Source organism: Wyeomyia smithii, chromosome 3 (genome assembly GCF_029784165.1).
Source record: "Wyeomyia smithii strain HCP4-BCI-WySm-NY-G18 chromosome 3, ASM2978416v1, whole genome shotgun sequence".
Taxonomy (NCBI): Eukaryota; Metazoa; Arthropoda; class Insecta; order Diptera; family Culicidae; genus Wyeomyia; species Wyeomyia smithii.
In genome coordinates this window covers 147211682-147283770 of record NC_073696.1, presented here as the reverse complement: position 1 = coordinate 147283770, position 72089 = coordinate 147211682, and the positions used below count along the sequence as shown (strand labels likewise).

The window sequence follows — 72089 nt, the reverse complement described above, 5'->3', positions numbered from 1 at the left end:
CTGCGATACCTACTCCGTTTTGTGTGTGTGATGTTGGTCCCGGTCGAATATTCCATTTGTATTCAGACCGATAAAAACTGTTGAGTAGATCATTACGTGCAAGGCGTGTTTCTTGTACTGCTATTATCGCAGGTTGATGATTGCTTACAAGTAGCTGTAGTTCTGAGTAGCGTCCCATAATGCCATTTACATTCCACTGAATAGCGAGGCAACGTTCCTCTCTGTTCGATTTTTGCTGGCTTTTATTATTTGTTGTATTCAGGGTTTCAACAGGAAGTCCGGAGTTGTTGCATGACAACGGTAGGTTGGCGGCCGTGCTAGCTGACCCCGGCGCATCTTCTACCTGTACAGGTAGTGAAGGGGCTACTTTCATCTCTTCCCCTCCAAGTTGAGAAGGAATTTCTCTCGAAGACGGTTCGGAGTTCATCCTCTCTCGTTGGTTGACATAATTGTGAAAATCGGTTGGTTGCGTTTCGTCAGTCAAAAATAATGTGTTCTGAGGGTCCATGTATAGTGTAATATTTGCGATGTGTATTAGTTAAATTAGTCAATCATTTCTTCATCGGTGACAGTATCTTCATTAGATGAGGTGGCTACGTTTACAATGTGACTATTTAGTTCGCTATTATCTAGGATATGCGTTACTGTTCGTGTGTCTTGTTTATGCTGTTTCGAAAATCTATTTGGTGGACTATCTGGTCGTCTTTTTTGGTTATATTGGGTTTCCAGTGCGTTGCTAACATGACTTATTGCTGTTTTGTGCTGCCGGCTATCGTTCCGGGACTGCTGTCTGGTTAAAATTCGAGTTTGTTCCACCTGCGAGGGTACTCGTTTGGTTGTATTTAATTTTTGGATGGAGCTGCCAGGTATTTCGATTTTTTGTGTATGTTTTTCTTCGCTAATTTGTTGTCTGAGTTGTTCGCTTAGTTTTTTCTGTTTTTCCATGGTTTGTTTCAGTGCTTGTTGTAGCTTTGATATCTGCTTTCGCATATCCTCGTTTTCTTCGAGAATTTTTTTGCGCTCGTCCTCACGTTGTTTAGCAAGCTTAGTGAGTTCTTCAATCTGCGGGTTGGTTAGCCTCTGTTGTACAGTATTGGAGAACGTACCTTTGGATGTTGTTACTCTTGACTTGTGTGCGTCTTTGGCTTCGTTATATGATAACCCTTCATCGATTTTAATTTTGATTATTTCTTTCTCAACACAATACACCGGGCACTCGCGACTTATCGGTTGGTGGTTAAGTTTACAATTACCACAGTAAGCAGGTTTCCCACATGTTTCTGTGTTCTCGTGTGTTTCAGAGCAATTTTTGCACTTTTCCTCACCTGTGCAGCGCGTTTTCGTATGACCGTATGAGAAACATTTATAGCAGAGCATAGGAGAAGGGTAGTACGGACGTGTTGGTACTCGTAATAGCCCAAACTTCACAAAGTTCGGTGGAACAGTTCCTTTCATCGTCAGTATCATTGAGCCGGTGTTCATTATACCCTCTGGAGTACGACGAGTGATTCTATTTACGTTTAATACACCTTGTTCTCGTAGGTTTTCGCAAATTTCGATGGTGTCAACATCAGCAACATCCCAGCAGGTGACTACACAGCGACATATATTCCGAGTGGGGTGGTAAATCACTTCAACAGGCGTATCATCAATTAGTTTTTTCAGTTTCAGCAACTTTTCTACTTGAAATTTTCCACGTACCTCAAGCGTATATTTTGTTCCACGAGATTCAGATGTAGCCCCAGCTATAGCACCACCAGCAGCAATCTCGACCGATTTGCCAATAACAAATGGTTTTCTAGGCAGAGGTGCATTATTTTCTCCTTGTAATAGTAAAAATTGCATATTAAAATGCCAATATTAGCTCACACACTGAGTGTACCAATTATTTTCTGGTTCGAAGATGTAGCGCGTCTTTGAGCGCAACTTTAGCAACCAAGATAATTAATTTTAACTTCGTATATCACCGTGAAATACGGTAAAATGTTAGCCTTAGAAACGCGCGTGGGCTTACTACTCAATCTCACGAACGAAATTGTTATTGTTATTGTTATTGTTATTGTTATTGTTATTGTTATTGTTATTGTTATTGTTATTGTTATTGTTATTGTTATTGTTATTGTTATTGTTATTGTTATTGTTATTGTTATTGTTATTGTTATTGTTATTGTTATTGTTATTGTTATTGTTATTGTTATTGTTATTGTTATTGTTATTTTTTTTTTTTTTTTTTTTGAGGGGTCTTTAACCGCAAATGCGGTCATTCGACCCATGTATTGTTTATTTTCATTCATTAAGTACATGTCATTCTAATTCATAGTAATTTTAACAATCCAGTTTTTCTTATAAATTTGACTAATTTCTTCTCTTCTTCTTCATTACTGCAAAGTATTTCCTGGACGGTTTCTGCAAGGTTGCAACTTCTTCTTTGTGTTTCGTATGCTCTACATTCCACGAGTGTATGACGCACAGTCAATGGCTCTCCGCAGGTTCTGCAGTTGCTGCTGTTTCTGCTGAATAGATGTTGGTGAGTGAGTCTGGTGTGTCCGATTCTAAGTCGACTTATTGCTCTTCTCTCTGAAGGTGGGTGTCTGTCGGGCCATTGCAACGTTGTAGTTTTGATTGACCTTAGAAAGGTACTGCTGTTCCTCCATTGGCATTCCCACTGTTGACGGATGACATGTTTGCACGTTCTAATGATGTCTTCGCTTGGTACTGCAAATACTTCGCTATCTTCTGTTGCAGTTTTTGCCAATGTATCTGCTCTTTCATTTCCAGTGATTCCACAATGGCTTGGTATCCAGCACAGTATGATTGACGGGTTTTCTTGTAGTTCAAGCTCAATTTTTTGAATCCATGGGTGACGCGATTGACCTTTTTCGATTGCTCCTAGCACGCTAGCTGAGTCCGTAAAAATTACAGAAGCTGCAGTTGCGCAGACTGATTGTATAGCGTGTAGTATTGCCATTGCTTCCGCGGAAAAGATGGAACATTCTGCAGGTAATTTTCTGCTAGTCTCAATATTGTGGCATGTGACTCCGAAGCTTACGTTATCGCCGTCCACAGAACCATCAGTGAAAATATACTGGTGTGAATTGTATGTTGTTTCGCAAAGTGCGCGAAAGAGTTGCTGCGCTTTATGTGGTGGTTCTCCAACTTTAAATTGACGTTTTATTGACCAGTCGATTTTTGGAGTGATTGTCTGCCATGATCTGTCGCTAAGGCGATGTACTGGTGCAACTTCTGGAAGCGTTTTTCCTGTGAGGCATCGGTATGCTTCTTTTGCTCTAGTAAAAGACGGGAAATATTCTGCTGCTTCCCGACTGGTCGGGAATAAACAACGAATTTTTGCTGCAAATCGAGTCGCTTGGGTTGTGGTTTTCAGGGTAACCATATGGTTGAACGGGAGTTGTCCAGATTCGGCCATGATTGAATCAACTGGGCTGGATCGGAAAACTCCGGATGCTTGTCGTATCCCATCATTGTACAGTGGTTGTAGAGATTTCATGTTCGTTAAACTTCCGCCGTTGATGAAACTAATACCAAAGAATAATTTGGGAAGCAGCACCGCATTAGTAATTTGCAACAAAGTTTTTCTCGTTCCTCCATACAACACATTGCCGACAGTTTTCAGGAAGTTGAGAGTAGATTTTGTGTTTCGTCGTATTGCGGCTGTGTGTCGCTTGAAGTTTAATCGCTTATCCACTATGACTCCAAGTATCCTAACATAATCGACTTCGGGAATTTCTGTTTGGTTGATAGTTACATTTATAGGTTGACAATGCTTGCGTTTCCTGCATATATGTATGAGACTAGATTTTTCTGCCGATATACACATACCTTTTTGTTCTGCCCAAATACCGAGCATGCTGGCTGTTTTCTGTAATTGGCGTCTTACTTGCTTAGCCTGTTCATCGGTCGCCAAAATTATGATGTCATCTGCGTATATAAATACTTGCAGTCCTCTGGGGATTACATCGAATATCGTTTCCATCAGTACTAAAAACAAAGTCACTGATAGGACGGAACCTTGTGGGACGCCTGTAGTTTGTGTTTTGTGACTTGACAATGAATCTCCGACGAGTACGCGGAACCGTCTGTTCGTTAAGAAGTTTTGGATAAAATTCAGCATGCGCCCATTGATTCCCCAGCTGCGCACTTTCGAGATTATGTGGGTTTTGTCTGCTTTATCGTAGGCTTTATGTAGATCTATTGTTAATAGTTCACAGTGTTTACCTTCATCAATCGGCTCTCTAATGGCTTTTTCGAGACATGCCAGATATACATCAACACCTCTCCCACTTCGGAAGGCGAATTGATGTTTGTTGAACAGATTTTCTTTCTCGATGAAACCTACAAGTCGTCTGTTAACCATTCGCTCAAACGTTTTACTGAAGCAACTAAGTAGGGTTATAGGGCGCTGGTTGCCTACTATTTTTGAATCTTTCCCCGGTTTCGGCAGCGGTACAATAATTCCATCTTTCCAGATACGTGGGATTGTACCAGAACTCCAGACAGTGTTTAGCGATTCCAATGCTGCAACTTTCACACGAAAAGGTAAATGGCGAAGCATTGCATAACTTATGTTGTCAGCTCCTACGGATGTGTTCCCCCCTTTCTCCAGTGCCCAGAAGAACTCTTCCAGGGTGAACATTTTGTTGTATTCCTCATTCAAACCGCTTTCATTGTTAGTCATTGGTGGCATTGTTGCTGGTGTTTGTGTTTCGTAAATTGATTCAAAAAAGCATGCTAGACGTTCTGCCACTTGTACTGGATCTTCGATTGTTTCCCCTTGGATAGTAAGCACTTGTTTATAATTTTTCTGCCGGCCACAGAATACGTTTACTCTGCGCCACATTTCTCTAGTCGGTGTGTGTGGGTTAAACTGGGATATAAACGCGGTCCAAGATAGCCTCTTGGCGGTTTTTATAAGTTTTCGTGACTCATTTCGTGCTTCTTGAAACTCTTTCAAAAATCGTTCTTTTCTGGGATCGGTGTTTGCAATTCGTCTCAGTTGTCGGAGTTTTTTCCTTCTTAATTTAATTGAAGCATTAATTTCGTCGTTCCACCAAGGAACAGAGCGTTTTCCAGTATTGCCTGAAGTTCTCGGAATGCTATGTTCGGCTGCATATATAATTTGCTCGCTTATTTCTTCGACGGAGAATGTTTGATTTCTTGGTAAACGTTCAAGCAGGACAGTTTCGAATTCGTTCCAGTCAGCCCGCTCATGTAACCACCTCCTGCGGTGTTTTAATTCGGGTGTAATTGATAGTGTATTGATAACTAACGGAAAGTGGTCGCTTGTGTGGGTGTCGTCCTCTACTTTCCAATGCAAACTTGAGACTAGTTCCTGGGAAACAATAGTTAGATCGATAGCGGATGTTTTACCTGTTCGGGGATCGAGTCTTGTATGGTCTCCTGTATTGAGAATCACTAGATTGTGTTTCGCAGCAACGTCTTCTATAATTGTTCCTTTTGGTTCGCTTTGATCGCTTCCCCATAGAGGATTATGTGAGTTAAAATCACCCATTATTACTATTGGAGCTGGCAGTTCTGTTATCAGTTGATCGAGATCTTCTTCCAGTTGTTGGGGTGGCGTATGGCATTGGATATACAACGAGACATATGTAGCTTTTATTGGGTGTTCGACTCGGACTGCGGCTGCTTGCAGTGTTGTTTTCAGTTCAATGAATTTACTCGGTGATGAATGGTGAACTGCGATACCTACTCCGTTTTGTGTGTGTGATGTTGGTCCCGGTCGAATATTCCATTTGTATTCAGACCGATAAAAACTGTTGAGTAGATCATTACGTGCAAGGCGTGTTTCTTGTACTGCTATTATCGCAGGTTGATGATTGCTTACAAGTAGCTGTAGTTCTGAGTAGCGTCCCATAATGCCATTTACATTCCACTGAATTGCGAGGCAACGTTCCTCTCTGTTCGATTTTTGCTGGCTTTTATTATTTGTTGTATTCAGGGTTTCAACAGGAAGTCCGGAGTTGTTGCATGACAACGGTAGGTTGGCGGCCGTGCTAGCTGACCCCGGCGCATCTTCTACCTGTACAGGTAGTGAAGGGGCTACTTTCATCTCTTCCCCTCCAAGTTGAGAAGGAATTTCTCTCGAAGACAGTTCGGAGTTCATCCTCTCTCGTTGGTTGACATAATTGTGAAAATCGGTTGGTTGCGTTTCGTCAGTCAAAAATAATGTGTTCTGAGGGTCCATGTATAGTGTAATATTTGCGATGTGTATTAGTTAAATTAGTCAATCATTTCTTCATCGGTGACAGTATCTTCATTAGATGAGGTGGCTACGTTTACAATGTGACTATTTAGTTCGCTATTATCTAGGATATGCGTTACTGTTCGTGTGTCTTGTTTATGCTGTTTCGAAAATCTATTTGGTGGACTATCTGGTCGTCTTTTTTGGTTATATTGGGTTTCCAGTGCGTTGCTAACATGACTTATTGCTGTTTTGTGCTGCCGGCTATCGTTCCGGGACTGCTGTCTGGTTAAAATTCGAGTTTGTTCCACCTGCGAGGGTACTCGTTTGGTTGTATTTAATTTTTGGATGGAGCTGCCAGGTATTTCGATTTTTTGTGTATGTTTTTCTTCGCTAATTTGTTGTCTGAGTTGTTCGCTTAGTTTTTTCTGTTTTTCCATGGTTTGTTTCAGTGCTTGTTGTAGCTTTGATATCTGCTTTCGCATATCCTCGTTTTCTTCGAGAATTTTTTTGCGCTCGTCCTCACGTTGTTTAGCAAGCTTAGTGAGTTCTTCAATCTGCGGGTTGGTTAGCCTCTGTTGTACAGTATTGGAGAACGTACCTTTGGATGTTGTTACTCTTGACTTGTGTGCGTCTTTGGCTTCGTTATATGATAGCCCTTCATCGATTTTAATTTTGATTATTTCTTTCTCAACACAATACACCGGGCACTCGCGACTTATCGGTTGGTGGTTACGTTTACAATTACCACAGTAAGCAGGTTTCCCACATGTTTCTGTGTTCTCGTGTGTTTCAGAGCAATTTTTACACTTTTCCTCACCTGTGCAGCGCGTTTTCGTATGACCGTATGAGAAACATTTATAGCAGAGCATAGGAGAAGGGTAGTACGGACGTGTTGGTACTCGTAATAGCCCAAACTTCACAAAGTTCGGTGGAACAGTTCCTTTCATCGTCAGTATCATTGAGCCGGTGTTCATTATACCCTCTGGAGTACGACGAGTGATTCTATTTACGTTTAATACACCTTGTTCTCGTAGGTTTTCGCAAATTTCGATGGTGTCAACATCAGCAACATCCCAGCAGGTGACTACACAGCGACATATATTCCGAGTGGGGTGGTAAATCACTTCAACAGGCGTATCATCAATTAGTTTTTTCAGTTTCAGCAACTTTTCTACTTGAAATTTACCACGTACCTCAAGCGTATATTTTGTTCCACGAGATTCAGATGTAGCCCCAGCTATAGCACCACCAGCAGCAATCTCGACCGATTTGCCAATAACAAATGGTTTTCTAGGCAGAGTAACAAATGGTTTTCTAGGCAGAGGTGCATTATTTTCTCCTTGTAATAGTAAAAATTCCACATTACCGTAACGATTTTCATGGTCGAGAAAGATTGGTAAGGTGCGTTTATTCCGGTTACCACTATTTGTAGTGTTTACGTATTTAAACGAGTCATTAGGTCCGATATCTGGCGGTTTTTCTACTGGTTCAATTTCAGCCATTGTGAATAGCCAGCTGCCGAGGCAGCGGCAGTTTATTTTGCTCGCTAGCCGATTGTTTGCTGTGTCAGTATGTAGGTGTATCGTTCGCTCAGATGCTGTGGACGAGAGGCACGATCACAACTACTTCTCTAAGATGCACTTTGGTATGTCACAAAACCGCTATCGAAATATTGTTTGCCACCGATAATATTAAAATGCCAATATTAGCTCACACACTGAGTGTACCAATTATTTTCTGGTTCGAAGATGTAGCGCGTCTTTGAGCGCAACTGCTTTACACTACTGAACCTGTAAATTGAACGGAGCGGCCTCTAACTTTTTCATTGATTCATTTAAAAAAATCTGAGTAACGAGTAACGCTATTCTGCTTTAACTGTGTTATTGTTATTGTTATTGTTATTGTTATTGTTATTGTTATTGTTATTGTTATTGTTATTGTTATTGTTATTGTTATTGTTATTGTTATTGTTATTGTTATTGTTATTGTTATTGTTATTGTTATTGTTATTGTTATTGTTATTGTTATTGTTATTGTTATTGTTATTGTTATTGTTATTGTTATTGTTATTGTTATTGTTATTGTTATTGTTATTGTTATTGTTATTGTTATTGTTATTGTTATTGTTATTGTTATTGTTATTGTTATTGTTATTGTTATTGTTATTGTTATTGTTATTGTTATTGTTATTGTTATTGTTATTGTTATTGTTATTGTTATTGTTATTGTTATTGTTATTGTTATTGTTATTGTTATTGTTATTGTTATTGTTATTGTTATTGTTATTGTTATTGTTATTGTTATTGTTATTGTTATTGTTATTGTTATTGTTATTGTTATTGTTATTGTTATTGTTATTGTTATTGTTATTGTTATTGTTATTGTTATTGTTATTGTTATTGTTATTGTTATTGTTATTGTTATTGTTATTGTTATTGTTATTGTTATTGTTATTGTTATTGTTATTGTTATTGTTATTGTTATTGTTATTGTTATTGTTATTGTTATTGTTATTGTTATTGTTATTGTTATTGTTATTGTTATTGTTATTGTTATTGTTATTGTTATTGTTATTGTTATTGTTATTGTTATTGTTATTGTTATTGTTATTGTTATTGTTATTGTTATTGTTATTGTTATTGTTATTGTTATTGTTATTGTTATTGTTATTGTTATTGTTATTGTTATTGTTATTGTTATTGTTATTGTTATTGTTATTGTTATTGTTATTGTTATTGTTATTGTTATTGTTATTGTTATTGTTATTGTTATTGTTATTGTTATTGTTATTGTTATTGTTATTGTTATTGTTATTGTTATTGTTATTGTTATTGTTATTGTTATTGTTATTGTTATTGTTATTGTTATTGTTATTGTTATTGTTATTGTTATTGTTATTGTTATTGTTATTGTTATTGTTATTGTTATTGTTATTGTTATTGTTATTGTTATTGTTATTGTTATTGTTATTGTTATTGTTATTGTTATTGTTATTGTTATTGTTATTGTTATTGTTATTGTTATTGTTATTGTTATTGTTATTGTTATTGTTATTGTTATTGTTATTGTTATTGTTATTGTTATTGTTATTGTTATTGTTATTGTTATTGTTATTGTTATTGTTATTGTTATTGTTATTGTTATTGTTATTGTTATTGTTATTGTTATTGTTATTGTTATTGTTATTGTTATTGTTATTGTTATTGTTATTGTTATTGTTATTGTTATTGTTATTGTTATTGTTATTGTTATTGTTATTGTTATTGTTATTGTTATTGTTATTGTTATTGTTATTGTTATTGTTATTGTTATTGTTATTGTTATTATTATTATTATTATTATTATTATTATTATTATTATTATTATTATTATTATTATTATTATTATTATTATTATTATTATTATTATTATTATTATTATTATTATTATTATTATTATTATTATTATTATTATTATTATTATTATTATTATTATTATTATTATTATTATTATTATTATTATTATTATTATTATTATTATTATTATTATTATTATTATTATTATTATTATTATTATTATTATTATTATTATTATTATTATTATTATTATTATTATTATTATTATTATTATTATTATTATTATTATTATTATTATTATTATTATTATTATTATTATTATTATTATTATTATTATTATTATTATTATTATTATTATTATTATTATTATTATTATTATTATTATTATTATTATTATTATTATTATTATTATTATTATTATTATTATTATTATTATTATTATTATTATTATTATTATTATTATTATTATTATTATTATTATTATTATTATTATTATTATTATTATTATTATTATTATTATTATTATTATTATTATTATTATTATTATTATTATTATTATTATTATTATTATTATTATTATTATTATTATTATTATTATTATTATTATTATTATTATTATTATTATTATTATTATTATTATTATTATTATTATTATTATTATTATTATTATTATTATTATTATTATTATTATTATTATTATTATTATTATTATTATTATTATTATTATTATTATTATTATTATTATTATTATTATTATTATTATTATTATTATTATTATTATTATTATTATTATTATTATTATTATTATTATTATTATTATTATTATTATTATTATTATTATTATTATTATTATTATTATTATTATTATTATTATTATTATTATTATTATTATTATTATTATTATTATTATTATTATTATTATTATTATTATTATTATTATTATTATTATTATTATTATTATTATTATTATTATTATTATTATTATTATTATTATTATTATTATTATTATTATTATTATTATTATTATTATTATTATTATTATTATTATTATTATTATTATTATTATTATTATTATTATTATTATTATTATTATTATTATTATTATTATTATTATTATTATTATTATTATTATTATTATTATTATTATTATTATTATTATTATTATTATTATTATTATTATTATTATTATTATTATTATTATTATTATTATTATTATTATTATTGTTATTATTATTATTATTATTATTATTATTATTATTATTATTATTATTATTGTTATTATTATTATTATTATTATTATTATTATTATTATTATTATTATTATTATTATTATTATTATTATTATTATTATTATTATTATTATTATTATTATTATTATTATTATTATTATTATTATTATTATTATTATTATTATTATTATTATTATTATTATTATTATTATTATTATTATTATTATTATTATTATTATTATTATTATTATTATTATTATTATTATTATTATTATTATTATTATTATTATTATTATTATTATTATTATTATTATTATTATTATTATTATTATTATTATTATTATTATTATTATTATTATTATTATTATTATTATTATTATTATTATTATTATTATTATTATTATTATTATTATTATTATTATTATTATTATTATTATTATTATTATTATTATTATTATTATTATTATTATTATTATTATTATTATTATTATTATTATTATTATTATTATTATTATTATTATTATTATTATTATTATTATTATTATTATTATTATTATTATTATTATTATTCATTCGAGTTCGGGATAAGGTTGCTTATAAAACAATCGTGTGCGTACTTATCTCCAATTTTGCGATATTAGATTGTTCTCGCAGGTATAATCGATCGAATAGTCATCGAGTTGCTAATTGGTTACCAATAGTTAATGCTTCTAACGAAAGTCCGCTGAAAATCGCTAGAAAATAGCAGAAACAGTGTGAAAAGTGTGTGCCACAGCCGGTACAGCAGCTGCTGTAACCGTCATCGCGGCGGGTAAACAGTGCGATTTAAATAATTTATTGTGAAAATTTTCATGCTCGAAAAGCCATCTGCTGACTAATTCATTGATACTTATGATATTTTAAAGTGAAAATCGCTTCATACCAAAGCAGAAAAACCGATAGAAGTGTGTCAAAGAGCGATATTAGTACTAATTCGTTCAGCTGTAGTGTATTGTTTACACCGGTATCGCCAGCGCAGGCATTGTTCATTGTGTACATACTGCACGCGGTTCATTAATTCTCCGGTTGTATGTGACCCGAGTGGCAAGCGATACTCGGCAAAAGAAAAAGATATTTTAAACAAAGATTAGAAAAGTTTCTCGAACATACGAAATCGCACGGATAGCGTGCATAAGTGGTTGTGTGTATTGGGTGCGTGCATCAAACCCACCTGGAGTGTGGAAAAACGTTCACTACGCGGAAAACCCAACTATATCGGTAGTTTGTCGCCAACTTGTTGTGAGTAGAGACGACACGGATCGAATCGAAAAAAGGGTATGTGTGGTGGATTTGCGTAGGCAATTCACCTAGAAGTGTGTCACTGCTCGTCTTAACGTTGAGAAAACAGAAGGTAGAAAAATCTTTTTTCTATTTTTTCGTATCTGGGGTAAACAACGGGTGACCGTTGATACTTGTCTTCGGACTTACTTCCAACGTTCTGTGGTCTGTGTGAGTGTGCGTGAGGAGTAGGACAGTTGGGCGGCTATGGCCGCCACCAGTAGCGGCGATCCTGGAGGATCAGCCAAAGGTAGAAGGCTACCGGTGTTTATGGACCCGACGAACGTATTTGGTCAACTGACATATCTGCAGTTAATTGGAAAAGATGATACCCCTTTGCCAAAAAATCCGTTTGTAATCGGTAAATCTGTAGAACAGTTTCTTGGAGGATCAATCGAAGGCGCAACATCGGAAGCCCAAGGAACCCGTTACACATTGAAAGTTCGCAATCCTACTCAGGTAGAGAAACTGTTGTCGATGACCATGTTGCTCGATGGTACCGAAATCGTCATCCAACCTCATCCAAGCCTGAATATTAGTCGATGTGTAATCTCGTGCTTTGACCTCATCCCCTTGGGAGAGGAAAAAATCCTGTGTGGTCTACAGAGTCAAGGTGTTATAAAGGTACAACGAATTACACGTAACGAAAATGGGGAACGGGTAAATACAGCTGCTCTTATTCTGACGTATAATAAATGTTCGTATCCATCCCACGTCAAAATCGGTCTTCTACGTATCGCCACGCGACCAAACTACCCGAATCCTCTGCTGTGTTACAACTGTTTCTACTTCGGTCATCCTCGTATGCGCTGCCCCGGCCCACAGCGTTGCCGCCGCTGCTCTGCGGAGTACCATGGCGAAGAATGTGGGAAAACAGCTCACTGTCACAACTGCAACGATACACACTCTCCCTCCAGTCGCGAATGCCCCCTATATCAAAAAGAGAAGGCAGTTATCAAACTCAAGGTAGACCACAATCTATCATACCCCGAAGCACGGAAAAGAATTGGGAATGACGTAGGTAGTTATGCCGCTGCAATAAACCAACAAAATAAAGATCGGTTGATGCTGGATAAACTCGAAAAACAGATGAAGGAGAAAGACATACAGATTGCCCAATTATTAGAATCGACGAAGAAAAAAGACGAGCAAATTGAAAAGATGATGACTTACATTAAAAATATAAGAACACAACATACAACTGCATTTACAGAAAACCACCAACCGAAAACACAGCTAGAAAAACCGCAAACGAATATCCAACCACCAAGAAACTTGCGAGCGACACAAATAACAGCAACTAACATACAGCTTAGAAACCGATCCCCGTCATCGCTAAGACCGAAGCGTGGTGAAGCCAGCAAAAAATCAAAACGTAATACGAACAGCGAAAACGTACATATAGATATTTCTCCCGACCGACAAAGCCCGCCTTTAAAGAAAACGAACACAGCAGAAGAAACAGAAAGCGCTGATGAAGTGGAACTAAGTGACGAATGTGAGATCGACGAAACGCCCCCTAGCCAGCACATTCGACGATCTTCTCTCCTCTGACCGTTCAACGACCACCATCACCAACTCCACCAGCGAAACGAATAACCGAAATACTCGACTTGGAGGGTGGGAAAGTGTAGTACCTCCTCAACTCTCAGAAATAGGAGCGCACCAGGCTGGAGGATCTGTCCGGGACGTCTCACCCCAACCCGTTGATAGAGAATCCCCCTGTGCGGTCGGCATTGTAACGAACAGCCTAACTACAGAACTTCCTCGCAACATATCGCACACAAACACGCCACTCAACAACAACACACACACAGTACGGAAAATGCCAACACTACAGTCGTCGTCATACTACACACAACATATCGCACAGCGAACGAGCGACAATCGACGAGGGGAGGGAGAGCATGGAGTAACCTCCCCCCTTCCAACTATGGAAGTGGATATCCGGGGAAAAGAGAGTGGGACCAGTCACGAATGTCTTGCACCCTCTAGCTTTTCCTGGAATCCGGTCGACAGCCGAAGAGAAACGCAAACGATACCACGTAGAACATCTATCTGCTCGTCAACAACCCTATCGCCTCCTCCAAAATCAAATCGTGGCAAAACTTTCGCCCTTCAATGGAACATACGAGGCCTGCGTCACAACGTGAACGAACTTAAACAGCTCATTGCCGAATACGAACCAAGTGTAGTAGCTCTACAGGAAACGAAGGCTGACAACCGAATCATTGCTGCGGACTTCGTTGGTAAGGGCTACACGCTGCTACTGAAAACAGGCTGTCGCAACCGCTGGCAACATGGAGTTGGTCTTGCGATTCGAGATGGAGTACCTTTCGAGAGGCTCGCAACTGATTGTGAATTACAAATCATCGCTGTACGTGTCTTTTTACCAGTACCTGTCACTGTAGTATCTGTATACATCCCCCCGAGCCAGCAAGACTGCAGCACTGCTTTAAACAGTCTGCTCGAACAGTTAACCGATCCCATTTTGTTACTAGGTGACTTCAACGCACACCATCTCACGTGGGGTTCAAACACATCTAATGCTCTTGGTCGATGGTTAGCCGAAGAAACGCTATCTAGAAGCCTCATCGTGCTGAATAATGGCACACACACACGTATTGATCCAGTCACTGGATCCACGTCTGCGATTGATCTAACCATCTGCTCCGAATCAATAGCCTCGAAATTCGATTGGCGTGTACTTCCGGATACGCACAATAGTGACCATTTTCCGATTACAGTTTCAACAACCAATTGGTCGCAATCATACACAAAACGGCGTAAATGGCAATACGACAATGCAAACTGGCAGTTGTATGAACATCTGACTGCCAACTCCATCCGCCCCGGTGAGGAAATCGATGTAGAGTCGTTTACCCAGAGAATAATTGCAGCGGCTACAGCGTGTATTCCACGTACAAGCGGAAAGAGCGGGCCAAAATCCGTGCCTTGGTGGTGCCCTGAAATAGAGACAGTGATTAAACGGAGAAGAAAAACACTACGTGCGCTACGGCGATTAGAAAACTCCGATTCAAGAAAAGCGGAAGCACTAAAAGAATTCCAGGAGGCACGAGCAATAGCGAGAAAAGCGATTCTACAAGCTAAACAAACGTCATGGGAGGGACTCATCGAGAAGATTGCACCAAATAGTACTTCTTCTGAACTGTGGCAAAAAACAAATGCACTGCGTGGCAAACGCTATAACCGAAAAATGGTGATGGAATTAGGAACTGGCTTCACCGACGATCCAACAACGATAGCGGGAGAATTAGCGCAGCACTACGAGGAGAGGTCTGCTACCTCATCGTATTCCCTTTCCTTACCAAAAATAAAAGAGAAGGCGGAGAAAACCCACATCGAAACATCTAATGACACGGAGGACTTGTATAACAGCGACTTCTCACTAACCGAACTTTTGTGGGCACTCGACAAAGGGCGTAGTATGTCGACCGGCCCTGACAACATCGGGTATCCCATGATTCAGCGACTCCCGTTCTCCGTTAAATCAGCTTTGCTGGAGCTCCTAAACAGAGTGTGGCGAAATAGTGAGTTTCCTATTAGCTGGCGGACCGGCACTATCGTACCCATCCCAAAACCGAACACGCATGACTCGGGTCCCGCAGCTTTCCGACCTATTACGCTGACAAGCTGCTTGGCAAAAATATTTGAGCGAATGGTGAATCGTCGTTTAACCACCGAACTCTAACAAAAAAATCGCCTCGATAGGCGACAACACGCATTCCGTGCCGGATGCGGCACAGATACATACTTTGCAGAGCTGGAGAGATCACTGCCAAACAACGATAAACACTGTCCGATGGCATCTCTAGACCTATCCAAAGCCTATGACACCACATGGCAATACGGCATCCTGCGTACGCTGAAAAAATGGCGGATCCGAGGACGAATGCTGAATATGATGCGAAGCTTTTTATCTCAAAGGTCATTCCAAGTAACCGTAGAAGGACAGCTGTCCCGTGTACATAACCTAGAAAATGGAGTTCCCCAGGGCTCGGTGTTATCTGTTACGCTGTTTCTCGTTGCTATGCAACCCGTCTTCCGAGTAATACCTTCTGGGGTCACTGTTCTCTTGTACGCAGACGATATCCTGCTCGTGGTGAAAGCGCATAAAGACCGGCCATTATACAGGAAGTTGCAAGCAGCTGTGAAAGCCGTCGATAAATGGGCGGAAAGTGTCGGCTTCACAATCTCTGCAGCCAAATCCAGCACCTTCTACGAAAGTCCAAATGTGCGAAGAGAACCCGTCAGCGATATCACCATTGAGCGAGTACCTATACCAAAAAAAAACGTGCTGAAAATTCTCGCCGTTATGTTAGATCGAAGCTTCAGATTCAGTACACAATGTAGGCTTACTAAAAAGATGTGCGATCTAAGGCTTAGAATCCTGAAAATTCTCGGAGCAAAACTTAACCGTGGACACCGTATCTCGCTGCTGAAAATTGGATCAGCTATCGTCACATCCAGGCTTCTCTATGGTGTGGGCCTAATAACAAGAGGTAACCAAACTGCAATACAGACACTAGCGCCAGTATACAATCGCATGATAAGACTCGCGTCGGGGGCATTTGTTACCAGTCCTATTCATTCAATTTTGGCAGAAGCAGGTACTTTACCATTCAACCTGCTTGTGTTGCAAAGCACAGTTCGAACCGCAATACGCATCCTAGAAAAGGACTCCAGAAATACAGATCTACCTTTAGTTGAGCGAGCTAGAGAACAACTGCTAGATACGACCGGGGAAACAATCCCAACGATATGTCTGCGAGAGAGATTAAATACCCGTGCATGGAATACCCCTCCCCCATCTGTTGTGTGGGACATCAAGCGAAGAGTAAGAGCTGGAGCCTCTTCCAGTACAGTACGTCTCCTAGTACAAGAGCTGCTGTCAAACCGTTTCCAACGATATACGGCCCTTTACACGGATGGTTCAAAGTGCAGCGAGACAGTAGGCGCAGGACTTTTTGGCAACGATCTGATGCTCTCAGCTAGCCTTCCTCCACAGTACAGTGTTTTTTCGGCAGAGGCCTATGCCATCACAATGGCACTGACACAGCATACTGGTACAAATCGTATAGTAGTTCTATCTGACTCTGCGAGCTGTCTGTCGGCACTTAAAGCTGGCAAATCAACGCACCCGTGGATTCAGAAAATGGAAAGATTAGCACAGAATAAACCGATTGAATTTTGCTGGATCCCGGGTCAAGCTGGAGTCTACGGCAATATTGAAGCAGACCGATTAGCTGGTGAAACAAGAAACAGCGAACCACTACCACTATCGATCCCAGCAGACGATGCAACAAGAGAAATTAAACGCACAATTCGACAACACTGGAACAGCCAGTGGTTCTCTATGCGCGATACTAAACTACGACGAATCAAATTTGAAACTGAAAAATGGAAAGATCGTGACAATAGTAATAATAATAATAATAATAATAATAATAATAATAATAATAATAATAATAATAATAATAATAATAATAATAATAATAATAATAATAATAATAATAATAATAATAATAATAATAATAATAATAATAATAATAATAATAATAATAATAATAATAATAATAATAATAATAATAATAATAATAATAATAATAATAATAATAATAATAATAATAATAATAATAATAATAATAATAATAATAATAATAATAATAATAATAATAATAATAATAATAATAATAATAATAATAATAATAATAATAATAATAATAATAATAATAATAATAATAATAATAATAATAATAATAATAATAATAATAATAATAATAATAATAATAATAATAATAATAATAATAATAATAATAATAATAATAATAATAATAATAATAATAATAATAATAATAATAATAATAATAATAATAATAATAATAATAATAATAATAATAATAATAATAATAATAATAATAATAATAATAATAATAATAATAATAATAATAATAATAATAATAATAATAATAATAATAATAATAATAATAATAATAATAATAATAATAATAATAATAATAATAATAATAATAATAATAATAATAATAATAATAATAATAATAATAATAATAATAATAATAATAATAATAATAATAATAATAATAATAATAATAATAATAATAATAATAATAATAATAATAATAATAATAATAATAATAATAATAATAATAATAATAATAATAATAATAATAATAATAATAATAATAATAATAATAATAATAATAATAATAATAATAATAATAATAATAATAATAATAATAATAATAATAATAATAATAATAATAATAATAATAATAATAATAATAATAATAATAATAATAATAATAATAATAATAATAATAATAATAATAATAATAATAATAATAATAATAATAATAATAATAATAATAATAATAATAATAATAATAATAATAATAATAATAATAATAATAATAATAATAATAATAATAATAATAATAATAATAATAATAATAATAATAATAATAATAATAATAATAATAATAATAATAATAATAATAATAATAATAATAATAATAATAATAATAATAATAATAATAATAATAATAATAATAATAATAATAATAATAATAATAATAATAATAATAATAATAATAATAATAATAATAATAATAATAATAATAATAATAATAATAATAATAATAATAATAATAATAATAATAATAATAATAATAATAATAATAATAATAATAATAATAATAATAATAATAATAATAATAATAATAATAATAATAATAATAATAATAATAATAATAATAATAATAATAATAATAATAATAATAATAATAATAATAATAATAATAATAATAATAATAATAATAATAATAATAATAATAATAATAATAATAATAATAATAATAATAATACTAATAATAATTATAATAATAATAATAATAATAATAATAATAATAATAATAATAATAATAATAATAATAATAATAATAATAATAATAATAATAATAATAATAATAATAATAATAATAATAATAATAATAATAATAATAATAATAATAATAATAATAATAATAATAATAATAATAATAATATTAATAATAATAATAATAATAATAATAATAATAATAATAATAATAATAATAATAATAATAATAATAATAATAATAATAATAATAATAATAATAATAATAATAATAATAATAATAATAATAATAATAATAATAATAATAATAATAATAATAATAATAATAATAATAATAATAATAATAATAATAATAATAATAATAATAATAATAATAATAATAATAATAATAATAATAATAATAATAATAATAATAATAATAATAATAATAATAATAATAATAATAATAATAATAATAATAATAATAATAATAATAATAATAATAATAATAATAATAATAATAATAATAATAATAATAATAATAATAATAATAATAATAATAATAATAATAATAATAATAATAATAATAATAATAATAATAATAATAATAATAATAATAATAATAATAATAATAATAATAATAATAATAATAATAATAATAATAATAATAATAATAATAATAATAATAATAATAATAATAATAATAATAATAATAATAATAATAATAATAATAATAATAATAATAATAATAATAATAATAATAATAATAATAATATTATTATTATTATTATTATTATTATTATTATTATTATTATTATTATTATTATTATTATTATTATTATTATTATTATTATTATTATTATTATTATTATTATTATTATTATTATTATTATTATTATTATTATTATTATTATTATTATTATTATTATTATTATTATTATTATTATTATTATTATTATTATTATTATTATTATTATTATTATTATTATTATTATTGTTGTTATCATAGTTATTATCATTATTATTATTATTACTATTGTTTTAAGTATTAGTATTACTGTCTTTTTTTATTCGATCCATTGTTGTTTGAAAAATTGTTTTTAAAATTTAATATCAACCATTTGATCCCCCCCCACATTCGAATATTTATCGTTTGAGTGCGGTACTGTCCCCTGTATCCTCCCTTTTACCTAGTTCTGTACCAAGAGTACCGGTATACGGGTAAAAGCTTACCCAGATACCGCTGGCGGTCCCTACGTTGTTTTTTCCGGCCAATAAAGAAGCCATTGAATATTATTCAAATTGGCAAAGACCTGGCAAAAAAATTCTCGGCCGTAACCGAGATTACGAAGATGAGGCCGAACAAACTGCGAGCTGTCGTGAGTAGCTTGAAGCAAGCAAAGAGAGTATCGCGTGTACATCCCTGCCAGGGATGTAGAAATCGACGGTGTGGTTACCGAGGGGAATCTTACTGTCGATGACATTTTACGTCATGGGGTTGGCTGTTAAGAACCCCTTGATGCATAGTGTAAAAATACTGGATTGCAAGCAATTGCATTCAGTATCCATCGAAGAAGAGAAGAAGAAATTCCTCCCTTCGGATTCCTTCCCAGTAAAATTCGCCGGATCCGCACTGCCGAACTACGTCCGTTTGGACAGGGTTCGTCTACCTGTACGCCTGTTCGTACCGCGGGTCATGCATTGCCAAAACTGCAAGCAGTTAGGTCACACAGCTACTTACTGCTGCAACAAGGCACGCTGTAGCAAGTGCGGAGGCAATCATGCTGATGTGACGTCACACTCGCGCAGAAAATACCTTATGTTCCGTCACGCAGAGTTTTGTCATACGGTACATTTTTAGCTTAGTCCGAAAGACAGTAAGCCTTCTGTTGAATGAAATGAAAACAGGTAGAGTGTAAAAGTGGGACACGGCCGTCTGCCGTTGTCCACCAAATACAAGACCATTTGTGAAGAAAACAGGAAAAATCTTGAAGAAAGACCGCCAACGGTTCTGCTATGCAAGCGTTGGCGAAAACACTTTGCCTTCCGCGATGAATAGTCACTAAGCCACCGAGCCATTGAATAAACAAAAATAGAGAACTCGACAAACGGTAGCGTCGCTCAGCGTCGCCCATGATCACGCGCGGGTTCTTAGCGCTCACGCTAGCGCACGTGTTTGGAAACACATGTTATGGCGCTCAAAATCAGAATGCCCAAAATGTACTAAATGTTAAGCACAAGAAAGAGACAGGCCAAGAAATGCCAAGGGCCAGTATAGAACAGCTAGGTATGTGGTGACCGAATCGAAGGGGAAAAGCCTTTCGCTCTGAGTTACCTGTAGGGTACTATTTAAGCTTTTGTGTAAATAAAGTAAGTTTAATCTACCGCTCAAGTCTCGAGTTGTAATTCCGTGCCGACGGCACGTACAGGGTTTTCTGGAGAAAGTCCTGGTAGGTTATACCCAGGATACAGGTATACCTACACATGTGTTGACAGCGGTGGGATTTGGTTTCTAGAAAAGGAAACGGACCACGCGAGGTAATATAAAGTCAAAAGAAGCTTAAGTATAAGTAGTGTTCGATAACTGTAAAAAGCGCGATAAAATAGTTCGAAGTATAAATTGTGTGACGTTGAACGAAAGTGGATATTGTGCAACGAGAACTAAAAGTGTTAGAGAAAAAAATTGTGCACGCGAAACAGGAAAAAAACAGCAAAAAAAATAGTGAGGAAGAACATTGGCTACAAACTTTTATAGTGTTAAAAACAAATTTGGTTCGCGCTTGAAGAAAAAAAAATGTAAAAGTGGTTTATAGTGATAAAGAAGCAACATAAAACAAGAGGAAGAAAAATAATATGATCAAGTAAACAATTGTACAATAATAATACGAGTAAAGACGAAGTGAAAAAATTATTAAAAATGGACAAGAACACAAGTGCGAAGCTGTTGTTGTGTGTGATAAGGATTTTCTTTACCAGTGTGTAAAAAACGAATCTGTCGCAACAGGAAGATAAAATTTAACCGGTAAGTTCTTGATTTTCTTCTCTATAACAAAAGAGGTTCATTCATTTCGCCCAAAAATAATATGACTCCGTACCAGCGAAATAAACTAGTTGACATTTGCACGACCTGACTAATTAAACAGCAGTGGCTGCGGCAACACCGATGGCAAGACGAATTGTAGAACGCAAACAGACAGAGTTACGCACATGGAACTCACCTTAATTGTTCTGAAAAAGAGTTTTAGCTCACTGGTAGCCATACAGCAAGTATGAAAATTGGGAGCTACGCTATCGTTAGCGATATAAAAAGAGCGTGAGAGCCTCTGCGATCGCGTCTTTACTTATACAGTATAGTAGCATATGCTAGAATGCTTGTCGTCCCGTTCTTATGCCACCAGGTTGAATAGGTGACTTATTTTACAGTGTTATTGCGATCAGCTGTGCCAGGCACGGTCAAGGTCGCGGTTTGTATGCAGTAATTTTAATGGCCATTGGTAGATCGTGCTGCTGGCATAAGCAAAACGATTCAGTAGCGGTGAAATGTTTAGTAGGTCAAAGAAAAAAGTAAATCAATAAGCGCAACGCGCGCGGCGATACAATTAAATATCCGCCGGGGGGAAATGTTAACAGACAGCAAAAATATGTTATGATGAATGTTGTCGTAAGGAGACAGATGTTGCAATATTCTTATGAAACAGCTCTTAACGCCATCTAATTTGAACATTTACACTTTTAGATTAGTTGTAAACTTGGTTCAATTACACTATAAAAAATGACTATTTTATCTCAGACATGTTGGGGTAAAAATATTATTAAAATAATTGTTTGATTGATTAACAGAAATAAACATTGAACTATAAAAAATGACTATTTTATCTCAGACATGTTGGGGTAAAAATATTATTAAAATAATTGTTTGATTGATTAACAGAAATAAACATTGAACTATAAAAAATGACTATTTTATCTCAGACATGTTGGGGTAAAAATATTATTAAAATAATTGTTTGATTGATTAACAGAAATAAACATTGAAGCTTTAACACCAAATGGTTCGAAACTTGGTGTTCAGATTTTTTGATGGCGCGACGAAGGAATTAGAGTCGGTCACGCTACGTTATCACATCTGGTCAACAGAATCGTTAGTGATACCTAGGAAAAAGAGGAAGAAGGCTACATAAGCCTTTTATTGTAGTAGTATTTATTCTGCCCTTAAAGTATTTATTCCGCAGTACCTTTTATTTTATTTTATTTTAATTTTTTTTTTCAAGAAATATATATAAAATTTTATATTCATAATGGAGTACACGTTTCCAAAAGCAGATGCCATGCAGTGCATCCCAGAATTTGATGGATCGCTAGACGGACTAGAAGCGTTCGTTTATCATATCGAGCATTTTGCTCGGGAGATACCAGAAGGAGTATCACACGCTCCACTGGTTTATATTATTCTATTAAAACTAAAAGGCAGAGCTGCTGCCGCAATACATAGAATTAACGCAAATGCTTGGCCACAGGTTAAGCAGAATTTATTAGAGGAATTTGGGGATATTATACGCATCGAGGCAGTTATAAATCAAGTAGAAACATTGAAACAGGAGGCAAATGAGACCTTTCCTGATTATAAAAAGAGGATATTGAAAATTAAGGTGCAAATCGACTCCTACGAAACTAATTGTACGAAGTCATGCATGATAGTTAGTCTTCGATTGCATTTTATGGCGGGTTTGTGTGACACCGCATTGAAAGAAGCTGCTCAAGGTAAACGAGCATTGAAGTTAGAAGAGCTGCTAGACGACTTAGAGGATTACTACCATGAGCGTTATCACATCGCGGAAATAGAAAACAGAATACAGGGCCTAGAATGGGTCGAAAGACAGCGCGATGCGCTTAGACAATTTGATAGTAGCAGAAATATTTTCACAATTAATTACGAAGACGCTAATTGTAGCAACAGCCGCCTGGGAAGAAATGAATATTATAATCACAGAAATAGGGATAGAATAATCTACAAGCAAAACAATTATGACAATATATGTAGATCTAGCGACGGTAATCGATACAATTACAGTTATCGCACCGCACGTTCATGTCGGCGGAGTCAAAGGGGCTACGCCACTGGTTGGAAATATAATTATTACGGTCAAAATGGACCAACTGATAGGAGGTACAGGAATTCGTATACCCGGATGCCTCAGAAAATGCTTATGGTAGCCAACATTAATGAAAGAAGTAGTAATTCGCAAAAAGAAGGTATTTTGGATCCTGTTGCACAGGAATATTTTAACGAGGATTTAGCAGAAATTTGCGAAGATGTTGACTGGCGGAGATGTACCGATGAGCCCAGCAATATAGAAATAGCCGATTGGATGACCGCATGCAATCACATAAGAGACAACAGTGCTTGTGTGGCTAAGCGAGTATATTACGATGTCAGAGGGCACTTAATGTTAACCCTACTGGCTAAGCAGAATGTCAAATTTACGTTGAACCTGATCTTAGATACAGGTGCATGTGCGAATATAAATAATGCACGCATTGTGAATCTTTTGAATGTACCGGTAAATACACAGGACGTAACCACTTTTGGAGGTATCGGCCAAGACATTGTGCGTACCTCAGGTACAATTATGTTGGATTTAATAGTCGGAGACTTTTTGATCCCGACGCAATTTCATATATTAGAAAATTTGCCAAGCGACGGATTAATCGGCGCAGAATTCTTAAAGAAGCATACGCTTCAAATAGGAAATAATTTTGATTACATAGTGTTCAAGAAACACGGAAACAGAAGTCCGGACGACTTGAGTCCGTGGAGTATGCCCAAAGACGAAGTCCTTAGTCAACATGTTCATGTGGCAGCCAGAAATAGAGTTATGGTGCAGAACGAGTTGCGAGATACTAGCAACACAGCCCGCAATGAGGCTGACGTACACAAAAACGAAATAAATAGAGAGCACCAAACATATCGAAATAAAGAGCCGAAGAACAATTTTCTTGACTCGAAGAATACTATAATGCCCGAGTTGGACCTAGACTCGAGGCTTGACTATGACCTGTTGGAGCACAAGCTGACACCAGAGTCAAAAGGAAATGCAAGAATTGAAAAACTACGGCAAGTGCTGAATTTGGCGCACTTGCCTGATAGAGAATTCAGGACAGTGAAGAATATGGTCGAAAGCTATGCGGATATATTCTTTTTCGAGGGCGACAAGTTAACTACTACTGACGCCGCCGTACACACGATAGAAACTTCATCGGAGGTGCCTATTAATAAACGGCAATATAGATTTCCGGAGGCCACGAAACGACACATTAATAAAGAAATCGAGGAAATGAGGGTGCAGGGAATTATTAGGCCCAGCACTAGTCCCTGGAATGCACCGGTGTTATGTGTACCAAAAAAACCGGATGCTGACGGTAATAAAAGATACAGAATTGTGGTAGACTTTAGATCATTGAACGAAGTTACCAAGCCGTTTGTATACCCAATACCTCTTATAAATGAGATATTGGATAATGTTGGAGGAGCAAAATATTTCTCCTCAATTGATTTAAAATCGGGGTTCTATCAAGTCCCGATAGACCGCCGAGATGCGGCTAAGACGGCGTTTTCCACTCCCAAAGGCCACTTCGAATTTACACGGATGCCGATGGGGTTAAAGAACAGCCCCTAAACATTCCAAAAACTTATGAATACTGTTCTCTTTGAGATAGGGGACGTGAAAGCTTTTGTCTACCTCGATGATATTATAGTTTTCGGTGACACTATCACCGACCATAATGATAACTTGCGAAAAGTATTACAAGCTCTGCGCAAACATAACTTAAAAATAGAACCATCAAAGTGTCAGTTTTTGAAAAAGGAACTGGAGTATTTGGGTCATGTCGTTAATGAAGAAGGCATAAAACCCACCAATGCAAATATTAAGGCCATTCAAAGCCTTAAGCCACCCACAAACGTAAAAGGTATAAGGTCATTTCTGGGAACAGTAAATTTTTACGGGAAGTTTATCCCCAACATCGCGGAGAAGCGCAAGCCGTTGAATGATTTGTTGAAGAAAGACGCTAAATTTGTGTGGGGAAAAGAATGTCAGGAAGCGTTCGAATTCCTTAGAAACGCGCTGATTACAGAGCCAGTTTTAGTCCGGCCAGATTATCAAGACACTTTTGTTATTACGACAGACGCTAGCAATTATGCTATTGGAGCCGTCCTGTCGAATGAAAAATCCATGCACCGGCCGATCGCGTTCGCGAGTCGTGCACTTGTAGGTGCAGAGACCAGATATCATATCATAGAAAAGGAACTATTGGCGATTGTATGGGCCATAGAATATTTCAAACATTACATTTTTGGTCAAAAGTTTATCGTCTACACGGACCACAGACCACTTATAGCTATCTGGAGGCTCAAAGAGACATCTCCAACGCTGACAAGATTGAGACTGAAGTTGCAGGGTTTGGAATGCAGCATCAGGTATAAACAGGGTAGCGAAAATATAGTCGCCGATTTTTTGTCACGTTTGTCAGATGGGACGTGTCAGGGGCAGGAAAGTTCACCCCACAGGCAGATAGCCATGATTACGCGCCAGCAGAAACGCCTGCTAGAGCAGCAGAAGAACGCTTCGGATGATTCGAACGGCACAATACAAGATTTGAGTGCCATAGACATTGCAGACATCGCTGAGGACGAGGATGAGCAACAACTCGTCAACATTTCATATGATGACTTTTCACAGGCATTATCAAATGACCTGATACCAAGTGAGACGGTGGAAGTCTCGAAGAGAATATTGGACGAGAGGAATATCGAAGCTCGTCTTGTCATTTTGAACAGTCGGACGGCGTACAGAGAACTTCAGACACTGTATCAGCTGTCACAAGGACTGAAAGACTACGTAGAGGATGGTGTACTCAAATTTAAAGACAAGAAGGTAGGCGGTTTCATAGTAGACGGCAGCGAAAGTTCATTAATCGATTGCCGGAAATTTTTTTCACAATTTTTAGATAGCTTCAATAAGAGCCCCACGGCAGTAAAGGCAGCCGGGGTCATTCACCTAATATCATTCAGAAAAATCAAGCAACAGGAAGTTCTGCAAATGATTCAGTTCCTAGCGGGTAAGCTAGAAAAACAAATAGTATTATATAATGCTAATAGCGAGCGTACAGTAATTGCGCCAGATCAAGTGGAAACAATTTTAAAGGAATTTCACGATGCACCCTTAGAAGGGCACGTAGGAGCGCGACGAATGCGCCAAAGAATTGGCACACTTTTTACATGGGCTACGATGAAACGGGATATCGAGAACTACGTTCGGCAGTGCGATTCCTGCCAAAAGAACAAAATTGGAAGATCAAACAAGATACCGATGCAGATCACCACAACCGCATCGGAGCCATTCGAGAAATTATACATGGATATAGTAGTGTTACCCGAATCCGACTTAGGAAATCGTTATGGTCTGGTCATGCAGGACGACCTAACTAGATATTTAACTGTCGCACCTATGGAAAACCAAGAAAGCCAGACGGTAGCGAGGACTTTTGTAGAGAATTATATTTGCAAATTTGGCGTACCGTTGGAGTTAGTTACAGATAACGGTGCGAATCTTGTAAGCACACTCATGAAAGATGTGTGCAAAATTTTGAAAATTAAGAAAATAACGACGAGTCCGTACCACCCACAAGCAAATTTGGTGGAAAGATCTAATCGGGAGTTAAAAACTTACCTAAGGCAATTTATTGGCGGAAAACCGCACACGTGGGATAACTTACTCCCATTATTTACGTTTCAGTATAATACTTCAGTAAACTCATCAACGGGGTACACCCCTTTCGAATTGTTGTATGGACGTACAGCACGCATTCCCACCTCCATTTACAAGCGGAATGGAGTGGACAATTTGACATATGAAACATATACACAAGAGATGAAAAAAATATTTTTTGACCTCCACGCGAACGCGAAGGCCAACCTAAAGGATTCAAAAGAAAAGCGCAAGCAAGTTTATGACAGAAAGGCAAATGAATGGCAGCCCATGTATGGCGATTTAGTTTTAGTGAAATCAGTCCCGACAGGATCAGGTCAAAAGCTCCAGAATATGTGGAGAGGACCTTATGAAGTAGTGGAATTCCCAAGTGAAATGACCACAGTAATCAAAAACGGAAACCGTTTAGAGAAAGTTCATAATAACCGACTTAAACGATATTATGACTGATTATACGAGCTTAAACTATGTTATAAAATAAAATGAAATAAAATAGGTTATAGTAGCAAGCACCTAAAGCTGTATGAAAAAGTATACTGAAATAAAATGACGTGAAGAAATATGAATAGTCGCCGATATTATGGAAAGCCTTTGATGGACAAGTGTCAAAAGGGCGTGACGTTTACTTGGGGAAAGACGTGGTTGAATTTATAGACAAAAAAAAATAACCTATCGTGTGGGAACACAGAAAACAGAAGTAAATAATACACAGGGAACGCTTTTACGAAAAATGCGAATTTAACATGGGATAGATTCACAGAGTACAGATGACCCCATTAGTGCGAGGCAGACGTAGGAAAAAATGGCCAATGGCCCGATAAAAGACGGACGGGAAGTAACAATGAGGGCGATTGTAAGGAGTTAAAAGAATTTAGAACTGCATTTGTTTGTAAAAATGCAAATGTTAACATGGGAAAAATATATAGTGAATATGAGAACGGGGTTTGATTAATTAAAAAAGGCTAATGGCCCAATGAGAGCAGAAAACCGATTAATGAAGTATTGGAGATGACCTAAATAACGAACGACAATAAAACTAGGAGAGACTTTGGACAAGAAGGCTAAACCTTCCAGACGAGGGGACTACTGGCGTTAAAAGATTCCACCTATCTATTGTAAGTTAAGATTGGGCGAGTGGAAACAACGGGAGTGACTACCCGGAACGATTGAGATGAATGCGTATCAGGTGAACGGACAAGGGAGTTGTCAACCCAGTATGAATAGAAGTGCGAAATTTTTTCTTTTATTTTCTAACCTTCTTATCTTTCAGGAATCACTAGCAACAGGTAGACGCACCTTCGAAGGGTAGGGGGAGAGGTATTATGCAGACTACTGCATATCAGGCGAAGTGTAAGTAGAACGTAAGTATGACGGACTGAGACAGCAGTATCATAATTAAAGTGGCCTACAGAGTTTTTTAAATCGGATAAAAGAATTGTGAATCCGATAAAAGAAAAGAAAAAGTTGCTATGAGAAAGAGAAATGTTTTAATGAAAAGAAAAAGAGCCACGACGGGCAACAGAGGTTGACAAAAAAGAAAACACACCTAATGAAAAGAAAAAGAGCCACGACGGACAACAGAGGTTGACAAAGAAAAAAAAACGCACAAGAATTAGAAAAAGATTTTTTTTTTGTAAATCGGATTGAGTTCAAGTGAAAAAAAAATAATTGTGAAAGAAAAATTATGTTAACCGAAGAAAAAGAAAAACGGGCATAGTGTTTAAGTAGAAGATTAGAAGAAATAATAGAACATAAGAGCCCGTACGCGTGTGAAATTAATTTTAAACAGCAAGTGGAAAAAGTAACAAAACGAAAAAAAGAATTGATGAAATAATGGCAAAAAAATAATGCACCACTTGCTAAGTAGGGCAGCTAGCATCTAAAAATTGACAACGAGACGAGTTCCCGATCCTCGAAGACGACCGAGGTGATTACAACGGATGCTGAGATGGGGGCATACCATAATGCCCAGTATGACGCGAAAAGGGAAGCAGACGGTTGCGAGGAGAGAGTTGAACGGCGGGTGTCTATGGTCGATATGGAGGTAAAGCCAAACGTTATTACCAAGAGGAGACGAGCAGTTTCCAGTTTTTGATCCCTGAAGAGGTCAGATGTGCAACAGAACTCAATCAATGCGGCTCATGGTCGAGCCAGAATCTAGACTTCAGCGCGAAGACGAATACAGCAAACTACACAGCGAAGGGCGTAATAATTTGTTCCAAATATATATTACTCATTGAGAGTTATTGACTTCTACAAATGAGGATTCGAGGTCAAAGCCAAACAAGCAAAATGACGCTATAAAATTTTGCTCGTGTTTAATCAACTATGGTCTTTACGCACTACGCTTTGAAAATTTGCACACATGCTAGCGGGTAATTGGACACCCCTCGCAGACAGTTAAAGATGATAAACCAAGTGACTGCATTATGCAACAGAGCCAGTGGCAATCGCAAATCTTTTCGCCACACGGCGCGTAACAATACTATCAGCCAAACAAAAATACAGCCGATCTATGTCAAAGGGACACGGCTAACCCAACATTAAAGTTCAACAACACACTCTGAACAATCGTAAAACAACCAGCTGAACTGCAGCCTTAAATTAAAGTGCAATGATAACCATTGAATTATTGCGAATAACCCGATGAAGCCTTAAAGATGAGTTCGCGAGGATGACATCACAAACAACCGATGAGAACCTCTACTGCCAGACGCACCCTTCCGTTTCAAACCCCCTGTAACCCGTCGCTTGAATCCGACAGCCAAGCAGCGGATATCTACAAGGCGCAGCGCACCAGGCGAGCGAACATTTGTCAATTTGTTATGAAGAAAATCCATGTCTGAAAACGTTAATTTATGTAGAAATGATATGTATCACTATTGTAATTAATTGAATTTTACGTGCAAAGGAAAGAAGGAATATCATGAAAACGAATATGTATATAGTAGCATAAAAACGCGAAAAATAATTGTTATGAAAAACACACCTATCGGCCGTCAGAACGGACCATGTGACCATCATCTCTTCTAGATAATGGCCAACTAGGCGGGGTGGCAGATGTGACGTCACACTCGCGCAGAAAATACCTTATGTTCCGTCACGCAGAGTTTTGTCATACGGTACATTTTTAGCTTAGTCCGAAAGACAGTAAGCCTTCTGTTGAATGAAATGAAAACAGGTAGAGTGTAAAAGTGGGACACGGCCGTCTGCCGTTGTCCACCAAATACAAGACCATTTGTGAAGAAAACAGGAAAAATCTTGAAGAAAGACCGCCAACGGTTCTGCTATGCAAGCGTTGGCGAAAACACTTTGCCTTCCGCGATGAATAGTCACTAAGCCACCGAGCCATTGAATAAACAAAAATAGAGAACTCGACAAACGGTAGCGTCGCCCATGATCACGCGCGGGTTCTTAGCGCTCACGCTAGCGCACGTGTTTGGAAACACATGTTATGGCGCTCTCAATCAGAATGCCCAAAATGTACTAAATGTTAAGCACAAGAAAGAGACAGGCCAAGAAATGCCAAGGGCCAGTATAGAACAGCTAGGTATGTGGTGACCGGATCGAAGGGGAAAAGCCTTTCGCTCTGAGTTACCTGTAGGGTACTATTTAAGCTTTTGTGTAAATAAAGTAAGTTTAATCTACCGCTCAAGTCTCGAGTTGTAATTCCGTGCCGACGGCACGTACAGGGTTTTCTGGAGAAAGTCCTGGTAGGTTATACCCAGGATACAGGTATACCTACACACTGAGACCGCTTGCAGGGGGGATACTGAAAAGTGTCTTTATTGCGAGGGAACTCGGCATGACCTTCCGGCATGTCCCGCGTACAAACAGCGCGAGGAAAAAATTAAGCGTTGCTTTAAGGAACGATCGAAACGCTCTTTTGCATAAATGCTTAACAGGGCTGAGCCACCCACGACAGGATACAACTTTTCCTTTTTGCCAAGCGATGAGGGTACATCTGACGATCCCGTCTAAGGGTGTTCTCATGCCTTGCCAGAGGGATCTAGGAAGAGGAGAATGCTCAACTCTCCTAATCTTTCTCGCAAAGGTCGTAAGATAATCCCTAGCGGAATGACCAATAAGACAACACAAAAAGAAAGCGGTGAAGAAAAACCGAAGCAAGCACCTCCCGGTTCTAATTTCAAATCAAACCAGGAGTACCCACCGCTTCCTGGGGCACCAAAAACCACTCGTGCACCCATTTCTCGATCAGAAGACATAGAAGAAACAGGGTTCAAAAAATTCTCTGATGTTGTGGACTAGATATTTAAAGCATTCAACATACCAGATGCCCTTCAAAACATTCTTCTTGCCCTTTCCTTTTTGGAGCAACTCACAGCAACTTGGCCTCTCATTTCAGCTATCATATCTTTCGATGACTAATACGTCGAAAGAGGTTAGGAATACTGTCACTGTGTTACAGTGGAATTGCAGAAGTATTATCCCCAAATTCGATTTATTTTCACATTTGATAAACACATATAATTGTGATGCGTCCGCGCTCTGTGAGACTTTTCTCAGTTCAAATGACCACGATTTCAACATAATTCGTCGAGATCAAGACTCACACGGTGGAGGGGCACTTTCAAGGATCAGAAAGTGCAATTCTTTTTTCAGAATCGACCTCCCCTCGATCTCGAATACTGAAGTTGCTGCCATTCAAACGAATATGAAGGGAACAACTTCATTGTTTGTTATATATTCCCCCCTCCGCGCGGATTGAACAGAGGCAATTTTCTGATATGGCAGAATTGCTTCCCGCGCCTTTTTTGATATTGGGAGATTTCAACTCTCACTGTTCGCTATGGGGGTCGCTGTACGACGACAACCGATCTTCTTTAATCTGTAACTTGATCGACGACTTCAATATGACACTTTTGAATACTGGGGAAGCGACACGTGTACCTAATCCTCCAGCACGTGAAAACGTGCTTGATCTGTCCCTTTGCTCGACATCACTAGCGTTAGATTGCCAGTGGAAAGTTCAATACAAACCTAAGGGAAAGATAAAAAAAAGTGACCAATAGATTTACAAAACGAAAAAAAAATTTTCTTGAAAAATACTTGGCGATTTTCGGGATGCTATTTTCTCGACAGGAAAGGTCCAGAACCCGAAGTTTGCATTTTATAAAGAACTACAGAGCTTTCATTTCACATAATATCCAGATTCGTCATTTGGAAACTGACTGAAAAGGACTAAAATTTCCCTTGACTTCAAGAAAAGCATCAAACAAGGTTAAAGATATTATCGACATGACGGTTGCGAAAATAAATAATTCCAACCGAATTCCCACTTATCCGTGGAGCAAATAAAATCGTTATTAGCACGATTCTCTGCAATATTCATTTAGGTAAAACTTAACGTAAAGAAAGATGGTGTTTTAATGAACGTTGAAGAACATCATAAGTATAAATTGTAAAGCATAAGTGTTCAAATTCGTGATTTTTTCAAATGAGCCAACACTCTGGAAAAAAAGCGAAGAATGAGACCGATGACAATAAATTTAAAAATAATCAAATTAAAAAGAAATATTGCAGTCTTTCAGCAACCGTCTCATCGATATTGTCTTTTACAAGGTTTGATGCTGTTCTTGAAACCTAGTGAAAAGGCAAGAAAAAGTTCAGCCGTTTTTAGTCAGTTTCCAAATGATGCATCTGGATTTGATATCAAATAAAAGCTCTTTAGTTGTTTTATAAAATGCTAACTTCGAGTTTTGGACTGTTTTCTGTTGAGAAAATAGCACCCCGAAAATTGCCAAGTATTTTCCAAGAAAAATATTTTTTTTTCGTCATGTAAATCTATTTGTCACTTTTGTCATCTTTCCCTTAAGTTCGTATTTAACTAGAGTGATAATCTAAATTTTTAGTCAATCTATCAAGTCTAGCCCGAGTTCTTGCAGTTTAAGTTATTTTGACGGCATTTTTCGAAAAAAATCTTCAAGGAACGTTTTACCCCAAATTACGTATCTTCTGGTAAAGTTGTAACCGTTGCCGGTCACAGCATAATGCAGTACGGTTGAGTTGGAAGCGATAAAATATTCTTACTATAAAATTTAGAACATAACTCTTAAGTCCTGTAAATATTCACCTTGATTAGTGCTCAGTTGGGTTGTTTCTAAGGTAAGATCGCCAAAAAGTAGGCCACGCGTCGCACGTCCATGCGTCGATCCCTTAGATAGCCGAAATAAATTATATAAGGAAACCCGAGTGAGATTACTTCACATGCAGGTTCAAAACGAACCTTTCTAGGAAAGTTGAAGGAAAGAGAAGGCAAAACTACGTGCGTAGGTCAAAACGAACCGAAAGAATTATTTAGCGAATTCCGAGTGATCCCGAAGGATTTTCGATTATGTACTGACGTACTTCCGGCAAGTAGTCAGGTCTCCTAGTTTATCTGAGGGCTAAAACTGTACGATCACTTCGTTCCAAACCACCAAACATAGTGGAAGTGAATAGTTTCGCGTTAGGTCACTGCTTCAAGGTAAAAGCAGAGAGTGCTAGGGAAGTAGTTCATGAGCTAAAGTTTTTGTATTCCTAGGAGTTAGATAGAACGTGCGATTCGTGTGCATGCTAGGAGACAGAAAGGTAAGCACGTGCAAAGGCTAACGACCCGTAGCAAAGGCCAACGACCTCTCGGTGGCATATGCCATCAGACATTCTCACCCTAGGAATCGGAGAAACCGCACGAGAGCACGTTCTCATCACGCTTGCCGCGCCGTTTGCGCGCCACCCGTCATCACCGCTACCTCGCCGAGTCAGCACAGCCAGAATTCTCCGGATTGGCCCGAGAAACGATTCTGCTGGCCCGAATCAACCCTTTTCGGCCGGCACCTGCAGTTTAGTTGGCGGCAAATGCCGCAATCCCACTGGCGATAAGAGATCGCCCCCGCCATACATCTGTAACTAGGGAATACATCCAGCATCCCGGTTCAACAGCAGCCACAGCAACTGATCTTATGAGAGATTCGGTGAGTCCGTTCCATTCTCTTTTTTGAAGTGCCGACCCTAGAAGCCGCCACGTGGCGTATGTAGAGCCGATTGACGGCCATTTTGTAATTCCCGCTTGTGACGGGTAGAAGATAGACCGATAGAAATTTCGAGCTCGAGTGACCCGATTGGTCACATGTAACCGCGATTACGGACGCCCCGTAACGCAATTGCGATCGCTCCCGGGAGATCAAGTTGATCCACCCTTGGCTCTCGGGAATAGAAAAGTCATGTAGTGAGATGGTCGTTATGCCTGCACCCACAGGAAGAGAGAGAGAGAGAGGAAGAGTAAAGTAAGAGTAGATAGTTAGAATCGCACACGATACCGACCGAGTAGAGAAAACGAAAACCTGAATGTGTAAATATAGGATTAGTTAAACCGATTGAAATTGTTCCTAATAAACCTAGCCCTTAAGATTATACAGGATTTTGAGCTTATGAAATGTTTCCCTAGTCACCTTAGTTCGTTCGCTCCGTTTTAGTTCGCAGCATGCGAAAGTCTCAGGCATGCATATGTTCGGTTCCTCTCAAGTTGGCGCTGTCTGGTGGCGGGTTTTGTAAGTTTCCCGTGATGATAAAAGCTTAAGTGATTCCTATATCGAGAATTATGTACGGTGAGCTTTGGGTTCGTTAAGTTTCTTTCCGAGTTGTGCACCTGTTTTGGCGGAAACTAGCTAGCGAGCTGAACCGATCTGAATTCTTTCTCCGAAGGGATTCAACTTGGACTTGCATAGAAAAGCAGTCTCATCCGGGCGACATTTATCTTGGCGGTAGTCTCCGTAAGGAGTGGCGCTTAAACTACTCGCTTAAGCATGATCGGTTCGCGACGGCTACAAAGTATAGATATAGATTTTCAGTAAAATCTATTAAGTCTAGCAGGAACTATAGTGATTCTAGTGATTTTGACGGTTTTTTGAAAAAAAAAGGTCTCGTTGTGTGTATACATGACATTAAAGCTCTTGAGTTGCTCTACAAAACGACATATTCAGATATTTTTTCTAGCGATGTTGAGAAGAGTAGGATAACCCTGAAAATTAACAATTTTTGAAAGAAAAATGCGTTTTTTTCGTCAATTTACCTCTTTGCAATATATTGTGGCCATGCGTTTTGAAGTACTCTTAGTGTAGAATAATACCACAAAATTTTAGGAAAATCCATCAAGTCTAGCAGGAGTTATTATACTTTTTAGTATTTGGACGTTTTTGGACATATCATTTTCAAAGACCGTTTTACCCCACTTAAACTCAATGAAAAAAATTGAAATTTTGCAAAACTTCCTACCTTAAATAGACAAACAAACGCTTAAAATTTCAGCCCAATCGGAGAACATCAAAACAATATGCGGTTGCGCCTCTCGCGAACTGGCTCTTAAATAATTCAAATTTGGTATTGTTCTATTTTAACGTTTCCGGTATTGCTCGTGAGTCATTTCTTTTATTTCGATATTTCTTAAGCGCTAACATTACGTCAAATTTCATATTTTATACTTCAATTATTACTTCAAAAACAACAACATTATTTTAGAACCCAAAGAGTGAATATACCTTTATTGGATTGAAGTGTTCTGTTTTGACAAATTATAAGTTTGAATGAGAAAGGCTAGGTGGAATAATTTGTTTTTTTTTTTAATGGTGCTATATTTATTTCCACCTTAATATAATGAAATTATCTAATACGTATGTACAGACTTAATGTTCAAAGATCAACTGGCACGAACTAATAGATTTTGTTCGTCAATATTAGACGTAATTTGACTGTAACATTTAGATGTTAGGCGGATCCATTAGTGCTCTACATACATGATATATTTTGCTAAGTGAAGTATAATGAAACCATGCCTTAATCACTTTTTTAAGGTCAGTTTTTGTCCGATATAAGATCTGTTTTTTTTTGTAAGATAAGAGAGAAAATGCTATTAAGTGTACAAACTCTCAGAATTTTATTGTTCGGCTTTAAAATAAAATTGCGTCGAAAAATCATGTAAAATTTTAGATTTTCCAAAAATTTAAAACCTTTATCTTTCTCGGTGAAATTGGTCCAAAATTTACTTTTGCATCGAAATACATAAAAAAAATCATGCATCAATCATAAAGGATGCAGATAAAAAAGTATTTTTTGTTGTATTGTGGAATTTTAATTAAAATTATTTCTTGTTAGTTTCCGCATCATTACTTAAGACTCGTCATGTAATTAAAATATATTTCTCTCTTTTACAGAAAACTGGAAATGCAATCCGAGCTTTGGGGCGTATGGCTTCTCTCTCAGCGACGCGAAAAAGTTCATTCGACAAATGCACCGAAGTCACAAATGAAAAATTGTCTCCGTAACAAAAAATTTACTTTGGGATTCAGCGTGTTGTTCGACTAAAATAAGTTTTAGTATATAATTTTTACCGCTCAGCAGATATGTTTATAACAAACATAAACTCTAGTAACCTTTTTCGTATTTTGAGTAAATACATGTTGGTGAAAGATAATCCACTTAATGTAAAATAGTTATTTATTTCAAAAAGTAGATATGTGTGATTAAATTCACTTCATCCAAATTATTGCGCCCGTTCGCATTCGATGTTACTTTGCAAATCAATGCTGATCGATCGTTTCCAAATTTGCTGTATCTTTGAACAGTTGTTGCCTTTCTCCTAGAAAGGTATAGCAATCACTTGCAGAACCGAAAGTATAAAAGTGCTCCAAAGGGTCGAATGGCATATATCACTCGACTCAGCTCGACGAGCTGAGCATTTTCTGTATGTGTGTGTGTATGTGCAGATTTTTATTCTCACTCACTTTTCTCCGAGATGGCTAGACCGATTTTCATGAAATTAATTGCAAATGAAAGGTCTCGTTGTCCCATAAGACTCTATTAAATTTCATTATAATAGGATTTTTAGTTTAGAGGTTATGTATCAAAATGTAAAAATCATGAAACATCGTTATTTCAAAAACTACACAACCGATTTGAACAAAATTGGTTTCAAATGAATGGGCTACCTAAAATACTCTTAACTTTTGAATTTCATAAAGATTGAACTTTTGGTTCAAAAGTTATGACAAGAAACGTGTTTTGAAGACTACTTAATCTCACTCATGTTTCTCAGAGATGGCTGAACCGATTTTCATAAAATCAGTGTCAAATGGAAGGTCTAGTTGCCCCAGAAGACCCTATTGATTTGTTTTGCAATCGGACTATTACTTTGCCTGTTATGTTAAAAATGTGAAACCCAGCTTGTAGCTGGCCCACAGGCCGCGATGTGTTTCCGTCTACTGAATACTTTCCAGGACGTATAAACGAGTAGCTTAAGCGCCACCTTCAGAGAGGGCTACTCGTCGTGTTGAATTTTGCCCAGCACGAAACCTAAACCTCAGGGCAGATTGTGGAAGAATTGTCCCGAAACGACATAAAGAAACGGTGGCAACTGTTGAATGGAAGAATTACTCCGCCGCGCGTACGATAAAACCCTTAGCCCCTTAGCTTAGCCAAAGAACAACCGTCTCATCGAAACACGAAAAACACGAGTGTCCGAAAAATAAGCGTTATCATCACAGGCGGAACACCAACGCCAAATCTTTCTGTTCGATTCAGCGGCAATAGTGGGGCTATTTCCCGAGAGCCACCCGGAGTAAAATAAGAACGAACAACGAACAATATTACACGTACGCGAATGTGAGAATTCCCCTAGGAAAGATTTACCTGTTTGGGAAGCATATAGTATATACAATAGATATTTACATCAATTTACATTTATTGCATTGCGAGATTTACTTAAATCTAACGGGTTAGTAAGCATGTACAGTCAGTGATCACATTATTTCCTCGCTTCTGTGTGCTTCCCTATCTACTCCTACCGTGCGGTCAAAAAAACTCGTCCAACAGACGGCTGGACAGCGAAAGCTTTCTACTCAGAAGGGTTTTTTTGTGTGTGTCTTTATCGGGCCCGGCTCATAGAGCTATTTTTACTCACGGTAGATAAAGCAGTCCAGTCGGTGCTATTAATAGCCCTACCGTCGATGACTTGTTGCGTCCACTGCTGTTCTGCTTGGCGTCGTTGGCGTCGATCGATGAGCTGCGATGGCGTCACTCGATGAGAAGCGATGGTGTCGATCGGTGTGAAGCGATGGCGTCGGTCGAACTGTCTCGATGGCGTCGTTTGCCGGCTGATCTCAAGTGCCGACGTTTAACCAAAGCAGCAACTTCCAATCCCGTCGTGGGTCAGCAGCGTGAGGGTGGCAGCGTCGCGCTAGTGCAGCGGCTAGTAAAGGGCGAAAAGAAAGCCCAAAAAAGAAGCCGACAACGGCTGATTTGGGTTTTCAGCATTTTTTTGTCGTACACACATTTAAACTTTTCTTACCTTCTTCTTTCTACAATAACACACGAAAAAGCGTCCGTAGACCGCACTCCTAATTTAACCGCACTAGCTAAGCCCTAACGGAAAGGAAAAACTTAACTGAAAAGAACACTCACATTTAAACAAAAGACTTACAAAAAAAAACGCATGCGAACTAATCTAATCACACTACTGCCTCGTTCACGATCAGAATTGAAATGGACGAGTAGTAGTTCCGAAAACCCTCAGATAAGTTGCGCGGTATTCGGTTTCCGCGATAGGAAGTAATTAACCACTTCAACACGATCATTTATGGCTTAGGCGTGAATGATTTTATCTCCTTCTTTCTTCCGTTCTTCCAATCGCAGATTTGCTTCCCCACCCGCTTCGGTATTTAGTGAGACGGAAAATACTAAGAAAAGGGAATTTGAAATCGCTTAATTCAATATAGTGGAGTATTTGTATACAAGCGTCTGATTTTCAATTCTATCATGCAATATTGAACAGTGAAACTAAGTGAAATTGAATGATTTAAATTCGTATAACAATGACCATGCTACATCATCCACTACTAATTGTACAAAAATTTGATCAAAATTTGAAAAAAATTAATCAAATTTTAGTAGGGTTAGCCTCTACTGTAATTATCCAAGCAATGGCACTGTGAAATCCAACTGTCGTTGACAAGCTTCTCATTCACACAAAATCGCAAAAAATTTGAACAAAATTATCCAACACAAAAAATCCTAACTGGGTTGTTTTCCCACTCCAGCCACATGCCGAAAAACTGAAAACATCTCGTAAATGATCCTAGAAACATGCTCAACTCCAGAATATATCCCGAACACACGATCATGTACATTCTCCACATTAAATTTCCCTAAAACCGGTGAATCACGAATCACGATCTTCCCAGAATAAATTCCGAGCTTCTGACCGTATTCCTTTTCCACACAAAAAAAAACCTATTTCGTGAAAACCCTCCAGAACCATGTTCCGAAACACTGTTTTACACGAAAATAATAAAATTCAAAAAATATCGTGGAAGATTTCATTGAAATATTTCAATCAAAATTTTTCAACACCCCACGTCATTCACAAGATAACAACGTTCGTCGATCAAATCGATATTGTTGTTCTGTCATTCACTCAAAAAGCTCTGTCAACTACTCAATTCAAAACAAACGGAAAAGTGTCAGTGACTGTTTACTAGTAGTGCATGGGCAACATTCGCGTAGTCTGCCCCAGTGAAAAAATCGGATTTGGAGCTAGAAAATCGGCGATTCATCAGAAATTGAAAGGAAGTATTTCTTATTTATGTATCTTATCGTTGTTTTGCTTATGGAACAAATTTTTTTACAGGTACCCGGCGACCCGGATCGAAAACTCGACGTATCGTAAGGTGAGCAAAATTCTAATTGTTTTTCTGTTTTCTATTTTTGGAAACAGACCAACAAAACGATGGAAACGTAGAGAGGAACACCAGTACTAAAGTTACCAAAAACTTCAGAAAAATTATGAAGAAGTTCTCGGAAAAAAAACCATGGGATACAATGGACGATAAATTCTAAAAAACAAATGAAACAGGAAATTTTGCAAGAAGGATCGTAGGAAAATCGTGAGCGTTTTTTTAAAACTACTTAACCAATTTTCATACTAATACTAAAATTAAGTTAGACGTTAGGCGCGTGCTAATCACTAATATTTACATTATTTGTTCCAATAATCGAGCTTAATTAAGAAAAGTCGATAAAGTAGTTGGGAACACACTACTTATCTGATTCGAAGTCATCGCGTATGGGCTCGCTGACTTCGTGATTTTCACTACTAAAATCAGGTCATTGCCCAAGCTCCTTCCTCTTTGTGATTATTCCCCCTAACAGGCCGGTCGACTTTTCCATCTTATACCCTATATTTATACAAATTACTCCAACCAATGACCTGTTATAAATTTTTTTTTCGAAAATCGGTCCCTCACAGATATAATTTGCTGCCGGAAAAAATAGTTGGTCTTTTTTAACAAATAAAATGACCTTTAAGGTGTTTTTTTTCATGAAATTTTGGTCACTCCGAAGAGCTTCATAGCTAAAAAAAGATTATTTCTTGGGCAAATGCGCCTTCTTCAGGTGGTTCCCGTAGAAGACACCAAGTCGCTTTCCATTCGTATCCTCAAGCTCGTAGCAGTGTTTTCCTAATATTTACCTAACTACGGCGAGTGCGAATTTCGGTGCTAACTTTGCACAAAAACCTTTCGCTCTATCCGACAGCTCAAAAGTACGCTTCAGTACAGTTTCTCCAATCGAATAGGTTGGGCAATCAGGATTCGATCGTAAATTGTATTGTTTTTTATGACGCTCGTAGGCTTTAGTCAACTGATTCTAAATATCCTCGAAGAGTTTCTCCCGTCTCTCTTCCGCTTCCTGACTCTGCATTTGATTGGTACTAGGTTGGTTTCGCATTTTAGCGTACTCCTGACCATCCGATACCATTTCCCTGCCAAAGACAACGAAATGCGGTGTGTATTTTGTAGACTCGTGCAACGCATTGCGAATTGCGCAAGCAATGGTTTGCAAGTCGTCCGCCCAATCCTTGTGTCGTTTTATGGTTGCCCGTATAGCTGTTGTTATTACTCGGTTTGCACGCTAGGTGTTGTTCACTTGTGGGTGATAGGAGGGAGTAAGCCAATGGTTTACATTGAATTCGGCAAGTAGGTCGCGAAAGGTTTTGATGTGAATTGTGTACCTATATCCGTTCCGACTTCTGATACACCAAACACAGGAAGATTATGTTTTTCACGAAGTCTACTAGCGAGTTAGCTTTTGCTTCCCTAAACGGTTGGATCAGAACAAATTTGCTGAAAACATCGGTTGCGACTAGCAGACAGGTATGGCGACCTTTACCGGATGCTGGAAGTGGACCGACATAATCTAGCGTGACGAACTGCCATGGGTACTCGACAAACTCTTTCTGCATGCCCATCGGCGGAGTCACGTTGATGTTGCCTGCCTTTGAGGTTTGGCATTTATGGCATTTACGGCAAACCTTTTTCACATCCTCAACCATTCCCGGCCAGATGTAGCGACGCCTCAGCGCCTGCAGGGTTTTTTTTTCGTTCCGAGATGTGCAGTCTCGTGTTCGGTTTTGATTATTAGTAGTCTCTCCTTCGTTCGGGGAATCATTTTCCATCGGAACCGTGGGTCATCGACTCGGGTTTCATTTTTCACGTACCGGTACATAACCCCGTCTGTTATGCGGTAGTCGGAAAACTTCGCTGGGTTTGTTGAAATCTTTTCGGCCAGTTCCTCGTAGTCAATATCCTGGGATGTTAGATCGATTAGGTTGATTGATCTAGACAGGCAATCGGCCGTAATGTTGCACGATCCTTTCCTATATTCTAACTGAATATCATAGGATTGGATTTTTAGTGCCCATCGAAGAAGTTTCGAGTTGCCAGACTGGATTCCAATCGTAAACAACCACAAGAGGCTCCGTGTGTCTGTGACTACTTTGAACCGCGATCCTTCAACGTAGTGTCGGAAATTTTCAATCGCAAGCAACACTCCTAGACACTCTTTCTCGACGCTAGAATAAGCTCGCTGTGTCCTTCTTAGCTTCTTACTGAAGTAAGCGATCACTCTCGTGTCTCCGTCGAGCTCCTGAACCAGTGCTGCCCCAACAGCCGTATCCGAAGCATCAGACTCTATACTAAATGGCTAACTAAAATCCGGATTCGCTAGAATCGGTGCAGATGTCAATACTGACTTTAGCTCGGTGAAGGCCTGCTCGGCTTCCTCCGTCCAGTCGAACTTTTTTTCGCTTTCTTGAGCAGATCTGTGATTGAAAACTCTCGTGTCTCCGTCGAGCTCCTGAACCAGTGCTGCCCCAACAGCCGTATCCGAAGCATCAGACTCTATACTAAATGGCTAACTAAAATCCGGATTCGCTAGAATCGGTGCAGATGTCAATACTGACTTTAGCTCGGTGAAGGCCTGCTCGGCTTCCTCCGTCCAGTCGAACTTTTTTTCGCTTTCTTGAGCAGATCTGTGATTGAAACGGTTATTCGACTATAGTTCTTGATGAACCGTTGGTAGAAGCCTGCCAAACCTAACAACCGGCGAACGTCCTTGATGTTCCTAGGTCTTGCCTAGTCCAGAATAGGCGCGATCCTTGCTCCATCGATCGCAACACCTTATTCCGTCAGCAAGTACCCCAAATATTTTATCTGCTTCCGACAAAACTTCGATTTCTCCAGGGACACCGTAAGATTCGCCTTTCTGAGTCTCTCGGCGACTATTTTCAACAGCCGGAAGTGCTCTGATAATGATTATGTCGCGATCACAATGTCGTCTAAGTAGACGAACATGGACGGCATGAGGTCAAACCCAATTACCTTGTCCATTAACCGACACATCGTAAACGGTGCGTTTGTTACTCCAAATGGACACACATTGAACCTGAACAGTCCTTTTGAAGTTCGAAAAGCTATCAACTTTTTACATTCATCTTTCAACGGGATCTGAAAATAAGCGTCTTTCAAATCGATGATTGAAAATTATTTAGCGTGTTCTAGCCTGCCGAATATCTCCAACATGTTTCTAATCGGGTACGTGTCTTTTACGGTCATTGCGTTCAACCTTCTAGAGTCTAACACACCCTGATTTTGCCGTTTGATTTCCGAACCGGTACCAACGGATTAGTCCATTCGCTGAAGCATTCTTCTATCACGCCCATCTGTTTAAACCTCTTGATTTCTGCGTCTACTTCTTTTTGTATGCTAGGCGAACAGCGATACGTCGGTTGATTTCTGGGCTTCGCTCCTTCCTTCAACACGATCTCGTGCTCGATCATGTTCGTTCTACCAAGCTTCTCGCTCGAAGTGTAATCGAACCCTTTAATAACCTCCACCAGTTCCATTCGCTCCGTTCGTGATAGCATATGTTCAACTTCGATGGACTCTTCTGTGGGTACTTGAACATTTTCTGGTACATCAAACGTAGGAAAATCCAGAGATGTGTCTTCCGTAGTTGGCAACTGTGGTAATGGTCCAATTGGTTCCAAGTTGAACGTAATAAGTTCGTTGACCTTCTCAAAATCTCTGACTGGTTCCGGGCCCTGGCCCAAATTTACCATTGGTTGAATTCCAGATGAAGGATGTTGCGTTGACCCCGGGCGTCCGAATACTGTTGGTGATTCATATCGGCTGCGTCTATGCCGTGATTGAGGCGTATAAGATGGTCCAGGTCTCGAACAGAAATAGTTGCGATTTTTGAGCGGTAGTGTTGCCGCATATTATCCCACACTACTTCGAATTTTCTCCGGGGAGATAGTGGTCTAGAAAGCATTTTATTCAACCTCTCTATCTCAGTCACAAACGCAATGAACGGTTCCCCTCGCAGTTGTTTCCGCTCTTGAATTTTAGGTCGTATGCCCTGGTCCTGATTCGGGTTCCCAAATCGGTATCGAATCCGTTGCTCGAAATCATCCCAGTTTTGAAATTCGTCAACGTATGTAAAGAACCAGTCCGAAGCCGGTCCTTCCAAAATAAGGTGAATATTCCTCAGCAAACTGTAGTCCGATACCCCTTCTCTTCTAGAATTTTTTTTAGTTTGTACAGAAAGCCTTCTACCGGTACGGATTTCATGTCACCTGAGAAGAACAATTTCCAGTGTTCTATCCTTCTGAAATGTCGTGGCTCACGGTCCCGCTGGTGGCTAGACATCGATCCCCATGATTCGCGCCTACCGTCGCTAGCACCTGGGCTTTGTCTTCCGTTTGGCCTCTGCCTATCTCTGAACCGATCATGTCGGTCCTCCTCTTCCGAGTCGCTGTCGCTAACTACTGGTGGAACCGGTCTCGAATCTGAACGTCGATCCGTATTGTTCTGCGTGCGAACTGGCCTGTCGTGACCGCGAAGATTATCCTGCCTGTCCCAATCTCGGGTTTGATTCTGTAAACCTGGCCTACTCGCGCTCTGGTGTGCCGGGTTCACCCTCGGAGTAAGACTGGTGGCTGACATCTGCCGTTGCAATTCCTTCAGCTGATGCTCAAGTTCCAACACACGGCTTTTCATCACATCATAAGAAGGTTCTTTGGCACTGGTTTGTTTGGTTTTTCGAGTATTTCCTTTACTTTGGGAACCGCTCCTAATGAGTCATTTCCCCGTGCGTCGCCAGTTGCCCCTGTACCAACAAATGCATCGTCCGCTTCTGCTCCACCCAGCTCCACAACTGCTCCTTCGTCTTCCGTTTCCGAAAGGGGAAGTCTGCTAGCTGTTTTTAAAAGTAACTCCTCGATTCTGTTAAGTAACCGGTGACGAGCCTTTTCGCCCCCTTCATTTGCTGCAACGTTTCTCTGCACTCGAAGGTAATAGTGCCTTAAACGAGACAACAAATTCGGGTGTGCGCCGTCATTTAACAAACGTTCAATTTGAGCAACCCGATTGGTGATAAGATTAACTTCCGTCTCAAACTGGTATGGCGCACGATATTCCCGCCCTACCTTTTTATCTTCTTGAAACAGTCTGCGCAATAGTCGCAATTTGACTGGCATATCTTTTTGCCGTTCTTCTAGCTAGTTTCGCAGTACCAGCTCATAGTCCACTTCTTCGTTTGTCAGATGGTTTGCGTATGAAACTTCATAGCCATCTCGAAAAATTGATTTAAAACAATTCACCAAGAACACCTCACTTAGAGTTATCACTGCCGTTGAAACTTTACAAAACGCACTATTTATACCAACAGTCGCGCTCAATAAATTTATGAACAATTAATTGAAGTATGTACAAAGACTTAGAAACTAGAAAAAATTTTAAAATGTAAAAACTATATGTGTTGACACCGGTACCGTCGAGTCGGTCACCCTACCATAACCGGTTCACCCGCTTGACTGATAAGCCTTGTCACGCGAATGATAAGCTGTCAGTGGGAGACAATAGTAGAAACCCAAACCAGTAGCGCGTGTTAGATACTTACGGTGAAATATAATATAATATAATTATTAAGCTAAGTTGAATCTTATGCTATTTCGTAATTCTAAAATATTCTAAAGGATTGCTAAAGGTAGATGCTTTATATCTAATTTCCTAAACCTATACTTAATTGATACTATTGCTAAAAAAACACTTAGATTCCATACCTAACCTATCGAGTTGGACAGTGAACTGCAAAGCCTAGCGAGTGAAAAGGCAACTGATACGTAAGATGTAGTCTTAATACTAAAATTTATGCCTAAATTAAAATTAAAATTATGTTTGCAGTTTTAAAGCGGTCGAATAAAAAACCTGCTACGAAAATCAGTGCGTTGCCTTTGTTTGCTGTCGCAACAATCTTTAAAAGTATCATCATGAGTCATCCATCCTCCCGTGTATCAACGAGAGCGAGTGTCGTGAGCCGATCGTCGTCACACTTATCCAATAGTATGGCAAACTTGCGAGAACGTCAAGAGTTGGAGAGACAACGGACGGAGATCGCAATGGAAAAACGATTTCTACAGGAGCAGCAAAAGCTACTTGAGGCTGCGATTGCTGCCGAAGAAGAGAAAAAAAGCCGTGTAAGCCACGATAACAGCATGAGAAGAGTCCGTGAATGGATCGGAGACAGCGCGGATTTGCAAATTAGCGCGGTAATACAAACTCCAGCAGCTTTAGCATTCCAGCGGCATGATCCGCATTCAACACAGATTAGCTTTGGAGCTGAAGCGGTAGGCGGTCTCACTGAAGGATTACCGTCAAGTTTAGACACTCAACAGCACAGTTCTCCTCTTCAAGGGCGTAGTATCTCCACGTTTGATACCACTGGGAATATAAGCCATGTACGACCGGTTGCTCCGGCAGTGAATGAGTGTCAAGGGAAAACAATGGACATGATCCACAGCATGCGAGCGGGATCGGAGCGTCGTGTAGACCTCCAAGAACAGTGGAACTAATGCAAGAAGGAGCTCGAAGGGATGCATTCAACTATGCATCGCTTATCGATAATGCCGTCAACAGTTACCCCTGGTAGAACACTGCTAGCTGGAAGCAGGAATGACGTTCCCGTGCAATTAAGTGTAGGGACGCAGGGGGTTGCAAAGCAAACAAATGTAGTTTCTAAAGGTAAGTGTCATGCCTCTGAAAACCATATTAATAGAGAGAATAAAAGTGATGCTTCTCAACCGATATTACCTCCAACCACACAATTCCCTCAAAATGAAGAGCAGCGTTTAGCTCACGCGCACTCTAGTTTAATAAATAACAAAATAATATTGCTGAAACAGACTCGTAGCCCTTGTACCTTTATTCCCCCTGTGACTACTGCGAAACAGCCTACAGTGCAGCAGCCTACGGTGCAGCGGCTTTCAGTGCAGCAGCCTTCGGTGCAGCAGCCTTCAGTGCAGCAGCCTTCAGTGCAGCAGCCTTCAGTGCAGCAGCCTTCAGTGCAGCAGCCTTCAGTGCAGCAGCCTTCAGTGCAGCAGCCTTCAGTGCAGCAGCCTTTAGTGCAGCAGCCTTTCGTGCAGCAGCCTTTAGTGCAACAGCTTTCTGTGCAGCAGCCTTTAGTGCAGTCGATCATGCCCGTAATGCAGTCCACCTTGCAACCGTTTCTGCAGCAGCCTGCTGTACAGCCAGTGCAGTCATCTTTGGGTCATCAGCCATTCGTACAGCAACAGTTTACAATGCAACAAGCTTCCGCATATCCCCAACTAACGCAGCCGTCACCTCTGGTACAGTACCCAGGTGCTGTACAGCCTCAATTGGCTCCAATGCCCACGAGACAGGATTCCTTTTTGCAGCAGCCACTACTGCAACATTCATCGACTGAACCTTATCAGGAACTGCCGGAACTGGAACCTACTATTTCCAACTTGAGCCAAAGGGAAAGTGACCCTATGCCAACACAACAACAGCTTACGTCGCGTCAATCGTTATCTCGCGATCTTCCAATATTTTCTGAGGATCTAGCGGACTGGCCGATATTTATTTCAAATTATGAATACACAACGAGAGCATGCGGCTATACTAATGGTGAGAACATGGTTCGCCTTCAAAAATGCTTACGAGGACGCGCGTTGGAATGTGTTCGAAGTCGACTGGTATTTCCGGCAGCGGTTTCACAAGTGATAGAAACTCTACGCTTGAGATATGGGCGTCCTGAGTTGTTAATAAACGTTTTGTTACAAAAAGTAAGAGCAATGCCATCTCCTCGGGGTGATAGGTTGGAAGCCCTTATAGGGTATGGAATGGCTGTACAGGAACTGTGCGATCACATAGAAGCGGCTAACGAGCGAGCTCATTTGTCAAACCCCACACTCTTGCAAGAGCTCGTCGGAAAATTGCCTGCCGACCAGAAACTGATGTGGGCAGGATTCAAACGAGATCGTGTTGGGGTAGATTTGAAAACATTCAGCGAATACATGACCGGGGTGATGCAGGATGCCTCGAGTGTAGTGCTATGCGAGTCGGACGACCGAAAAACCAGCGGTAGAGAAAAAACGAAAGCTTACGTGAACTCGCATCAAGCTAAGGGTATCGACACATCTACACCGCCGGTGATACAGTATAGGGGGAGTGGATGCTTACATTGCGACAAGGAAGGACATAAGCTCCGAGAGTGCCAAGCGTTCAGAGCTCTATCCATTGACGATCGCTGGCGACGGATTCGTGCATTAAGCGTGTGTCAAATTTGCTTATACGCTCATGGTAGGAGAGCCTGCCGTAGTAATAACCGATGCAACGTAAATGGCTGTCAGTTTAAACACCACCCACTTCTGCATGGGAAGTCAACAGCTCCGCCTGCGCAAGTAGCCAATAACCACACTCATCGGCTCTTGGATTCCGATGTTTTGTTCCGAATTCTACCTGTAACGTTGTACGGAAAATCTGGGAAAGTAAACACCTTTGCCTTTCTAGACGAGGGTTCGTCACTGACTTTAGTCGAAGGCGATCTGGTAGCCCAGCTTGGTTTGGTAGGAGAACCACAACCTCTATGCCTCAGATGGACCGGAAACACGTCGAGGGTGGAAAAGGAGTCACATGCTGTAACCATTGCAATTTCGGGGTCGGAACAGCAGCGACAGTATAAACTGGTAAACGCGCGTACCGTGCATAATTTGGACCTACCGTCGCAATCTTTCGATTTCGTGGAGGCAGCTAACAAGTTCGCTTACTTAAGACAGCTGCCAATAAAAAGCTACCGTAATGCCAGACCGGCTATATTAATCGGGATAGACAACTTAAAACTTGCTGTGCCGTTGAAGACAAGAGAAGGAGATGGATCCGGTCCGATTGCCGTTAAAACGCGACTGGGATGGTGCGTCTATGGGCGGCGGACGTCCGAAACAAACCAAGAATTCAGCTTCCACATTTGTGGCTGTGCGAGAGATGATTCGTTACATGAGACGGTAAAACAGTTTTTTGCGGTAGAAGAGAACGGAGTTGGACAGTATGATTCCAAACTCAGTGCGGAGGAGAAGCGAGCACAAGCACTGTTGGAGAAAACAACGAAGCGTGTTGGCAGGCATTTCGAGACGGGTCTGCTATGGAAAGAGGACGATATCGAACTACCCGACAGCTATGGCATGGCCTTACGAAGACATCAATGCCTCCAACGGAGAATGGAACGCGATCCGGTCCTACGGGAGAATATAAGCCGTCAAATCAAAGAGTATGTCCAAAAAGGTTTCGCGCAGCGAGCGACTACAGCCGATTTGGAAAGTGCGGATCCCAGGAAAATTTGGTTCTTACCGTTGGGAGCAGTTAAAAATCCCAACAAACCGGGCAAAGTGCGTCTTATATGGGACGCGGCGGCGAAGGTTTCCGGTGTATCGCTGAACAGTGTTTTATTGAAGGGGCCAGATCAACTAACCCTGCTGCCGGCAATACTCTTTCGCTTTCGCCTGTATGCCATAGCTGTTAGTGCGGATATAGAACAAATGTTCCATCAATTGGTTATACAACCATCCGATAGAAATTCTCAGCGTTTCCTGTGGAGTGACACTGTGACGTCACACCCCGCGCAGAAAATACCTTATGTTCCGTCACGCAGAATTTTGTGATACGGTACATTTTAGCTTAGTCCGAAAGACAGTAAACCTTCCGTTGTCCCCTAAAACAAGATCATTTGTAAAGAAAGCAGGAAAGATCTTGAAGAAAGACCGCGAACGGTTCTGCTAAGCAAACGTTGGCGAAACATTTGGTTTCCTTGACAGAGGACCGCGTACGGCTCTGTCAACATACTAGGTATCAACAGATTATGCAATAGGCGGCAAAGAACTTCGCGCAGCCTTCTGCTGTGCTACAGGCAAACAAACTCGAATAAAATAAACAAGTTTTGTGTTGTAAACAAAACAGAAGTCGCCGGTACAACGGTGTTGATGCTCTCGCATGCGTTCTATCGTACATGCGGTACTAGATCATAGGTTAAGAGATTAGTAAGGTAAACAGAGAGTGGAGAAAGTCTCTCTCTCTGAGTTACCGGTAGGGTATATTTAAGTAGTGATGTACGAAAAATAAAGTCAGTTAGTACACCGTTATCTTGTGTATTAATTCCGCGCCAAAGGCGCGTACAGGGATATCTAGTAGAAGAATTCCCTGGTAGGTTATACCCAGGATACAGGTATAACCTACACACGTGGTGACAGCGCGTGGTCTTTTCCGCGCCATTGAATCTTTTCTTTAATCGGACGTATCTCGGAAGTCAGACGCGGTCGTAAACTCGGTCGTAGTAATCACGCTAAGGGAGCAAAAAGAAAAAGTAGTGGTTTAAATATCTGTGGTTCAGTGAAAAATGAAATAGTTTTTCGGAGTTTTAATCCAAGTAGTGCTCGCGGAGGAAAAAGAGTGTGTTATTTAAAGAAAAAAAAAAAAGGAAAAAAAAAAGAGAACTGAAGAAAAAGTACTTAACGATTTATCGAGGTCAACAGCTTGGAAAGTAGTGCTGCTAGTGAAAGAGAAAAAAAAAAGAGAAACGAAAATCGAGAAAAGACGTTGACAAAAAGTGTTCTCTTTTCTCGCTTTTTGCATGGAAGTGAACTGAGTTGGTGGCAAACCCAAGCGAGTGACATTCGTATGCGGGGAAAAGGTGCTGTGTTTTGCTCCTGAAGACGACTTGTAAAGTGCGATCGTTTTTTTTCATAAGGTGCCGAAGTTACGTAGTGGAAATTGAAGTCAACGACGATGACCGGCCCTGTGTCAAGGATACTCGGGTGAGTGAGTCATTTCCTTTTTTATTATGCGGCATATCGCAATAGCAGAATAGATTAAAAGAGCTTAAGGATTATGTCTACCAGGAGTACCATAATCTGAGCAATAACATAAACAGGCCGAGAACGCGGGCGGCAGTCGCTAATAGAAGAAAATTATTAAGCGACGCTTTAAACGACTTTTCGGAAATTTTAAAAGAGTATGAAAATTCGAATTTAACGCCAGAACATTGGAATAGATTAACAGATCAGTACACACTTGTTCAATCGAAAGTGTGTCTGGCATTGAAAATCTTAAATAACTCGGCGATTGTTCCTGAGCCAAACAGAAATAGAAGATTATCAGAAAATTGTCTTGAGTTTGAGACATCAGATCTTGCAGAAGATCAGTTGGCGAACTTAGAGCGATCGGTGATTTTTGAAGATCCCCCGCTTTCATCGACCCTTGTAGAAACTCAGGAATCAAGGGGTGAGAAGCACACAGTGAATTAACATCTATTGAATTTTTTTTTTTAAACTGATAGAACAAAAAATTACCAAATATAAAACCATTTAGGAGCTATTGACGATAGAAGAGAACGACGGAGAGATACACATTAGGAGACATAAATGACCTTGGAGACTACATTAGGCGAACTACAATCGTAACAAATCTTCAGTGGTTCGTAATAATAACGATTTACAGGTTATCACATCTACTTGGGTCGAGAGGCCAATTTGTATAAACAATCAATTCGCGCCGCTGCTGCTGATTTTATTTCTCAAACGGCAAGCAATAAAACTCTCGGCACGACAAGTGCACGCAAGCGATTTTCGTTCATTTGCCCAACAAAATAATTAAACTGGCAGAGCGGGAAGCAAACGGGCGGTAACACCGCTAGCAAATCGAATTTAAGAACGCAAACAGATACTCGCAGAGCTGCGCACATGGAAATCACCTTAATTATTCTAAGAGAGAATTTTAGCACACGGGTGGCTACGTTATCGTTAGCAAATATAAAAAGGGTAAAGTCGCATTTCATTAATGTCCAATAAAGAGCGTGAGAGCGGTAACTACGAATTGCGCGCTCACACGTTGCATACAAAAGTTAGTCAGTTGTACTAATTGTCGGGTACGCTGTCTCTGTTTATGAATTTTGCAGTGTTATTGCGATCAGCTGTGCCAGCCACGGCCAAGGTCGTATTTTGTAAGCATCAATTTTAATGGCCAATGGTAAGAACGTTTTGCTACCATACATGGCTTACCAGTAGCGGTGAATTGCTAAGAGGGTAAAAAAAATGGATACATCTATAAGCGCAACGCGCGCAGCGATGGTGACATATCCACCGGAAGAGTACATAGTAACCGACGGCAGAGATATATAATGTTGGAAGTTTACGTTAAAATATTATTTCATGAATAAGGAATGGCACCTTACGCCATCTAATGTAAACATTTACAATCTTTGATTAATTTAATTACACTAAATAGAAATGATTTTTTTTAAAATAATCATTTAATTACTATGAAAACCTAAAGTTATTTATTTAATTAATGAAGATAAACGTTGAACCGTTGACACTAAATGGTTCGAAACTTGGTGTTCAGATTTTTTGATGGCGCGACGAAGAAATTAGAGTCGGTCACGCTACGTTATCACATCTGGTCAACAGAATCGTTAGTGATACCTAGAAAAAAAAGAAGAAGGCTACATAAGCCTTATATAGTCTTATAGTATTTAGTCCGCAGTACCTTTTATTGTTTTTATGAAATATATATAAAATTTTATATTTATAATGGAGTACACGTTCCCAAAAGCAGATGCCATGCAGTGCATCCCAGAATTTGATGGATCGCTAGACGAACTAGAAGCGTTCGTTTATCATATCGAGCATTTTGCTCGGGAGATACCAGAAGGAGTATCACACGCTCCACTGGTTTACATTGTTCTATTAAAACTAAAAGGCAGAGCTGCTGCCGCAATACATCGAATTAACGCAAACGCTTGGCCACAGGTTAAGCAGAATTTATTAAAGGAATTTGGGGATATTATGAATGAATCTTTTGAATGTACCGGTAAATACACAGGATGTAACCACTTTTGGAGGTATCGGCCAAGACATTGTGCGAACCTCAGGTACAATTATGTTGGATTTAATAGTTGAAGACTTTTTGATCCCGACGCAATTTCATATATTAGAAAATTTGCCAAGCGACGGATTAATCGGCGCAGAATTCTCAAAGAAGCATACGCTTCAAATAGGAAATAATTTTGATTACATAGTGTTCAAAAAACACGGAAACAGAAGTCCGGACGACTTGAGTTCGTGGAGTATGCCCAAAGACGAAGTCCTTAGTCAACATGTTTATGTGGCAGCCAGAAATAGAGTTATGGTGCAGAACGAGTTGCGAGATACTAGCAACACAGCCCGCAATGAGGCTGACGTAGACAAAAACGAAATAAATAGAGAGCACCAAACATATCGAAATGAAGAGCCGAAGAACAATTTTCTTGACTCTAAGAATACTATAATGCCCGAGTTGGACCTAGACTCGAGGCTTGACTATGACCTGTTGGAGCACAAGCTGACACCAGAGTCAAAAGGTATTGCAAGAATTGAAAAACTACGGCAAGTGCTAAATTTGGCGCACTTGCCTGAGAGGGAATTCAAGACAGTAAAGAATATAGTTGAAAGCTATGCAGATATTTTCTTTTTCGAAGGCGACAGGTTAACCACTACTGACGCCGCCGTACACACGATAGAAACTTCATAGGAGGTGCCTATCAATAAGCGGCAATATAGATTTCCGGAGGCCACGAAACGGCACATTAATAAGGAAATCGATGAAATGAGGGCGCAGGGTATTATTAGACCCAGCACTAGTCCCTGGAATGCACCGGTGTTATGTGTACCAAAGAAACCGGATGCTGACGGTAATAAAAGATACAGAATTGTGGTGGACTTTAGATCATTGAACAAAGTTACCAAGCCGTTTGTATACCCAATACCTCTTATAAATGAGATATTGGATAATGTTGGAGGAGCAAAATATTTCTCCTCAATTGATTTAAAATCGGGTTTCTATCAAGTCCCGATCGACCGCCGAGATGCGGCTAAAACGGCGTTTTCCACTCCCAAAGGTCACTTCGAATTTACACGAATGCCGATGGGGTTAAAGAACAGTCCCTCAACATTCCAAAAACTTATGAATACTGTTCTTTTTGAGATAGGGGATGTGAAAGCATTTGTCTACCTCGATGATATTATAGTTTTCGGTGACACTATCACCGACCATAATGATAGCTTGCGAAAAGTATTACAAGCCTTGCGTAAACATAACTTAAAAATAGATCCGTCTAAGTGTCAGTTTTTGAAAAAGGAACTGGAGTATTTGGGTCATGTCGTTAATGAAGAAGGCATAAAACCCACCAATGCAAATATTAGGGCCATTCAGAGCCTTAAACCACCCACAAACGTGAAAGGTATAAGATCATTTTTGGGAACAGTAAATTTTTACGGGAAGTTTATCCCCAACATCGCGGAGAAGCGCAAGCCGCTGAATGATTTGTTGAAGAAAGACGCTAAATTTGTGTGGGGGAAAGAATGTCAGGAAGCGTTCGAATTCCTTAGAAACGCGCTGATTACAGAGCCGGTTTTAGTCCGGCCAGATTATCAAGACACTTTCGTTATTACGACAGACGCTAGCAATTATGCTATTGGAGCCGTCCTGTCGAATGAAAAATCCATGCACCGGCCGATCGCGTTCGCGAGTCGTGCACTTGTAGGTGCAGAGACCAGATATCATATCATAGAAAAGGAACTATTGGCGATTGTATGGGCCATAGAATACTTCAAACATTACATTTTTGGTCAAAGGTTTATCGTTTACACAGACCACAGACCACTTATAGCGATTTGGAGGCTCAAAGAGACATCTCCAACGCTGACAAGATTGAGACTAAAGTTGCAGGGTTTGGAATGCAGCATCAGGTATAAACAGGGTAGCGAAAATATAGTCGCCGATTTTTTGTCACGTTTATCAGATGGGACGTGTCAGGGGCAGGAAAGTTCACCCCACAGGCAGATAGCCATGATTACGCGCCAGCAGAAACGCCTGCTAGAGCAGCAGAAGAACGCTTCGGATGATTTGAACGGCACAATACAAGATTTGAGTGCCATAGACATTGCGGACATCGCTGAGGACGAGGATGAGCAACAACTCGTCAACATTTCATATGATGACTTTTCACAGGCATTATCAAATGACCTGATACCAAGTGAGACGGTGGAAGTCTCGAAGAGAATATTGGACGAGAGGAATATCGAAGCTCGTCTTGTCATTTTGAACAGTCGGACGGCGTACAGAGAACTTCAGACACTGTGTCAGCTGTCACAAGGATTGAAAGACTACGTAGAGGATGGTGTACTCAAATTTAAAGACAAGAAGGTAGGCGGTTTCATAGTAGACGGCAGCGAAAGTTCATTGATCGATTGCCGGAAATTTTTTTCACAATTTTTAGATAGCTTCAATAAGAGCCCCACGGCAGTAAAGGCAGCCGGGGTCATTCACCTAATATCATTCAGAAAAATCAAGCAACAGGAAGTTCTGCAAATGATTCAGTTCCTAGCGGGTAAGCTAGAAAAACAAATAGTATTATATAATGCTAATAGCGAGCGTACAGTAATTGCGCCAGATCAAGTGGAAACAATTTTAAAGGAATTTCACGATGCACCCTTAGGAGGGCACGTAGGAGCGCGACGAATGCGCCAAAGAATTGGCACACTTTTTACGTGGGCTACGATGAAACGGGATATCGAGAACTACGTTCGGCAGTGTGATTCCTGCCAAAAGAACAAAATTGGAAGATCAAACAAGATACCGATGCAGATCACCACAACCGCATCGGAGCCATTCGAGAAATTATACATGGATATAGTAGTGTTACCCGAATCCGACTTAGGAAATCGTTATGGTCTGGTCATGCAGGACGACCTAACTAGATATTTAACTGTCGCACCTATGGAAAACCAAGAAAGCCAGACGGTAGCGAGGACTTTTGTAGAGAATTATATTTGCAAATTCGGCGTACCGTTGGAGTTAGTTACAGATAACGGTGCGAATTTTGTAAGCACGCTCATGAAAGATGTGTGCAAAATTTTGAAAATTGTGAAAATAACGACGAGTCCGTACCACCCACAAGCAAATTTGGTGGAAAGATCTAATCGGGAGTTAAAAACTTACCTAAGGCAATTTATTGGCGGAAAACCGCACACGTGGGATAACTTACTCCCATTTTTTACGTTTCAGTATAATACTTCAGTAAACTCATCAACGGGGTACACCCCTTTCGAATTGTTGTATGGACGTACAGCACGCATTCCCACCTCCATTTACAAGCGGAATGGAGTGGACAATTTGACATATGAAACATATACACAAGAGATGAAAAAAATATTTTTTGACCTCCACGCGAACGCGAAGGCCAACCTAAAGGATTCAAAAGAAAAGCGCAAGCAAGTTTATGACAGAAAGGCAAATGAATGGCAGCCCATGTATGGCGATTTAGTTTTAGTGAAATCAGTCCCGACAGGATCAGGTCAAAAGCTCCAGAATATGTGGAGAGGACCTTATGAAGTAGTGGAATTCCCAAGTGAAATGACCACGGTAATCAAAAACGGAAACCGTTTAGAAAAAGTTCATAATAACCGGCTTAAGCGTTATTATGACTGAATATATGAACTTAAACTATGCTTTCAAGGTTAACGGACAGAATATATTTAATGAAATACGATATTGGATGGCATGAGTTATAATAGCAAGCACCTAAAACTGTATGAAAAAGTAAGGTAAAAGTAAAATATAGGCGTGAAGAAATACGAAAAGTCGCCGAAAAATATGAATGATTTTATTGACGGGAGTCCATAAACAGAACCAAACGGGAAAAAGTATACTGAAGTAAAGGCGTGAAGAAATACGAAAAGTCGCCGAAAAAGATGAATGATTTTATTGACAGGAATTAATAGGCAGAACCAAACGGAAGAAAGCATACTGAAGTAAAGGCGTGAAGAAATGGAATAAGTCGCCGATAAAGGTTGAATAAACAAAAAACTTGGGGAATTCAAATTACTAGAATGATCTGGATGGTTGTAATGGATAAAAAGAGTTGAAAGAATTTAGAACAGCATTTGTTTTCTTTTGTAAAATGCAAATGTTAACATGGGAAAGAAATTATAGTGAACAAAAGACCTCATGAAAACGTAGTTTGATAGCTATTGGCTTAATAGGAAAACGAAGAAGAAAATCGATGGATGCTGTATTGGGACATTTTTTTTGCGATTGAGACAACAATAGAACTAGGAAAGACATTTGAAAAGAGGGCTGAACTTTCCAGACGTAAAGACTACTGACTTGAAGGGATTCGAACTATTCTTTCATTAGTTAAGGTTGTGTGAGTGTATACATCGGAAGTAATTAACCCGGAATGGTTGAGGTGAATGCTGACTGAAAGAGTAAACAAGGGAGTAATTAACCCAGAATGAGTGAGTGTGCGAGATTTTCCTTTTATTTCCTAACCTTCTTATCTTTCAGGAATCACTAGAGCGGGCGGTCGCACCTTCGGATGGAAGGGGGAGAGGAAATATGCAGACTACTGCATACCAGGAGAAGTGTAAGTAGTGTAAGTATGACAGTAGCAAGAGACAAATCGAAAATTAAATAATTACAGATTCAAAAAGAGATGCAAAAAAAAATTAAAGAATAAAGCAGATGAGAAAGTGACGGGTCATTTAAGGTGCAAATAGAAGATGATATGAGGTGTTAAGAACACGCCAGTTATTAGATGTACATTGTAAACGAAGACAGAAGAAAACGCTAAATATTTAATCAACGCGGTTTGTACAATGAAAAGAGTTATTTATGAATCAGACAGGAAATACTTGACAAAGGAAAAGAAAAGATTGAACCAATGCGGTTTGTTCGATGAAAACATGATGAAACAAAAATAGAGAAATGAAAAAATAACACATTGTGCGGAAACAGATTTATTTTATTGAAAACTTATACTTGATAAAGGAAAAGAAAAGATTGAACCAATGCGGTTTGTTCGATGAAAACATGATGAAACAAAAATAGAGAAATGAAAAAATAATACATTGTGCGGAAACAGATTTATTTTATGGAAAACTGTTATAAGAAGAAGGAGGAAAATATTTGGAAAGAACGCAAAATGAAGAAAATATGTAACCAAAGCAACGAATTGATGCTATTTTTTTTAAATTGAAGAAAGTTATTTGAACTCTTTTCGATGGAAAACAAAAGCGTTAATAATGGGCCACAAGACAAGTTAAACTGATATTTTAAAGCGGAAAGTAAAAGCCTAATACAGATAAATGGATAAATATGTGTCGAAATGATTTCAAATGTAAAAAAAAAAAAAAACATCAAATAACAAACTTAGAAAGTGCATAATGGAAAAGAAGTAATCAATGCACAATTGAATGTTATATTTGTAAAATCAGATGAATCAAATACTGAAATACTAAATCAAATCTAATACAAATGATGTACAATTTAGTAGGAAAAGAAAAATTATGTTAACCGAAGAAAAAGAAAAACGGGCATAGTGTTTAAGTAGAAGATTAGAAGATATAATAGAACATAAGAGCCCGTACGCGTGTGAAATTAATTTTAAACAGCAAGTGGAAAAAATTAACGAAAAAAAAAAATTGATGAAAGAATGGCAAAAAAAATATATGCACCACTTGCTAAGTAGGGCAGCTAGCATCTAAGAATTGACAATGAGACGAGCTCCCGATCCTTGAAGACGACAGAGGTGATTACAACGGATGCTGAGATGGGGGCATACCATAATGCCCAGTATGACGCGAAAAGGGAAGCAGACGGTTGCGAGGGAAGTTGAACGGCGGGTGTCTATGGTCGAGATGGAGGTAAAGCCAAACGTTATTACCAAGAGGAGACGAGCAGTATCCAGTTTTTGATCCCTGAAGAGGTCAGATGTGCAACAGAACTCAATCAATGCGGCTCAAGCCAGAATCGAGACTTCAGCGCGAAGACGAATACAGCAAACTACACAGCGAAGGGCGTAATAATTTGTTCCAAATATATATTACTCATTGAGAGTTATTGACTTCCACAAATGAGGATTCGAGGTCAAAGCCAAACAAGCAAAATGACGCTATAAAATTTTGCTCGTGTTTAATCAACTATGGTCTTTACGCACTACGCTTTGAAAATGTGCACACATGCTAGCGGGTAATTGGACACCCCGCGCAGACAGTTAAAGATAATAAACCAAGTGACCGCAGAGCCAGTGGCAATCGCAAATCTTTTCGCCACACGGCGCATAACAATACTATAAGCCAAACAAAAATACAGCCGATCTATGCCAAAGGGGCACGGCTAACCCAACATTGAAGTTCAACAACACACTCTGAACAATCGGAAAACAACCAGCTGAACTGCAGCCTTAAATTAAAGTGCAATGATAACCATTGAACCATTGCAAATAACCCGATGAAGACTTAAAGATGAGTTCGCGAGGATGACATCACAAACAACCGATGAGAACCTCTACTGCCAGACGCACCCTTCCGTTTCAAACCCCCTGTAACCCGGCGCTTGAACACGACAGCTAAACAGCAGATATCTTCACGACGCTGCGCATCAGGCGAGCAAGCAATTGTTAATTTTAAATAAGGAAAATGTCATGTATGATAATGTAAACTCAAAACGGTGCTACAGTTTTGAATAACAGAATTTCATCTGCCAGAGAAAAAAAAAACATATTATAAAAAAACAACGGTGTATATAGTTGCATAAAAACGCGAGAATAATTGTAATAAAAAAGAGAAAAACACACCTATCGGCCGTCAGAACGGACCATGTGACCATCATCTCTTCTAGATAATGGCCAACTAGGCGGGGTGGCAGATGTGACGTCACACCCCGCGCAGAAAATACCTTATGTTCCGTCACGCAGAATTTTGTGATACGGTACATTTTAGCTTAGTCCGAAAGACAGTAAACCTTCCGTTGTCCCCTAAAACAAGATCATTTGTAAAGAAAGCAGGAAAGATCTTGAAGAAAGACCGCGAACGGTTCTGCTAAGCAAACGTTGGCGAAACATTTGGTTTCCTTGACAGAGGACCGCGTACGGCTCTGTCAACATACTAGGTATCAACAGATTATGCAATAGGCGGCAAAGAACTTCGCGCAGCCTTCTGCTGTGCTACAGGCAAACAAACTCGAATAAAATAAACAAGTTTTGTGTTGTAAACAAAACAGAAGTCGCCGGTACAACGGTGTTGATGCTCTCGCATGCGTTCTATCGTACATGCGGTACTAGATCATAGGTTAAGAGATTAGTAAGGTAAACAGAGAGTGGAGAAAGTCTCTCTCTCTGAGTTACCGGTAGGGTATATTTAAGTAGTGATGTACGAAAAATAAAGTCAGTTAGTACACCGTTATCTTGTGTATTAATTCCGCGCCAAAGGCGCGTACAGGGATATCTAGTAGAAGAATTCCCTGGTAGGTTATACCCAGGATACAGGTATAACCTACACAACACTCCCAGTGGGCCAGCGGATATTTACGTTATGAACGTCGCAACGTTTGGTGCTACTTGCTCACCTGCTTCTGCGCAGTATGTGAAAAATATTAATGCCATGCAGCACATCCAGCAGTATCCCAGGGCTGTCGAGGGAATACTGAACTGCCATTACGTCGACGATTACCTCGACAGCTTTGGCAGCGAATCTGAAGCGGAGAAGGTCTCGTCAGAGGTACGATTAGTTCACAGTAATGGAGGATTTCATCTGCGGAACTGGAGAACGAACAGCGAAAGGGTTTTGATAGGTCTTGGAGAGTCGGCGGCAGCAGACATCAAGAACTTGTACCTAGATCGTAGTGAACATGTGGATAGAGTACTCGGGATGCTCTGGTCAACAGGTTTGGATGAATTGAGCTTTTCCACTCGCATGAGTGAAGAGGTAAGACATCTACTGGACAGTGGCACTAGACCAACCAAACGCCAAGTGCTGCGATGTGTCATGTCTCTATTCGATCCGTTGGGACTCCTTGCCCCATTCATAATTCACGGTAAAGTGTTAATTCAGGAGTTGTGGCGTGCAGGGACAGAGTGGGATGAAGCGATAGGCGATAAGGCGTTCGAGCACTGGAACCGATGGACAAAGATGATCGAGTTCATATCAACCGTAAAAATACCGAGATGCTACTTTCCCCGAGCCACTGAAGCGACCTATAAGAACGCCCAACTTCACGTGTTCGTCGATGCCAGCGAAATCGCTTACTCGTGCGCCGCCTATATTCGAACGACCGCAAACGATGGATCCTCCGATTGTGTCTTGGTTTCCGGCAAAACCAAAGTGGCCCCGCTTAAACCGATGTCCATTCCACGGTTGAAGCTGCAAGGCTGCGTTATCGGAACACGTTTACTCAAATTCGTACAGGACCACCATCCCGTCGCGTTCTCCAAAAGGTTTCTTTGGACAGATTCCACAACAGCGAAAACATGGATCCAATCTGATCCGCGCCGATACAAGCCATTTGTGGCCCATCGGGTGGGAGAAATTTCCGAAAGTACAGATACTAGCGATTGGAGATGGGTGCCATCCAAGCTAAACCCAGCAGACGAGGCAACCAAGTGGGGGCGGGGACCTTATTTCAATCAGGAGAGCCAATGGTTTAATGGACCTGCATTCCTCCGACTGCCAGAAGAAGAATGGCCAAAAACTATCGAGCCAACGGAACCGACAACCGAAGAAGTTAGACCCTCAGTGTTACTACACTTCGTTTTCGTTCCAGTTCTGGATTACAATCGATTTTCTTCATGGAGAAAAATGGTACGCACGGCAGCGTACGCGTTACGTTTCCTGTTCAATTATTTTGAGCAGACCCAAAAGATTAATGGACCCCTTACGCAGGGCGAGCATCTCGGCGCGGAACAAGCAATTGTGAGACTGGTGCAACGTGAGAGTTATCCGGATGAGATGGCCATTCTCGAACAGAACAGAACTAAACCGAACCACAAACATGCTTGTCTCGAGCGAAAAAGTGCGTTGTTCAAACTGATGCCAGAATTAGACGAAGCCGGTTTGCTGAGACAACGGAGCCGTATAATTGCTGCGAATGCTGCGACCTATGATGCCCGGTTTCCACTGATCTTACCATCGAAACACCGAGCAGTACAGCTTCTTGTAGCTGATTATCATCAACGTTTTACACATGCGAATAACGAAACTATCGTCAACGAGCTTCGTCAACATTACGCTATTCCGAATTTGCGTAGATTGGTGAAGTCGGTCGCATACAAGTGCCAATTGTGTAAGATTCGTAAAGCCTGTCCCGGTAATCTACCTATGGCTGCGCTTCCTCCAGCCCGCCTTGCAGTGCACATGCGTCCATTCACCTATGTGGGTCTGGACTACTTCGGTCCATTCTTAACGAAAGTGGGAAGATCAAATGTGAAGAGATGGATTGCACTCTTTACATGTCTCACTGTAAGAGCTGTGCACCTTGAGATTGCCTTCAGCTTGACGACTGCTTCCTGCATATCATGTGTGCGACGATTCATCGGACGACGAGGGTCGCCGATCGAAATCTTCAGCGATAATGGCACCAACTTTCAGGGAGCGGAACGCATTCTGCGTGATCAGATCGACCAGGAACTATCGGTAACATTCACTAGTACCACGACAAAATGGAGTTTCATACCTCCGGGGGCACCCCATATGGGGGGTGCTTGGGAAAGGTTGGTACGGTCTGTTAAATCGGCTATGAAAGATGCGTACACAGAGGGGAAAACAACTGATGAAGAATTGTTAACACTGGTTGTAGAGGCGGAGAGCATTGTCAACTCGAGGCCTCTGACATATTTACCTTTGGACTCCGAGGAGTCTGAAGCTTTAACCCCTAATCACTTCCTTTTGGGGACCTCTAGCGGAGCGAAACTGACTGGCGTGGACACAGGCGCATCCCAGACGAACCTGCAAGACACCTGGAAAGGAATCCAGCGACAATTGGATATGTTCTGGAAACGTTTTTTAATGGAGTATCTGCCAGTGATAAGAAGGCAACCGAAATGGTTTACCGAAACCAAACCCTTGCAGGTCGGTGACTTAGTGCTGGTTGCAGATAGTGGCAGGCGTAACGAATGGACCCGAGGCAAGGTGGTCCAGATCTTTCCGGGTGCAGACGGTAGAATGCGACAAGCTTCCGTACAGACGCGACAAGGAACCTATAGGCGACCTACATCGAGGTTGGCCGTACTCGACGTAGATAATCCAGGTGCTGTCCCAACAGATGGTGGGAAGCACCGGGGGGAGACTGTTGACACCGGTACCGTCGAGTCGGTCACCCTACCATAACCGGTTCACCCGCTTGACTGATAAGCCTTGTCACGCGAATGATAAGCTGTCAGTGGGAGACAATAGTAAAAACCCAAACCAGTAGCGCGTGTTAGATACTTACGGTGAAATATAATATAATATAATTATTAAGCTAAGTTGAATCTTATGCTATTTCGTAATTCTAAAATATTCTAAAGGATTGCTAAAGGTAGATGCTTCTTATCTAATTTCCTAAACCTATACTTAATTGATACTATTGCTAAAAAAACACTTAGATTCCATACCTAACCTATCGAGTTGTACAGTGAACTGCAAAGCCTAGCGAGTGAAAAGGCCACTGATACGTAAGATGTAGTCTTAATACTAAAATTTATGCCTAAATTAAAATTAAAATTATGTTTGCAGTTTTAAAGCGGTCGAATAAAAAACCTGCTACGGAAATCAGTGCGTTGCCTTTGTTTGCTGTCGCAACAATATGATATTATTGATAATGAAACCAAGATTACGACGCATATACAAATATAAATATGAAAAATAAATCATATTAACAACAAGTACTTCAATGTTTTCAATTGTTTCAGCCAATCCGAAATACCATTTATTTCAATAATTATATCTATAATAATAAAAAATTGCAATTTCCCAAAAGGTTGCGCTAAATTTGTGAAAATCCGTTTTACGCGCAAGATAATTCAAATTATCTGCGAATAAAATTTCAGCCTCTTTTTAACGTTGGGCGCCAATATGTAGCTGGCCCAGCTGGCCGTCTACTAAATACTTTCCAGGATGTATAAACGAGTAGCTTAAGCGCCACCTCCAGACAGGGCTACTCGTCGTGTTGAATTTTGCCCAGCACGAAACCTAAGCCTCAGAGCAGGTTGTGGAAGAATTGTCCCGAAACGACATAAAGAAACGGGAGCAATTGTTGAATGGAAGAATTACTCCGCCGCACGTACGGTAAAACCACTACCCCGCTTAGCCAAAGAACAACCGTCTTATCGAAACACGAAAAACACGAGTGTCCGAAAAACAAGCGTTATCATCACAGGCGGAACACCAACGCCAAATCTTTCTGTTCGATTCGGCTGCAATAGTGGGGCTATTTCCCGAGAGCCACCCGGAGTAAAATAAGAACGAACAACGAAAAATATTACACGTACGCGAATGTGAGAATTCTCCTAGGAAAGATTCACCTGTTTGGGAAGCATATAGTATATACAATAGATATTTACATCAATTTACATTTTTTGCATTGCGAGATTTACTTAAATCTAACGGGTTAGTAAGCATGTACAGTCAGTGATCACATTATTTCCTCGCTTCTGTGTGCTTCCCTATCTATTCCTACCGTGCGGTCAAAAAAACTCGTCCAACAGACGGCTGGACGGCGAAAGCTTTCTACTCAGAAGGGTTTTTTTGTGTGTGTCTTTATCGGGCCCGGCTCATAGAGCTATTTTTACTCACGGTAGATAAAGTAGTCCAGTCGGTGCTATTAATAGCCCTACCGTCGATGACTTGTTGCGTCCACTGCTGTTCTGCTTGGCGTCGATCGATGAGCTGCGATGGCGTCACTCGATGAGAAGCGATGGCGACGATCGGTGTGAAGCGATGGCGTCGGTCGAACTGTCTCGACGGCGTCGTTTGCCGGCTGATCTCAAGTGCCGACGTTTAACCAAAGCAGCAACTTCCAATCCCGTCGTGGGTCAGCAGCGTGAGGGTGGCAGCGTCGCGCTTGTGCAGCGGCTAGTAAAGGGCGAAAAGAAAGCCCAAAAAAGAAGCCGACAACGGCTGATTTGGGTTTTCAGCATTTTTTTGACGTACACACATTTAAACTTTTCTTACCTTCTTCTTTCTACAATAACACACGAAAAAGCGTCCGTAGACCGCACTCCTAATTTAACCGCACTAGCTAAGCCCTAACGGAAAGAAAAAAACTTAACTGAAAAGAACACTCACATTTAAACAAGAGACTTACAAAAAAACGCACGCGAACTAATCTGATCACACTACTGCCTCGTTTACGATCAGAATTGAAATGAACGAGTAGTAGTTCCGAAAACCCTCAGATAAGTTGCGCGGTATTCGGTTTCCGCGATCGGAAGTAATGAACCACTTCAACACGATCATTTATGGCTTAAGCGTGAATGATTTTATCTCCTTCTTTCTTCCGTTCTTCCAATCGCAGATTTGCTTCCCCACCCGCTTCGGTATTTAGTGAGACGGAAAATACTAAGAAAAGGGAGTTTGAAATCGCTGAATTCAATATAGTGGAGTATTTGTATACAAGCGTCTGATTTTCAATTCTATCATGCAATATTGAACAGTGAAACTAAGTGAAATTGAATGATTTAAATTCGTATAACAGTGACCATTCTACAAGCTTTGAAAAGGAACATATTCCAAAGACTACTTGGACTCACTCACTTTCCTCAAAGATGGCTGAACCGATTTCCACAAAATTAGTGTCAATTAATAAGTCTAGCTGCTTCATAACACCCTATTGAATTTTACTGTAATCGAACTGTAACTTCGTCTGTAATGTACCGAAATGTGAAAATTACGAAACTTCATTATCTCAGAAACTACACAACCGATTTGATCAATATTATTATAAGATGAGCGGGCTAGTTAAGGGTTAACTGCTGAATTATGATTGAGCACGTGGTTTCAAAGTTTGGCTGCCCTATACGTTCCTATTTCATTTGACTATTATCGAACTTAAGCAACCGTTATGTATTGAATTGTTGATAAAACAACGAAACTTCATTATCTCAAAGATTACACGACTTATTTGAACATAACTAGTGTCATACGAACGAGTCATCTCTCAAGCTTACAAATAACAAATTTCATAACAATTTGATATGTGGCTCAAAAGTAATGGAAAGAAAAGAAATTCAAAGACTATTTGCTTTGATCGATATATGTACTATTCGAACGTTCCAAATTCATTGATTCCTTGCGATGTGTCTAAAGTCTGCAAATGCACGGCGAATCGGCCATAGGATATGATCAAAGTCAAATAACAAATCGTTTGAACTGGTTAGTTTCATAAAAATGACAACATCCTCGACTTTTGGCTTCTGTACATCGCCTTAATTCTGAATATATTCATATTGGGTGGTATTCGGTCATTTTCACCAGTTTTTTTGGCATCAATCTGACACCGGAAATACCCATATTGGGAGATATTTAGTTATTTTGGTTGTTTCCCAAAAATTAGAGTGGTCGTCTTTAAATTCAAAATGGTGTCCAGGGTCAATGTTTGGTTTCTACGCATCATCTCGATTACGGAAATATCCATATTGAGTATTATTCGGCCATTTTCGACTGTTTCCTAGATGTTGCCATTTAGCAATTCAAAATGGTGCCTGAGGTCAATTGTTAGCTAATTGCATCATTCTGGTTCCAGAGATACTCATATTGGATGGTATTTGGTTATTTTAGGCTGTTTTTCACAAACCGGAAGTCGCCGTCTTTGATTTAAAAATGGTATTTAAGATAATTTCTGGCCTCTGAGCGTCATTCTGGTTGAAGAATCATCCATATTGGGTGTTAGGCGATCATTTTCGGCTGTTCTCCAGGAACCGGAAGTCGCCAACCTAGAATCCAAAATGGGGTCTGTGGTCGAATTCAGCTGCTGTGTATAATTCTAGATCCGGAGGGGTGTCGAACCATTATGGACATATTTGTTACCCCTAAAAACATTCACATGCTAAATTTGGTTCCATTTACTCGGTTAGTTCTCGAGATGTGTAGAAATTTGTGTTTCATTTGTATGGCACAACTCCCTCCCAAAAGTAGGAGGGGTGTCAATAGATTATGGACATATTTTTTACCACTAAAAACATTTACCTGACAAATTTGATTCCATATAGTTGATTAGTTCTCGGAATGTGAAGAAATTTGTGCTTCATTTGTATGGAACCCCTCCCTTACAGAAAAGGGAGGGGCGTCCAACTATTATGGACATATTTGTTACCCCTTGAAACATCCACATGCCAAATTCGGTTTCAATTGCTTGGTTTGTTCTTGAGTTGTGCAGAAATTTATGTTTCATTTGTATGGGACTCCTCCCTTCAAGAAGAGGGAGGGATCTTAAACTATAAATTTTTACGTCGATCGGTTCGGTAGTTTTCAAGCCTATATGGATCAGACAGACAGACAGACAGACCGGACTGCATTTTTATAAGTATAGATTACAACATCAATATTTTAGAACCTAAACAGTGAATATATATTGGATTGAAGCGTTCATGTAAATCTATTTTCACAAATAAAAGTTTGAATGAGAAAGGCTGGGTCTGACCGGTAGGTGGAATAATTTAGGTTTTTTTTTATCTTTTTGCCTTTCTCCTAGAAAGGTATAGCAATCACTGGACAAATCAAAGGTATAAAAGTTGTCCCAATGGCCGAATGTCATATACCACTCGACCCCTTTCGACGAACTGAGCATTTTATGTATGTATGTATATATGTATGTATGTATGTATGTATGTATGTATGTGTGTATGTGTGTGCGTGTGTGTGTGTATGTGCAACTTATTTTTCTCACTCACTTTTCTCAGAGATGGCTGGACGGTTTTCATAAAATTAATTGCAAATTAAAGGTCCAGTTGCGCCATAGGTTGCTATTGAAATTCATTGTAATCGGATTTTTTGTTTAGAGGTTATGTATCAAAATGTAAAAATCACGAAACATCAATATCTCAGAATTCACGAAACCGAATTTCACAAAATTAGTGTCAAATGAAAGGTCTAGTTACCCCATAGGTTGCTATTGAATTTCATTGTAATCGGATTGTAACTTTGTCCGTTGTTTATAAAAATGTGAAATCACATAATGAAAGTAAACATATTGGCTTTCCCCTAACGATCACTGGCTAGTAAAAAGGTAGAAAAGTGATTCAAATGGCCGAATGTCATATACTACTCGACTTGGTTCGACGAATCGAGCATTTTCTGCATGTATGCATGTATAGGTGTATATGTTTGTGTGTGGGTGTATACGTGTGTATGTGCACCGTTTTTTTCGCACTCACTTGTAACCGGTGGTTCCGATAAACACTACCTTGTGACTCCATCCCAAGTCCATTTCCCTGCCTGCTTTAAACGACTACACCCCTAAATGCGACACTGTTGACCGTGTTGTCGGTATCGCGAGAGCAGTGAGAGAGATACAGTAACAAAGGGATTGTTTGTTACGTATGTCCCAAGCGGCGGTGCAACTGAGCAACTTTTTCGATGAAAGTGTGAACGGAATCCAAAAAGCTCAGGGTCAGTTAAATTAAAAGGAGACATTAACAAACGATGTCATCTAAGGTGGGCAAGGCGGAACGGATGTGACTATATGTCAAAATTTGACAACTTCGTCAAATTTTCGGTCTCATCTAACATTCCCTAGACATCTAAAGCTTGGCATTTAGCGGAATGCTTTCTTTCGGAGCTCGACCCTCAAGCAGAATAGAAGTGCGCGTCGGAATAAGTTAATTCAAAATTTCTTATTAGAATACACGAGGTGTATAAATTAGTTATACTCGAAGTGGAAAAACTCTAGGCCTAACGTTAGCGGAAAACTTAAGAGTAAAAATAGAATAGAAAGTGCTAGTGTGTTAGAAATCAATAGTGGCGAGTACGTTTATTTGTTAACCTAACTTAAATTAACAAAGTAATGTAGTCTTTTTTTTATAGTAAAGAAATTTAAAGGTTAAAATCAGTGCTAAAATTAGTGCTACGCTACTAAGAGGAAGAAAAGGAGACAAGATAAAACAGAAAAGGTAAAATATTGTAAAATAATAATTTATACATAGTAAAAAGATGAAATTGTTAAAAGCACATGTTAAAAGTGTTTGTCCAAAAACCGACACGTAAATTAATAAAATCACGCAGGTCCGTTTGGAGCCTTTTCTGTTACTTGGAACAAAAATTCCGAGTTTTTCTTCATCACTAGAAAGCCTGGAGGAACTATACGAAAATCTGGAACCTACGTGGTCCACGACGCTTGGTCGAGTCAGTAAAGTCCACCTTGGATTACATTTTCCTTGAAACGGGTGGTTGTTCATCAAAAACGGGAGTCCCTGTTAAGCCCCGGAAGGCCCAACTTGTGGTTCAATCCTGGAGTGAGTGCGGAGGAACACGCGAGCCGTCTAAATCAGATTCCATCCTTGGTCAGCCGAAAATCCGCCACATTGCTTCATTCACCAACCCCACCCGGATGTGTACACCGGTCATCAAAGAATAAAGGTTGGATTAACCTTTTATGCAGAAATAGTAATCCGGAGAGCAACAAGTAAACTCCTGGTTTTGGGAGTGGTCACCGGTCATCTGCTGGCGGATCGAGGATCAATCGTCATTGGTATGAGCCTTTTCTGGAGATTGGTGAGTCTACACCTCCCCTTAAGTGGATAGATATAAGCGGATATAGATGTAAAAATATAACGGTTAGTCTAATTGAAACGTTAGTATCCCGTGGAAGGGAAAACCATAGTACAAAACCTCAAAACCTAGAGAATACACGGTAAATGTATTTATACAACTTCGATTTGTCTGCGCCCAGAAAGGGGTTAACAATCCTCGCTGCTTGAGCATCGGTTCTGAATCCTAGCATACGTGGCCTTTGAGCATGCTCTAATGTTAGGTTCCGTTCAGCTATGCTAGCCACAGTAGATCGTGCATTAATGTTGTCGGAGTAGTCTGGATAGTTTCCTTTCCAATCGAAAAGGCGGTTCGGTGCTGCTCGTTGTTATTAACCACCGTGAACAGTAAGTCGAGGTAGATAACGTCCCTGAGATCCCCACCCAAGTAGAGCACAAGGTAGCCTACCTTTAGGGAATTAGACATAGAGTTACACACTTTTCTCAGAGATGGTCTGACCGATTCTTTCTATCTTGGTGTAAAATGAAGGGTCTATTTGCCGCTTAGGTTGCTATTAAATTTCATTGTAATCAAACGTTTAGTTTTAACGCTGCGTCAGGATGTAAAAATCGCTCTTATATCTCAGAAGCTATGAAAATAGTTGAATTCAAATTAATGGGCTTTTAAACTTTTAAACAATGAATTTCATAATGTTCAAACAGAGAGTCGCTTCTTGCAAATCATCTTTCATTCGTTGTTTTGCTTTCGTCTCGATTAGACGCAAATTGTTTATCTCCGTTTGAGTTCGCAAAATAACAATACACGAGTTATCGTACGGGTGTTTTTTTGTCGATTAGTTTTTGTGTTGCGCGATAACAATAGCCTGTTGTATATCGGCAGAAACATCTGCACACTGGTAGGGGCAGGCTACCCCGCCAGTGATTCGATACGCAGCTGATATATCAGCAAGAATAATTCTCCCGCACCGCTGTTACCCCGCTAGCAGCACGGACCACCATACGATCGAGCGAGTGGAAGTCAACTACAAGTGGCATCTACAAGGTCGCGTGTAAGATACGGCCACTGTGTCACAACACGAAGCTGGATCGTCATTGTTTGTTCTGCGGAGACACTCGATTAATCCAACTATCAGCCGTGAGGTCGTGACTTAGACGTTCGGTGACGTATTACATTTAGAATTTTTACTATAATTATCAATATTATTACTATGTTATAATATTATTATTAATATTATTATTGATATTATTATTATTGTTATTTGTTATTATTATTATTATTACTACAATTATTATTATTATTATTCTTAATATTATTACTATTGTTATTAGTATTAGTATTACTGTCTTTTTTTTTCATTTGATCCATTGTAGATTGAAAAATTGTTTTTAAAATTTAATATCAACTACTTGAACCCCCCCCCCCCCCATATTCGAATATTTATCGTTTGTGTGCGGTAGAGCGTAACGCTCCCGCAAAATGGACGACATGCAGGTGCAACTTTTCCTGGAAGTGGAAACAAACGGGGAAGAAATTGAAATTTCTCCCATCAGCTCACCCCTACCTTCCCCTGTGCCCTCCCCTTTGCCAAGTCCTGTACCAAGAGTACCGGAAGTACGGGTAAAAGCTCACCCAGATGCCGCTGGCGGTCCCTACGTTGTTTTTTTCCGGCCCATAAAGAAGCCATTGAATATTATTAAAATTGGCAAAGACCTGGCAAAACATTTTTTGGCCGTAACCGAGATTACGAAGGTGAGGCCGAACAAACTGCGAGTTGTCGTGAGTAGCTTGAAGCAAGCAAACGAAATTGCTGGCTACGAGCTCTTCATGAGAGAGTATCGCGTGTACATCCCTGCCAAGGATGCAGAAATCGACGGTGTGGTTACCGAGGGGAATCTCACTGTCGATGACATTTTGCGTCATGGAGTTGGCTGTTTTAAAAACCCCTTGATGCAAAGTGTAAAGATATTGGATTGCAAGCAATTGCATTCAGTATCCATCGAAGAAGGGAAGAAGAAATTCCTCCCTTCGGATTCCTTCCGAGTAACATTCGCCGGATCCGCGCTGCCGAACTACGTCCGCTTGGACAG

General features: G+C 38.9%; 2 protein-coding genes and 1 pseudogene across 2 annotated transcripts; all 3 read left to right on the top strand.

Moving 5' to 3' along the window:
- The first annotated feature begins 15927 nt into the window (after positions 1 to 15927).
- On the top strand, positions 15928 to 40576 carry LOC129728671 (uncharacterized). Its single transcript, XM_055687122.1, has 3 exons — positions 15928 to 17545; positions 40447 to 40486; positions 40534 to 40576. The coding sequence occupies exons 1-3, from the start codon at positions 15928 to 15930 to the stop codon at positions 40574 to 40576; spliced, it is 1701 nt and encodes a 566-aa protein (XP_055543097.1).
- Positions 40577 to 45910: 5334 nt separating this feature from the next.
- LOC129728669 (uncharacterized) lies at positions 45911 to 50166 on the top strand (annotated as a pseudogene).
- A 10689-nt stretch (positions 50167 to 60855) lies between these two features.
- LOC129728668 (uncharacterized) lies at positions 60856 to 63645 on the top strand. The gene has a single exon (XM_055687120.1). It carries the CDS (start codon positions 60856 to 60858, stop codon positions 63643 to 63645), a length of 2790 nt encoding a protein of 929 aa, XP_055543095.1.
- Positions 63646 to 72089: the final 8444 nt, after the last annotated feature.

Coding starts and splice junctions, on each gene's coding strand:
- LOC129728671 (XM_055687122.1), top strand. CDS start 15,928: ATGGCATCTCTAGACCTATCCAAAGCCTATGACACCACATGGCAATAC. Junction 17,546..40,446: donor ATGGAAAGATCGTGACAATA/GTAATAATAATA, acceptor ATTTTTTTACAG/GTACCCGGCGACCCGGATCG. Junction 40,487..40,533: donor AAAACTCGACGTATCGTAAG/GTGAGCAAAATT, acceptor TTTTGGAAACAG/ACCAACAAAACGATGGAAAC.
- LOC129728668 (XM_055687120.1), top strand. CDS start 60,856: ATGAACGTCGCAACGTTTGGTGCTACTTGCTCACCTGCTTCTGCGCAG.